The sequence below is a fragment of the Dermacentor silvarum genome, chromosome 11 (assembly GCF_013339745.2).
Source record: "Dermacentor silvarum isolate Dsil-2018 chromosome 11, BIME_Dsil_1.4, whole genome shotgun sequence".
In the NCBI taxonomy this organism is placed as follows: Eukaryota; Metazoa; Arthropoda; class Arachnida; order Ixodida; family Ixodidae; genus Dermacentor; species Dermacentor silvarum.
Window position 1 is genome coordinate 33,900,700 of NC_051164.1, and position 72,089 is coordinate 33,972,788.

Below are 72,089 nucleotides of genomic sequence, written 5' to 3' on the forward strand. Positions count from 1 at the left end.
CGTCCCTCGCCATTGCGCGCTTTCACTCGCACATACAGCATACAGCCAATGAGAGTTTTTTAAATGCGAAGCATCGCTTGGCGAACATTTGCTACTTTGGCAGTATCTATCTATCTAGCCGACTACGACTTTGTGCTCTCATGATTGTTTCGTTAACTTGGTAAGTACGAAAATTTGCATACTATGACAGGAGTATATGACAAACATAAATGGTATGATATGACATGCATGTCATGTAGGTCATGAAACAGCCGCATACGTCTTGGTGCTCTCATGGTCGTTTCTTTAACTTGGTAGGTACCAGAATTGGTATAGTCTAACAGAAGTGTATGACGAACATAATGATAGGTCATGACATAAATGCCATGACATGCGTGTCATGTAGATCATGACAATGACCCAGCGAAAGTATTAACACTCAAAAGCCACTGAAATGGGTTCTGATGTGGGCACTTAAAGAAGGAAACACTTAAATATGATGCTAGAAGTCATAGTCATGAGCATTACTCAGCAAAAGGACAATGACTCAGCCAAAAAAGATTAACACTCAAGAGCCACTGAAATGGGTTCTGACGTTGGCACTAAGTGAACGAAACACTCAATGAAAATGGTAGAAATCATAGTCATGAGCCTGACACAGCAAAAATGTCAATGACTGAGCGAGAAAAGTTAACACTCAAAAGCCACAGAAATGGGTTCTGACGTGTACACTAAGTGAAGGAAACACTAAAGCATGATGGTAGATGTCATAGTCATGAGCGTGATTCAGCAAAAATGACTATAAATCAGCGAAAAATGTATTGCACTGAAAAACCGCAGAAATAGGTTCGGACGTCGGTACTGAGTGAAGGAAACACTATATATACAGTATACTGGTCGAATTCATAGTCATGAGCATGACTAAGCAAAAATGACAATAACTCAGCAAAAAAATATTAACAATCAGAAACCACTGGAATGAGTTCGGACGTCGGTACTAAGTGAAGGAAACACTAGAGGATGCTGGTAGAAGTCATAGTAATGAGCATAACTAAGCCTTTCGCCCTAAGGTCTCTTAGGTGTAGCTAAAGGGACTCCTGAGGACTCATGGTATGAATGTCATGACATGCGTGTCATGCATTTCATGAAAGATCCGCCTGCGTCTTGGTACTCTCATGGTCGTTTCTTTAACATGGTAGGCTCCCGGCACACTGCTTCGCATAACATCGATTCCCACAGGGCGTGGAATCTGCCGGCTTCTTTCTATTGCCGGACGCGAGGATGGAAATGTGAGCCCTTAACAGCTTCGCTGTAAAAAAAGGCCAAAGCTTGCACTAGGCCGCGCAAAGCTCAAAACACAGCGAAGCTGGCCGATTGATATCGACCGGCTAGCCTCCCACGCGTTTCACGTCTGCAAGCAGCAGCGTCTGTGGCACTGTGTCAATCAACGTTACTCTTTGGTTTCTTTGGTTTAAACTTTGGTTTCAACCTTGGTTAGCCTGCCTGCGTTTGTGGCAGGCCAAGAACGCTGTCGCTCGTAGGCGCCGACACGTCCAGCGCTAGTCACGCGAAATTTCACCAACGCGTTCGGCGTCGGCAAGCGACAACGTTATTAGCACTGTACCAAACTTGGTTAGACTGCCTGCGTTTGTGGCATGCCAGGAGCGCTGCCGCTCGTAGGCGCTGACGCGTCCAGCGCTAGTCACGAGAAATGTCGCGAAAGGGAAGGTACCTCTGAAAATGATCACTCGAGAGTACCTTCCTACATGCGTAGGTAAGTTAAACCAAGTGAACCACCTAGCAGCAACGAAGTTAATACCTAGCAGTAGCAGCCAGTAAGTTTCGCTGTGCCTAAGTTGTGCGCGACCGAGTGTTAACTTGGCCGTTTTTTCTCTCTATCTCGCAGATTCGTGCCACAGCACACCACCCCCTCGCAAATGTCACGGCCGAACGTTTCCACCGGACACTAACGGTATCATTGAGCGCGCTACCCAAAACGCTCAGTTTGACAGTTTCCCTGCCTCTTGTTTTGCTTAGCCTTAGGGCAACGTTAAAGCAGTACATCGAGTGTACAGCTGCTGATCGTCTATGGTTCATGACTACGCCTACCTGGAGAAGTGTTCGACTCTATATCACGTTCGCCTTGTCCCGATCCGTCCGAGTATGCGGTGCAGTTGCGTTCCGTTGTGCGCAATCTTTGTGCCCAGCATCCTCGCCGACAATACCGTGATTCCCCCTGCATCCCTGCTGACATGGAGACAACACATGTGTTTGACCATCGCGACGCAGTCCGCAAGCACTTGCAGGGCCCTTATGGTGGCCCTTTTTGCCTCATCAAGCGCCGTGACAAGTTCTAGACGCTTGATTTTCACGGTCGCCATGATTCCCTGTCTATTGACACCCTAAAAGCAGCGATTGTTGAAGAGCCGCTGCTCCATACGATTCCCGACCACGCCATGTCTTCCATTTCCATCACCGCTACTTGTTTGCATTCTCTGACCTCTTCCACGGCTGTCACCTGGCTGCTTCACCAGCCGGGGGCCTATGTATCAGCACAAACGAGGAAATGCACCGAAAGATGAGACAGAGCTAATGCAGATGCCGTCCGTGTTTCCCGCGTTCACGCACAACGCACGCAGTGTCGATGATGATGTTTTAATGGTCTCCCCTTTGAAACGGGGCGTTGCCAACTAGTCACGTAGAATGTCCGTGAGTACAGCCAGCGACTGTGATGGCCTCCTCACAGTTACAATGATCGCACAGGGGAGTGAGGCATTCCGCTGAGGAAGGAGCAAAACAGAGGCTATCAGAGACACCGTGGTGGCGTAATAACTTGACCACCTCGGGAAATAATCCTGACCAGTTATAGGCAACAATGAACAGAAACATATGGGCCGTGCACTGACCGACGCGTGTCGGGCGACAACAGCACAGCTGTCGTCGCTCACTATTGAACGCGTCGAGCGAAACGTAGCCGTAACTGCGGTGGCTTCAGCGCGCGCATCCATGGTGACGAGACGCGCGTTCCACACCTAATCAGAGAGAAAGATCAAAATAAGAAAATGGCGCTTGACTTTAAATAAATTAAAATCCTAGTCACAAGCCAGATGCAAAGCTTAGTCGTAGCCGTTTGGTCTTCAACCTTTTGGTGCGGCCCGAGGGGCACTGCTGTCTCCTGCCCCATTGCCGTATTTCTGTGTATCTTCAAGTGAGCAGGTTGAAATGAAACGAGAGATAAACCCACTGGTCCGTGCGATAACTGCGTCTAACTTCGCGTGTGCTTGAATGATTCGCAAGTTAGTTTTTTTTTTGCGTCAGGAGATCCCTAAAGCGATCTAAATTATAGGTGGCATCATTTTACGATTACTTAGAAGAGTGTTTCAGGGCCACTTTGGCGTTAACCAAAATGTAAGTACACCAGCATTGTTGCCTTTTGTCCCCGTAGAATTGTGACAATCGAACGGGCAATGAGCAACAGAATTTCACAGTCACTGCAGTCTCTGCGGTGGATGGACGCCCCATTAGCGTTTCGCATTTGCCAGCTCAGGTGTGATGCGACAACGCTGCCATCACGCATGGCCACAATGTAGAAGAAACAAGAGTAGGGTAGCGCAAGACAAGACGAGCACAGAGAAGTAAACCGGACAGGCGCTCACAAGAAACTTACCAAGCTGCTCACAGAGCTGCTGTATCCGTATATGAGCATGGGCGCGTAAGAGTGGAAAAATACATAATACTGGTTTTCAGTTCTAGTGGAAGAAAGAGGTGGCGAAAGAGAAGAATAGAGAAACTTTTAATATAACAATGATGGAAATGTTAGGACCAATAATTAGGAGTCATATGTCAAATATACTGCTGCTTGTATTATTGAAATCTTACGCCCTGGCAGTGACACATCAAGCTATATAAAGCGCATGAAAACGTATTATGTCCGACGTGCGTCTCTTTATCTGCAAAGGGCGGAGCTTCGTGACGCATTTTTTGCGCCCCATGACGTCTCAGTCAGACGGTGACCTTCAGGCATTGGGATTCGTGTTCGGATCGCCGGAAGCGGTCCCTGAAGAAATTCCGTATGTTGTGTATCAACTGCAAGCGCCGGTATGGGCCGGTGATGTTCAGGGGGGCGCAAGCTGGCCCCGGGGCGTCGAAATCGATGTCATACACTGCGATGCTGAACGGCGTCCGTAGTTGAACCTTCTTCAGCCCACACAGCTGCAAAAACAAAGGCAATATTATGTATCAAAGTATGCGAGTGTGCGGTTATTCGTATGTCTTTGTATGAATGTAATGCTATTTTTTGTTTCATATAGATCAACCACGGTAGCTCAGTGGCTATGGAGGTGCTCTGCTGTGCCTGAGGTCATGGGTTCGATCCCGGCCAACGCTGCCTCATTCCGATAAGGGCGGCATGATAAAACCGCTTGTCAAACGTGCAAGCAGCAAGGTTTAAAATTGACACACACAACTGTTGTTCACATCCTGGATAGACAAGACACATCTACTATGAAAATGCAATGCCAAGGACGAACTCAGAAGCCGCTACCTCGTATAAGGAGTGGACCTGACCGACGCTTCGGCCCGGCTGGTCCATCTGATTTATTCGCAGGAAGCCGGCATCCTACCCCACACCTAAGCTCGCCCACCATTTCCCTCACCTCCGATTAGGCCACGGGTCATCATTTGTCGTTCAAGCTACTACTACTACGCATGGAACGTACTCGGGGCGAACGCAACACTGTGATCGCCCACCTTCTCTCGAAGACTTTGCTCAGACTCCAGCGTCAGGGTGCGTCCCAGTTCCTTGTCGAAAGAGATTCCAGCCTGCGCGACTTTATCGTATTGGTAGTGCTTCTTTATTGCTTGTGTGGACGTCTGGCAAACCTGATCGTGTGGAGAAATTAAAAGCGACAAAGAAGGACGCGTTAGAAGCTGCAGAGGGCAAGCGAAGCAGTAATAGAGCGAGTTTTAGCCTAACCGTGTAGTTTCCCTGAAAAAAAAAGTCGCAGTTTCGGCCGAAAAGCGAAGCATGAATTGCGATAGCAAATTTACAAGTAGAGTATACGGAGTCAGGATAGTAGTTTTATCGGCTACATAAACTTGGACACAATCACTTACTAACTGAAATAACAAGCGTGGTGCCAGCGCGCACAAACATGAATAGATCACATTCGATGACCGCAAACAACCACGGTCAAAACACTGGCGTCAGCAAGAGCGGCGGCTGCAGCGACCGAAGGTTCGTGTGGTCTATCGCTTGAACAGAAAATGAGCGCCAAAAGTACAGCTCATACAAAGGTAAGACCCGTGAGGAGATCACTTTCAAGATACGGTGCGCGCCACAGACCGCAGTCGCGCAATGTACAAATACACATTTACTGGCAGAGTAGAAGCCGCGCCCCCTCTCTTCCGCATTACCTTCCGACTTTCCTCCTTTCGCGTGGGAGATTCAGTGGCCAGTTCCCCTCGCACCCGGTCGCAAGATACGCATTTACTGCCGCAGCTAAACGTCGCCTCCCCTCCCTCCCTCCCATCCTCCAACGGCCTTTCGCACGACGGAAGACGTCGCGTTTGTTCAATGCTGTGTGTTCGTTCTCCGTGAAAGCGCGCATCCCTCGCGCTCTTTCACTCGCACATACAGCATATGGCACGTGGCGACGATTTTGTCGCCGTTGGACTTTATACGGAACCTCACGGCAACGACGACGGCGACGGCACACATGCGCTTGGAGTGGCCATATAATTGCTATTGCAATAAAATTACTTCGGTGAAATCTGGCGCTATCTGTAACGGGAGCTGCATTATGTCGGTTATGCCGGCATGTAATGACGGATATTATATAGACAACTCGGTTATTTCACAAATATTGCTTCATAAGCGCAAACATTTACTACGATTATTCATGTCCGCAGATATTTATTGTCTACATGCGTGTAGAAATACATGGTTGCTTGGAAATTCACAAAAATAACCGCAATAAGTAACGATACAAGAAGGTCTGAAGCCACACGCATGAATATTAGACAAATCCACGTGCTACCCATATTGGCGATTATAGCTGAACGGTCGTAGCGTCAGAGCTCCCCTGTAATAATTTTAAGGGAACGTTTAGGCCTAACGCGATATGCACTGCAGTTTACGAAATACCGGAACACCAGAGAATGGACATCTACTCAAAGCCATGTACATATAGTAGCGACATTTATACGTGGTTTCTGCAACTACAACTCCTTAGAAGCGTTTTTCTGCGGCGTGGCTGCTCTCGCAGAAGCAAAAGGGAAGAGCCGTTCATGATTGTGTTGCTGCCGACGCCTTTACGCCAACTCCAATGTTGCCTGCCACTGCAATCATAGTGTTACGCGAACGATGGGTTGAACACAAAAAAAAAACTATTTACAAAGCATATTTATAAAATCTATTGCAGCGCTAGCCAGTTCAGCCAATAGCTGGAGACTCGGGAGCAGTTCATCTTCGTCGGGTCGCCCACGCGCATCGTCCAAGAGAAACACGCGATACGCCTGTAGCAATAGCTTAATTTGTGTGGTTGGACGCGACATGGCAAATGCCGCAACCAGCGCTGCTGCAGACACCTACGTCTACCGCATCACACGAATGGTAATACGCCCGTAAGAACAAGTTAATGACCCCATAACGCATGGAAAGTTGCGGTGGTCAACTTTCCATGTGTTATGGTTCAGAAGGGTACTGGTTCAAAAGGGTACAAGCGCACCCCGGCCTGGCGTTCGGCTTCCTTCAGGGGTGATACGCTTGGGAAAGGAGCCTGCGCCCTGAATTCCCGTCGAAACCAACGTGAGCACGGAAATCAAGTGGTGTCTGGGCCGCTCCCATGGCGGTCATTTCCCATGTGGCGCCCCAAGCACCTATTGAGGTGGGGGCATCTTCGGGTTGAGGTCAAACACCCCTTTCCAAGCGTTCAGGTCCCATAATGGCCGAGCACCAGGCCGGGAGCACGCTTGTACCTATTTTACCGGTAGGTACCCGGCGGCAGCACTTGCCTCCCACAGCCGCGGCGGATGCTCGTCTACAAGGCCGTCTGTGGTTGGACAAGAGGCGCCCAGAGACAACAGCTGAAATCTCTATTGGGCCCTCTTTCGAGATGTGGACCCCCACGACAGCCGAGCACCAGGCCAGGGTACATCTCTACCCATTAGAAAAACCGGTGGGTTCCCGGCGGCACCGGGATTAGAACTCGGTACCTCCCGCATACGAGGCGGATGCTCTACCGCTAGGCCATCGCTGCGGTACTCTCTTGTCTGCTATGCAGAGGTTGTCACGCAACCAGCTTGTCACGCAACCAGCTTGTCTGCTATGCAGAGGTTGCGTGATCTCCACAGCAAACTTTACCTATTTCTGGTTAAATCATTGATGAGGATTCACGATACTGTGCAAGGAATATCCGACGCACGAGGGAACAAAGATCAGTGGCGACTTAGCAGTAAATGCGAGAGAAAAGCATTGGCATCACGCCGCACCTCATAGATGTCCCGGATCCACGTTCATCACATAGTGTTTTTCAACAGCTGACGCGACAAGCATCCTGCCTCTTCGACAAGCGATGTACAAATGACGGTGGTCTGGCACTCGTCAGTTGCACTCCATATACGCTCTTCTAAGCCATGCCATCCCCTCTCTGCATATACCACGTGACCAGCTTCCCAAACGTTTTCCACCTTTGACACAGAATGCAAAGTATCCGCAACTCAGTTACATAATTCAGATATACATTTCAATGTACGTCATCAGTTCAGTCTGAAGTTTAGGAAAAGTACAGAGCAACGTTGTCGCAGGCTGAGATTCGGTGTCTGTGATACATGTTCTTGAGTCTGCAATCTAAGGCATGTCAAATGTCATAGGTACGTGATGAAAACGTTATCTCAATATTTCATGCATTCTCATTGTTTGTACACTTGTGGCTCTCGCATATCATGGAAAACTGGTTACGGAAATTAAATGACTCACTTATTCCTGATTTTCATTTCTTTTTTGATTGAGTAGCACACAATATAAATTTCGTACTTGAAGGGGAACTCACACCAGAATGGATTAGCTGGGTCTGCATGGTGTTACTATTTGTTAAGACAGTACTCAAAACTGTATTTGCACTCGAGCGCCAACACTTACAGTCGCAGGCGCGATGTCCTGGTCCCCGTAGAATGCTGAGCAATCCTCGTAGAACGCAGAATGTCCAATGAGGTCGCTATATGATGCATCGCTATACTTTGGCTGATACCACCGGCCTTTCATTGTCACAGAGACGGTCCCCGAAGTTTGCAGATGTTTGCGGGCCAATGAGGTGACATGCGTAGCTGACAGAATCTGGCATGGCCACCAGTATGCGACATGGTCATCAGACAGACAGACAGACAGACAGACACAGACAGACATACAGACAAGACAATACAAGACACACACAGACAGACAGACAGACAGACAGGCAGGACAATACAAGACAGACACACAGACAAATACAAAACACGACAGGCAGATTTATATGGACAGACGGACGGACAGACAACTTAATGAAAAGACCCGTTTGCCTAGTATACCCTGTGTCAATCAATAACCATATATGGGATCCTCAAAACCCGTACATTCCCATATAAATTCAAATGACCATCTATAATTATGCTACCTGGCACACTACCTGGCACATGGAAATGTTCAAGAGATATACATAGTGCAGTGAAGAAGAGACGCTAGTGGGTTCAGCGCTACTGGATCAAAACGCTAGTGGATCGAACGCTCTTGATCGGCAACGGCTCTCGTGCTTGGAAGCTGTTACTGTGCTGACTGTTGACGTTGCGCTGCTAGAATCTCTGCCGAATAAACACCCTTAGAATTGATGGACGTGCTGGGTAACCTCAGACAATCATCCTGGAACTCCGATCCCGTACCCTACCATCTACAATGCCCCAAGACGCCTACGAGCAAACGCCTAATCCCGCACCCACTGCGTGTCCCGGTGTACCTCGTCACCGCGACCCTCCTATCTATACAGGAGCGGACGACACTGACGTGGACGAATGGCTCACGGTGTGTGACAGGGTAAGCGGCCACAACAAGTGGGACGAAGCGGACAAACTGCGCCATGTTCTGTTCTACCTCGCTGGTGTGTCCAGCCTGCGGTATAATGACCATGAAACAGAGTTCCAGACATGGTCCGAATTTGAGACTTCCCCCGCCGATGTATTTGGTTGCCCTGCTGTTCGCAAGATGCGTGCCGAGCAGCGTATGGGAGAACGAGCTCAACAGCCAGGTGAAACAGTCATGAGTTACATTGAATATGTCCTGGACCTATGCCGGAAAGTCAATTAGACCATGGCGGAGTCTGATCGACTCCAAAACATTCTGAAGGGCATTGAGGACGACGCCTTTAACATGTTGCTGGCCAAAAATCCTCGCTCTGTGGCCAAATTTATCCTGCTGTGCCAGAGCTATGAAGAACTCCGTAGGCAGCGATCATTAACCCGTCGATCTCTACCGCGTGACGAACATCTGGCTAGTTTGGCTGCCATGTCCGACCAGACAGCTTTGCTCGCACAAATGAAGGCCTTCCTCCGCGAGGAAGTTGCTCGACAACTCTCGTTGATGGATTTCGCATAGCCGCAGTCGGTACACGCGCCAACGCCTAGTTTTGCGCCTCCGGTTCGCCGCGCTATAGCGCAAGAAATCAACGACGTTTTGCCTGAGCACCACCAGCACGTTCCGGCGGCTGCGCCTTACAGCTACGCTGAAGTCATGGCCAGGCCCTGTCCGATCCCGACGGCTGTACCACTCAGCTACGCGGAAGTCGTCACCCAGCCCCAACAACTCCCTCAACGGGGCCCTCTCACCTACGCCGAAGTCCTCGCTATGCCTCGACCACAGCCTGCCATGCAATCACTTCACCAGCCCCGTCCAACCCGTCCTCCCATATGGATGGGACCTGTCGCAGCGACTCGGTGGCGTACAGCGCACAATCGGCCGATATGTTTTGCGTGCGGCTACTGAGGCCACGTCGCACGCCACAGTAGCCGCGTGCAGTCGCCTAGCGCTACACCATATGCGCCAAGTCGTATGGTGGATTCACCGCGCACATATTATGATGATGAACCTCGTGCTGCGTCACCACCATTCCGCCGGTCTGCCACCATCCGCTGCTCACCTTCTCCACGTCGACGCTCCCCATCACCGATGTGACCTCGTCCCGAAGCTCTGGAAGAGGAAAACTAGTCTTCGCAGTCCATGAGGCAAGGGCTGCGACGCTTTGAAACGCGAAAGTCCTCAACGTAGCCCGACCAATGTGACAGATGTGTTAGTTGACGCTGTGCGCATATATGCCCTCCTAGACACCGGGGCCGCTGTATCGGTTATGGAAAGGCTTCTTTCGAAAGGTCACGACTTCCCTTGCTGGATACTCCCTCCGCACAGCAGTCGCACAGCGTATTGACCCGACAGCGGCGTGCACCGCTCGTGTTCTCATCGAGGACGTTGTATACGCCGTCGAATTTATTGTGATTTCATCGTGCTCCCACGAAGTTACCCTGGGGTGGGACTTTCTCGCCCGCCACAATGCCGTCATTCATTGCGCACGGGCCGAACTACAACTGTCGCCGATGTCCGATATGACGGTTGCCGATAATGCTTCTATTGTGAACAAATTGCTCGTCAGGCACGACACCAACGTGCCTTTCAACTCGTCCGTGATTGTCGCTATGCATTGCAGCAGCCTCTCTGACGCCGTCACACTACTTGTGTGACGGCCGCTTTTATAATCGAAAAGGTCTGCTGCTACCTTTTGCGACAGTGAACGTCAAACAGGGCTCCACAGCTATTTTCGTCTGTAACACCTTGTCATACCCTGTGATGTTGCTTCAAGGCGCATGTCTAGGCTATGTGGAAGCGATCGACGCCGTACAAATTACGGCTGCTCCCGAAGACACGTCCTGGGCCAGTTACAGCACGCTCGGTTCTCTCTCTACGTCCAACCCTTCGCCCACAGCCACTGATGTGTTCGATTCATCTATTGCCGATGGTCTCACCCCAGCTCAGCGTTCACAGCTTCTGCGCATCTTAGAAGAATTTCGTTCTTCTTTTGATGTCGGGCAACCTTCCCTAGGCCAGACGTCTGCTGTCACGCACCATATTGACACTGGCTCCCAAACGCCATTGCGGCAACGCCCATATCGCGTCTCTGCCGCAGAACGACGTGTCATTAATGAACAAGTCGACGAAATGCTTCACCGCGAAGTGATCCGACCCTCAAACAGTCTATGGGCATCTCCTGTCGTTCTTGTTATGAAAAAAGATGGCTCTGTACAGTTCTGTGTAGACTATCGGCACCTGAACAAGATCACTCGCAAAGATGTATACCCGTTACCGCGAATTGATGATGCTATCGATAGCCTACACGGAGCTGAATTCCTTTCACCTCTAGATTTACGCTCCGGCTATTGGCAAGTGCCCATGGCTCACACCGATAGGCCGAAGACAGCCTTTGTCACACCTGACGGCTTATACGAATTTAACGTCATGCCGTTTGGACTTTGTAATGCGCCAGCAACCTTTGAACGCATGATGGACACAGTTCTGCGTGGCCTGAAGTGGCACACGTGTTTATGTTACCTAGACGACGTTGTTGTTTTTGCCCTTGACTTCACCACTCACCTTCAACGCCTCCGGCGTGTTTTGACGTGCCTAACAAACGCTGGCCTACAACTGAACCTAAAGAAGTGCCGATTTGCAGCGCGGCAGTTCACGGTACTGGGTTACATCATCTCGAAGGATGGAATCCTCCCCGATCCCGCCAAACTTCGTGCCGTCGCCGAATTACAGAAACCGACGTCCGTCAAAGAGCTGCGCCGTTTCGTAGACTTGTGTTCCTACTTCAGGCGCTTCATTCGTAATTTCGCCGCCGTCATATCGCCCCTGACGAAGCTCCTTGGAAGCAACGGACCCCTCCATTCATGGTCATCCGAGTGCGACGAAACGTTCGCAAAGCTCCGTCGTTTGCTGACGTCTCCTCCCATTTTGCGCCACTACGACCCAACGGCACCTGTTGAGGTACACACGGATGCCAGCGGTTTTGGCCTCGGCGCTGTCCTAGCGCAACGCAAACAAGGCTTTCCTGAATATGTTGAGGCATATGCAAGCCGTACGCTTACTAAGGCCGAGACCAATTACACCGTCACGGAAAAAGAATGCCTGGCGATCATCTGGGCTTTTACGAAGTTCCGGCCCTATTTGCATGGGCGCCAATTTGATGTCGTCACCGACCACCATGCATTATGCTGGTTGTCGTCATTGAAGGATCCCTCAGGCCATCTCGTCCGCTGGGCACTTCGATTGCAGGATTACGATATGCGCGTACTTTACCGCAACGGACGCCAGCATGCTGAAGCTACCGCCCTCTCACGTTCTCCCTTGCCTGACGACAATGCCTGCTGCTCACTATCCCAGCTCGACGTTTCTTCCATCGACATTGGGACCGTCGCTTCCGAGCAGCGCAAGGACCCCTGGATTGCCTCTATCATAGACATCCTTGCCGATCCGTCATCGCAGCCAACCACTCCTGCGTTGCGCCCTCAAGCTCGTCATTTCTCCATTCGCGACGAACTGCTTCACCGACGCAATTACACCTCTGACGGACGCCAGTGGTGATTAGTAGTACCTCGAAGCCTCCGTTCGCAAATCTGCGCATCGTTGCACTCTGATTCACAGTGTGCACACTCGGGATTTTTCAAAACCTACCAGCGCCTCCCACAACGCTACTACTGGCGAGGAATGTACAACTACGTTGAGAAGTTTGTTCGCTCATGCCCCGACTGCGAGGGCCGGAAATCTTCACCCCAGCTCTCGCCAGCTGGTCTGCAGCCTCTATCCGGCCCTAACCGGCCATTCGGCCGCGTTGGGATCGATCTGTATGGACCACTTCTTTTGACATCAGCTGGCAACCGCTGGGCCATTGTTGCAGTCGATCACCTCACACGATACGCCGAAACAGCCGCCCTTCTGGCAGCTACAGCGCGCGACGTTGCCACATTCCTGCTTCGCCGATTAATTCTGCGGCATGGTCCAGCTCAAGATCTGCTCAGCGATCGCGGACGCGTCTTCCTGTCGGAGGTAGTTTAAGCCATTCTGAAAGTGTGCCGCATTGTTCATCGCACAACTACGGCGTACCATCCTCAAACGAACGGCCTCACGGAACGCTTCAACCGTACTCTCAGTAATATGCTTTCAATGTACGTCGCCTTCGACCACACGAACTGGGACGCCATCCTACCCTTCGTAAACTACGCGTATAACACCGCTACGCAGACCACCACTGGGTTTTCACCCTATTTCTTACTGTATGGTCGGCACCCTTCGCACACCATCGACACAATTCTGCCGTATCGGCCGGATGCATCCGAGTTCGTGCCTATCTCAGCCACGGTCAGACATGCAGAAGAGTGCCGCGACCTCGCTCGGGCATTTACTACCGAAGATCAAGAGCGCCAGAGGAGCTCTCGCGGTGACGCCACTTTCACGGTCACCTTCGATCCGGGAGCGCTCGTGTGGCTCTCAGTTCCTTTCACTGCCCCTGGCCTCTCATCAAAACTGGTTCCGAAGTAGGAAGGCTCTTATCGTGTCATTGAACGTGCATCTCCTGTGAGCTATCTAATAGAAGCAGTAGAGCCATCTTCCGACATGCACCGCCGTGGACGAGACATTGTCCACGTCGATCGTCTAAAGCCTTACTACGACCCGCTCATCGTGACGAACTGTTAGGTCGCCGGACGGCTCCCTTATCGCTCCCAGGGGTGATTGTAGCGAAGAAGAGACGCTAGTGGGTTCAGCGCTACTGGATCAAAACGCTAGTGGGTCGAGCGCTCATGTTCGGCAACGGCTCTCGCGCTTGGAAGCTGTTACTGCGCTGACCGTTGACGTTGCTCTGCTCCAAGCTATGCCGAATAAACACCTTTAGATAGATAGATAGATAGATAGATAGATAGATAGATAGATAGATAGATAGATAGATAGATAGATAGATAGATAGATAGATAGATAGATAGATAGATAGATAGATAGATAGATAGATAGATAGATAGATAGATAGATAGATAGATAGATTCTAGGAGAGTGGTAATAAGACTGTCTTATACATGTGTCCACATACTTGAGTGGGACCGAGATTTCGAAAGCCTAGCGACTGTATCTACAAAATGCACCTGGCGGTCAGCGCGTGTCTGGTGACGCGCGATTGCTTTTCGGTTATTGCGTTGTTTCAGCTCATACTTTGAAGATGAACAAGCTACACCAACCCCAAGAATGATGCAACTCACCAGCGTGTGTCCGTAGCGTAATATGACGTGGTTAGGGTGGCGCAATATGCTGGGCGGCATTATCTCGCAGTCATAGCGGTCGGAATCGCGGTAAGAGAAGTGGGACAAGGCCACAATCAGATGGGGCAGGTATATTTTCCTGCGGACGAGAAAAGAATTAAAGGTAGACCTGTTTAGTTAACTTACTGCCTTTTGTAGCCAGATCACATGGAAATCATCGAAAAGCGGCCGCCGGTTGAACTGTGACTAGGGGCGCCACTTATTAAATGAAATAATATCAATTTTTTTTTCGGTCTGCTGAGCTACAGATTGAGAGACTCTGAAAACAAAGCCGGTTTTAGAGAAGCTTGGCCAGTTCGCAGCCTGGGAATTAATTTCGGAAAGGTGAAGCATTTTCTGAAATAAACACTTGACAGACACTTTTGTTCCATGAATAAATTACAGTCTCTATGTATGCGTAAAACCTTACGGTGGTGTATTCGGCACGCTTCTCGTATTTTTGGCGTTCGATGAACGCCAAAAAGAAGAGTGAGAAAGAGAGAAAGCTGCAGCATCAATCAAACAGTGGCAACCTGATGTGTGTAACAAAACCGCTTTGCTTCTACTTGCTTTCTAAAATGAAATCGCTTCTGACACTACCTCCAATCGCCATCCAAAGCACCGTTGCTTCCAGAGTAAAGACAACTTTGGGGGTTCCATGAAATAACGGTGGGATATCATGACTCTCATGCTATGGAACTTTTCATCGGGCGGGGAGGAAAGGTATGGCAAATGACGCGCGGCAGGATTTTCCGCCTTTCTGGCGTGTGCGAGCCGGCGCGGTCCTACTTGAATGCGCTGCAATCGCATGCTGTGGAGCGATTTCGAGATGTATTTAGCTCGTTGTGAGAACATTTACGTGATGCCAGTTCATAAAAGGTTGCCGGGAAACCACTTTGGGTGTAGCTGTACTTAGAGTGTGCGAAATTGTCTGTTGCTTGCGAAAACATGCGCTGCAGCCGCGTTGTGTGTATGTGTTGTCAACTATTTTGGCTGTATCGGTTTCCACTCGATGAAGAGCAGCGTCGCCTGTGGATTGCCAGCATGAATTGGAAAAATCTCCCTCTGTCAGTTCACGTGGCGTGGGCACTGAGACGTTAGAGTGCTCGCGTACGGCCAACCCAAAGCTACCGCGAAACATCTAAGCGCCGATCGTTATAGCTGCATCAGCCGCCGGCATCATTCTCGTGCATTTCGAGTCTACCATGCTATGTCTACCTTAGTTTCCAGTATGAGGCCGATCATGCTCAATAGAGTGATCACTGCAGTTTGCAAACGAACATGATGCATGGTACGGTACTTCGGCTTTGCCCCTTTGCTCTGCAAATCAGTAAAACCCAAAACAGATTGTATAGAAATAATGCGATTAGGACATAATTTTTGTCAAACAGGTAAGTACGTCGTATAGGACGGGCCGGGCAAGAGAAATTGCTTGAATCCCGTGTGTCTACAGTGGTCACTTGGCCGATTTTGTTATCGCCATCTTACGCGATCAAAAAAAAAAAAAAGCACGGCCTAACGCCGCAATAAGACTGTGCATGGTCATGCCGCATCCTCTGGCGTGTGCCATAGAACAAGTAAACATCTCTAGGTACCACTGCACTGGACGCTCGTGCAGACCGGTACCGAAGCCATGCACTCGACTACTCGGCAAGTGTGGTTGAAATCATAAAGTATTATGATAATACTAAAAAAACTATTTTATTCATTGGTGAAAACTGCGTCTGACAAACTAGGTTGTGTCATCTGGCAACATTCTCAGCGCATGGTTTATTAGAGTGCGTCTGACTGAGTAAAAACACTTCCTTCGCGGCACAGCACTGCGTGTCATTCAGCTCCAGCACTCGGCCTAGTGCCACGCGATGCATAGCGCAGTTGAGAGCTGGATACAGTGCTACTCAGATCTAAAATGGAAAGCCTCAAGCCATCTTCGGAGCTGAGCTTAACTGGCTGTGTCGCTGAAAACTGGGTGATATTCAGGCGGAAAGTGGATTTATACCTTCAGACCACGGGATTCAACTCTAAGCCGACGGGTAAAAGGTCACCCTGCTTCTGCATGTAGCCGGGAAAGAGGCTACAAAATTTTATAACGCGTTCAAGCTCGAGGGCGAAGACGTCCAGAAATACACCGAAGTTGTCAAGTGTATTGAATCTTAGTGCCCGACACTGAAAAAAAAATACACGCTTCCAGAACTATAAAACATAAGACTGTGAAACTTTTCAACAACTCCTAAGGGACATCACAACGAATTTCGGAGTGACAACTGATTCTATGATAGGAGACCTAATTATCTACAAAACAGCGGATAAGAAACCACGTGAGGCTTCTACGTGAGCTTGACTTCACGCTAGGAATGGAAGTTCAGATATGCAAAGCAGTCGAGCTAATACAGATTGCATGCAAATAATGCAAGACTGCACGATACCATGGTGAGTGCTGCGTCTGTGTATTTATTTCCGCCTCAATATTCTTAATAATCTTTCTATGAATGAATGGAGCAGTCACAAACAGCTACTGCAGAGTGTAATTTGACGATATGGCTGCCCCCCCCCCCCCCCCCCTGTAAATGACAGCAACGGGCAGTTGCTGCCAACGAGCATGATCGACGTAACGAACAAAGTAAAGTCTCATTTATATCCACTTTGGAAGCGCTGGGCTTATACCCACGGTCGGTGACAGTATCCCACTTTTGGAAAAACGACCCTAAGATGCGGCAGAAAACAATCTCGTTGCGTCATCGTCATCATCCTAAGCCTATATTTATGTCCAGTGCAGGACGAAGGCCTCTCCAAGCGATCTTCAATTACCACTGTCTTGTGCTAACTGATCCCAACTTGCGCCTGAAAATTTCCTATCTTCATTACCCTACCTAGTTTTTTGCCGTCCTAGACAGCGGTTCCCTTCTCTGGGTATCAATTCTGTAGCTCTAATGGTGCACCGGTTATCCATCCTACGAATCACGTGGCCTGCACAGCTCCATTTTTTTCTTTTAATGTCAACTAGAATATCGGCTATCCCCGTTTGCTCTCTGATCCGCACCGCTCTCTTCTTGTCTTCCTAAGGCCTAACATTTTGCATTCCATCGCTCTTTGTGTGGTCCGTAACTTGTTCTCGACCTTCTTTGTTAACCTCCAAATTTCTGCCCCATATGTTAGCACGGGTAGAATGAAATGACTGTACACTTTTCTTTTCAACGACAGTGGTTAGCTCCCAGTCAGGATTTGGTAATGCCTGTCGTTTGCACTTCAACCCAATTTTATCCTTCTGTAAATTTCCTTCTCATGATCAGGGTGACCTGTGAGTATTTGACCTAGATAAATGTACTCCTTTACAGACACTAGAGGCTAACTGACGATCCTGAATGCTTGTTCCCTTGCCAGGGCATTGAACATTACCTTTGTTTTCTGCATATTAATTTTCAAGTCCACTCTCACACTTTCTCGATTAAGGTCCTCAATCATTTGTTGTAATTCGTCTCCATTGTTGCTGAATAGAACAATGTCATCTGCAAACCGAAGGTTGCTGAGATATTCGTCGTTGATCCTCACTCCTAAGTCTTCCCAGTCTAATAGCTTGAATACTTCTTTTAAGCATGCAGTGAATAGCATTGGAGAGATTGTGTCTCTTTGCCTGACCTCTTTGGAATCCTTGTAGATATTTGCTAAGATATTCACGTACGTCTTCAGCACTCCTTGGCTACGCAATGCCTCTATGACTGCTGGTATCTCTACTGAATCAAATGCATTTTGATAATCGATGAAAGCCATGTAGAGATGTTGATTGTATACCGCAGATTTCTAGATTACCTGATTGATCACACGGATATGATACATCGTAGAATAACCCTTCCTGAAGTCAGCCTGTTCTCTTGTTTGACTGAAGTCAAGTGTTGCCCTGATTCTATTGGCAATTATCTTGGTAAATATTTTATACAATAGTCAAATCAAGCTAATGGGTCTATAAATTTTTAATTCTTTACCGTCTCCGTTCCCATGGACTAGTATGGACTAGCTCTCTGGTAAACTTGAAGTCTTGAGGTAATGCGTATAGGGGTCGTAAGCTTTTCAAGCATGATATCTCTTCCCTCTTTGATTAAACCGGCGGTTATTCCAACTTCTCAAGTAGCTTTTCCCGTGGCCATGTCTTGCAAGGCCCTTCTATCTTCACCGCTAGTTATGGAAGGAGCCTCTGTATTTTCGTCACTACATCGAATGAAAGTAGCTTGGCTCCTCTGGTTACTGTACTGGTCAGTACAGAATGATTCCGGTGCTTTTACTATCTCATCGAAATTGCTGATTATATTGCTCTACTTATCTTTGAGTACGTCCATCTTGCCTTGTGTTTTGGGAAGTTTTCTTCTCACTGGTTTCATGCTGAGTACGTACTTTACTACTTCCTCAATCTTTTCCAGGTTACATTTTCGAATATCCCTTACTTTCTTCTTGTTGATCAGTTTTGACAGAGTAGCGAATTCTATTTGATCTCTCGAGTTTGACACTTTCACGTTTTGTTGTTTCCTTATTAGGTCTTTTGTTACTTGGGAGAGCTTCCCTATTGTTTGCCTTGGTGCCTTACCTCCCACTTCAATCGCTGCTGCTGAGATCAGCCTAGTTACGGTTTCATTTATTACCTCTATGTTAACTTCTTCTTTCAGTTCTAAAGCTGAATATTTGTTTGTGAGCTTCAGCCTGAATGGATCTGATTCGTGGGTGGGCTCGCAGCTGTCTGAATTGCCAGCAATTCAGGGTCCATCTTCATACATGTCTCCGTATGGTTCCTTCCCAACACCTTCGGACCGTTTCGACAAGGTTCATGTTGACATCCTAGGATCATGCCTTCATCAGATGGAAATGCCTGCCTGCTGACATTGACTGTTTTACTCGGTGGCCTGACGCATTTCCCATTCCCAAGACCAAAAGTGAATCCATCGCTAAAGCGTTACGTTCGGGATGGGTGTCACGTTTCGGCTTTCTATCTGCTTCTTCTTCTTTCTGAGGTTTCACATGCGAAAACCAGTTATGATAATGAAGCATGCCATTGTGGAGGGCTCCGGATTAATTTTCACCACCTGGACTTCTTTACTACCTTCACCACCGATCGAGGTAAACAGTTCGAGCCTTCCTTTTTCAAAAAGCGCATGGCCTTAATAGGAATTTCGAAGATTCCCACCACAGCATACCACCCCATCGCAAATAGCATGGACACAAGTTTTCACCTGACACTGACAGAATCGAGGAGGGCACAACCCAACACGGCCAGCTGTACAGTTACGCTGCCTCTTGTTCTGCTTAGACTTAAGGCAACGTTAAAGCAGTACATCAAGTGTAAACAAGGACATTAAACACTGTAGGCTTAGATCCAAGCTCAACATTTTCTTCTGATACTATGGTTGGTTCTGCACGACATTCTGAACTCACTCGCATGAGCAATTCTGGACCACTCCACCAGATGGGGCTTTCTAAAAGAAAAAGGTTAATGAGAGGTATAGAAAAATGCTAGATAAAGAACATGTGTATTATACCTGATTAAATCAAGCAGGCTGGGTGACTATTTGTCGCCGCCCCGTTTCAAAGGGAATGTCAATAAATCATCATCATCATCATCATCATTTGCAGATACGCTGCGTGTAAGCATGTCTGTCAGATTCTCTTGCCCTGGGCAGCAACGCCATTCTTCGGGATTGTTAGACTCAAAATTTCCCTTGCTCCATTCTTGGCGAACTGGTTCAGTTTATCGCCACTTCCTCGGATCCAACTGAGAACAATAGTAGAGTCAGTCCACATAATACAAGGAAAACATCGGAAATCCCAGGCAGATCGGACGTACTTCAACAACATTGTTCCGATAACTGCGCCCATTAACTCTAATTTCGGCAACGTTAGCGTCTTCATCGGTGCAACTCAACATTTTGCTGCTATGAGCGTAGTAATGGACTCGCTTTGCAAGTTAGTTGCCTTCGGACATGCGCATGCCCCATGCGCTCTCAAACTAGCATCCACAAGAATGTGAAGTTCCCTCGTATCCCGGTTTCCTTGGAGACTGCTTCTTACGCAGCGTAGAATTCTAATCGAGCCCAGCTGTAGGACGTCCGTGCACCATTCATTCCAAGGCGTACTAATTTCTTTGGCTAACTCTTCGTCTCGCGAAACGTTCCGAACTCAGAATTGTTGAAATAAAGTTTCGTTGTTACTGTGAAGGGTGAAAGTACTCCAAGAGAATCAAAGATACTGGATGCCGTCTTTAGTAAATAGCGTTTTGTATTTGTCTTTGTTGACGTTAGGCATTTGATTACTGGCGTCAGAATAAACTCAAATATATCATGATTTGTATCCCACTACATGCCTAATACAATCGTAACATCGCTAGTGTCTCCATCTATCGGCTTCTCCTTTGTAAGTGAAACTTCTTGCAGTATTTCGTTATTAGTTCTCCGCTTTCGGAGGTTCATTCCGGCGTCATTCATGATTGTCTTCGTCCTTTCGCAAACGTCAATGCCTTCTTCATATGTATCTGCTCCAATAAGCCATTCATCAACGTAAAATGAATTCTTCAGACTCGCCGCCAGTTTCTCGTCTTCAGTACAAACGTTGTCTAGATGGTTATCAATCGTAGCCATCAATAGAAATGGGCTTGACGTTATCCCAAAAGGCACGCGCGTCACTCGCCATTCGACGACATTAGCGTTCTTCTTATTGGGCATGATATGAAACCAAAGAACTCAAAAGCGTCTTTCTCTGGTTCTTGTATTTCAATCTGTAGGAACGCTATTTCGATGTCTAACTTAAGGGCGATTAAAAACCAACGGAAACGAAGTAGCGCACGCAGAAATTCTGAATTTAGGTTGGTTCCCTTTTCCAGACAATCGTTGAGTGAAAGTAGTCCTGGGGCATGGGAAGATGCATCGAACACAACCCTTAGTTTGGGGGTTATTGACTCTTCTGTAATGCCCCCACGATGGGGTATGTAATAAACTGGGTGGTGAACCTGCAAATTCTTGGGCACAACTTCTGCGTGACCATGCGACCTATGCTGTCGTATGACTGTATCGTAGCGCTCAAGTAAGCCGTCGTGTCGTGATAGTCTACTAACAAGCTTCTGTAGACGGTTGACGGCAATGTCGCGATTGTCACCGGTAAGATTTTGTGATCTTCCTTGCACGGCAGCGGGACAGCGTACCTGCCGTTCGATTTACGACTGGTCTTTCGAAAATGATCTAGGGACTTGGTGGAAGATGATTCACGGACGTCCTCAATGCCCATTGCTTCCAGTTTCCAGAAAGACTATTGTATCTGCGAAGTCCTTTGATATTCACCGTCGCATTCAAGAACCTGGAGAGTGAATCGACCAATTCGTTGCGCGTTGCACACGCTGGCGGACCGATGAGACCACAAGGAAAAAGAACGCATGAATTGCGACAGGTTTGTAGTCGGCCTCAGAGGTGCTAAGCTCTCTGAGTCGCTTCAAATGGATGCCAATTTGACTCTTGCCAGCGCTTTGGTAAAAGCGCGCTTAAAGGAGACCGCCCAACGACAGCAACACCAACTGCGAGAAACCGGCGATGAACCCTTGACAGCGACACCAGGAACCTTGACGCGGTCAGCAAGCAAGGGAAGCCCAGAAAAAATTCTTCAGGACAGCATTCGGGCAGATCGTCAAGAAACTGTTCACCTAGAATAGAAGGTCGGCACCCCAAAGCACAGTCATACCGACCAGGCACCCCCGGGTCATGCTCCAATTGCGGTCAGGGAGCGCACCCCAGAGTCTCGTGTCCAGCAAGAGCAGCGAAATGCAACTACTACGGTTGTTCCTGACACTTCGCGGCTGTATGTCGGATAAAAGGCAGCACGTGATACAAAAAAGGTACAACTTTCATCTCTCCATATGGACAAGGGGGCGCATTTTGTTGGCGCCATGAACGGGGAGTATTCTAATTCTCGGTCTGTAGGTCGTCGTTAACGGCACTCCGGTGTTCGCTAAAGTAGATTCAGGTGCCAAAGTTTTCTTTGTGCCCTCAACGTTACCCGGTTTGCCTACCAGGCTAGACAAGTGCGACCTAATCCTAACAGGCCCGTCGAATGAGCCACTGAATGTTCTGGGAAAGTTTCATGCCACTATCCAGTGGAAACAAAACACTGTCCAGCAAATCGTGTACGTAGTCTCGCCATTACGCTCTGTACTTTTGGGTCTCCCACCACATGAGACTCAGGAAGTTAAGTTCGCAGACTCGGTCAGTAGCGCAACAGCCTTCCAAGCTTCCTACCCGCAGATTTTCAGTGGTCTAGGAGCGATAAAAGGAGAATACAAAATTAGGCTATAGCCGAACTCGATACCTTTTGCAATTCATGTTGCGCGTCGCATAGCCTTACCCTTGCGTGACCGAGTTAATCAGGAGCTCGAACGTACGGAGCGACCAAACAATGGAAAAAGCCCTGCAGAGCTTCTGATGCGCAGGCCGCTACGCACAACAGTTCCTGTCCCTCCCAAGAGCCTTCTGCCCCAGAGGGTGAGCCTGAAGAAGTTCAGAGGTCGCTATACAACCATCCGACAGCGGCAGCGTAGGTACTTCAACAGTCATGAACACATCTCGTTCGATGACCACGGAAACTCGCTGACCAGCCGGAGTGAGGAAGCGTGCCAGGAGTAGCAGGCAAATTGACCATCGCGATGTCTCTCGTAACTGAACGTCGAAAGCACAGCGCTTACGAAGGTAGCGGCACTCCGCGCATAAACTTAGTCGCCATGGCCGATCGCTTTGAAGAGGAGGCCTGCGCGGGCGCGCACTTCGCCCACATCGCAGGTCGCTTTCAGGATACGGTGCCCGCGCGGCCGCGCTGTGAGCAGCAGCTGACGGAGCAAAACACACACCCGCCCCTTCCCTCTCCCTCAGCGTCGCCTCGACCCCGTGCCTTGCGCGCGAAAGAAGACCGCACGCTTCCGGCCTGCCTTCCTCCCTCGCGTGCGCTACATTGAGCCGCGATTGCTGGCTCACCCATTTGCGCTTTCACTCGTACACACAGCGTACGGCGCGCGGCGACGATTTTATCGCCGTTGGGCTTTATGCGGAACCTCACGGCGACGGCGTAGATGGCGACAGAAATTCAATTCGAGTGTCTATATAATTGCTACAGCAATAAAAAGATACTGCGCTAGTGGCACCCTCACAGACGATGAATGTTTTCAGTTGATCCAGCAGGCACACAAGTATACACACGAGGCTACGGGTTGGTTGGGTCTTGGTTTTGTGTCCAAATATTCTGATCGCCTTGAGAAAAGTTTTTCTGCACCTTCTGCAAGTATGCGCATAGTAGACCACCAGATGGCCTCTCCAATTTGTCTGGTTCGTAGGTAGTCATCGGTACGCGGATAGTCATCACCGGATAGTAATCAGTACCCTCGCACCAGAGTTTGAATCCGCTGCAGATGCAGTGTGCACGCTTTTTTTATATACGTAAATTTCGCCCGGCGCACTTTGAGATTCCTGCGACAGATGGCGGAAGTCACCAAAACGACTTAAGGTGTGCTGCCCAAAAGAAATTCTAATTGGCACAGTTGAATAGATGATCACTAATCAATTGCTTTGGGCGAGCTAAACTTTATGTATATATGGTAAAACAGCAAACTACATTGATGGGAACCAGTGTCTTTTCCTATCGATGCTATTAATAAAGGTAACAGGCAACGCCAACATCGCAGCTTATAAAAATGGGCAAACTTTCAATGTCTACTTCAGGCACTAAAGAATAAAATCAAATCTGATATAAGTTAAACATACAAAATTAGCGAGCCATACCAGAGGCACAACAGCAGTTATGAGTATAAGTCAAAGGGCTATAAAAATCCTTGCGGAGTCTTCGTCGAGATGACTGCTATTGTGATGCACAAATGGCTGCAAGTCTCGTACTTTATAAGCAAAAGCTCTCCACATACGCGATGCTTTATTGCATCTTAAAATTAAATCAATGATGAACATAACAAAGAAGAGAGAGTTCACGACACAACTTACTGGAACCTTTCTCTGTACCAGGTGAACACCTTGGGCACATCCACGCTCAAACCCAACGCCGTGATGCGGTACCGTGCCGCCGTTCTAGTCGGCGCCATGTACTGTTCGAACTTCTGTCGTCATAGGGAAGCAGAAGAGGCGCATACTGTTATCGAGAAATAACACTCACCAAATAGTTAGTTACAAAAAACAGCCGCGCGAGTGGCGAAATATTGTCCGGTAGGGAACAATAATTTAAAACGAAGCAGCCCAGACGCCGACCAAAGTGAAAAAATTTTATCGCCTTCGGGGCGTTGTTTGCACAATTGTTCACCCCAAGATAGCGCAAAAAAAGCAAGATAGCCGATAAAAAAGTGTCACAGTTTCGCCCTAAGGGCGAAGCAATGAATGCGATAGCAACACAGCAATGTCATACGAAGTAAGGTGAGCGGCTTTGGTAGCAATATGAATTGTAGTAAACATGAGCTGATTAAGTAAGCAGGTGTGCTGCGGCGTAAGTAGACCGACATGAAGAGAGACTCGATGACCACGAGAAGGGGCGTGTGAAACGGTGGTGTTGATGAGAAGCGCTTCCCGTGGGCAGCGCGTGCGAAGGGACAAACCTGTAGCGCTGCACTGCCGATCCGGGCAGCATTGCGTGTGTAGCGTGCGTTGGAAAATGTGGCCCGACTATTACGAACTGAATGAACAAGCGTGGTGTGAGCGCGCACAAACACGAAGAGATCACACTGAATGACAGCAGACAACGACTGTCAAAACGCTGGCAGCAAGCATACGCCGCAGCGGGCGAAGGTACGTACGGTCTATCGCTTCAACGGAAACTGAGCGGCGAATGCACTTAAAGGTCAGAGCCGTGTGGAGATAAGAGACGGTGCGAGCGAGCGACGAGCGCGGTTGTTGGCAGCGAAGTGCGCCCCCCCCCCCCCCCCTTGCTCCCTCCGGCGTTGGCTTCCTACTTCCTTGCTTGCGCGTGGGAGATTGAGTGCGTTCGCTCTCCGTGATAGCGCGCGTCTCCGCACGCTTCCTCTCGGGCATACGGCGCGCGTCGAAGATTTTATCTATAGGGAACCTCACGGCGACGGCGACGGCGACGGCAACGGCGACGACGACGGCAACGACGACGCCGACGGCAGAAATCCGGTTCAAGTGTCCATATAATTGCTATCGCAATAAAATGGCATTTAAAATCTACGGAAAGCATGAAACATTTCTGATTGGGCGTCTGCTGCAAGCTTGAATGATGCGTCTAAAGCTGACTTCACACCACGGACAGAACTCCGCGTGTGAGCGTCGCGTCACTCAGTGCTGCCCGGTCACGCCACACACAAGAACCAAGCAGATAAGCTCTACTGGCGGCGCAGTTCGGTGCGGCTCAGCCACATCATGCTCATCCACGGAATTTGATCCTTGGTGTGAATCCAGCTTAGGGAGATTTAGTGAAACCAGTTGGAAAGCAGACGGCTGCATTTTTGCTTGCTCGTGGTCTCAGTATGTCGTCATGTAGCGCTTGGACTTCTTTCATTGTTTCTTCTGCCAAGTGATTTATTAACGTGTGAACGTCAAGGAACGGCGACAAACGACGGGTGAACGTCAAGAAGTGGAGGGGCGACCAGCAGCCAAAATCCAGGCAAGCGCAAGCTCGGGGAGCATGGTTACCACCAACACTGCGTCTTGCTTGCTGACTGCTTCGTCGTCGTCTTGTCTTCTTCATTACATTGGCCCCCGGGGAATAGCGTAGCCATCCTGGTGACTTACGGCGTTGACAGTATAGAGGGGTCATAATGGGGCTTGCGCCGAGTCACGTGAACGATTTCGCGACCACGACGACGTAAGTCTTGGGACGGAGTCAAAGGCTCAACGTCATAACTGACTGGAGATGTCCGAGCGAGGATGTGGTAGGGCCCATGATATCGGGCCAGTAATTTAGACGAAAGGCCAGGCGTACTCGGAGGAATCCAAAGCCAAACCAGGGTACCGGTCACGAAAGTAGCGAGAGGTCGGTCGGTGTCGTGCCTGGGCTTCTGGTGACCTTGGTCCTCAGCTGTCAATGAATGGGCCAATTGTCGTCAATCTTCGGCATACCTGGCGACATCAGAAATTGCAGTGTACTCAGATGAGTCAGGTGTGTAGGGAAGCATATATTGTCCGGCTTGCATGATGGCTCACGTCCGTACAAGAGAAAGAACGGCTAGAATCCTGTGGTCGCGTGCGTAGCAGTGTTGTACGCATATGTGACGAATGGAAGGATGGTGTCCCAATTGGTCTGGTCCGACGCCGTGTACATCGTCAGCATATCCCCCAGAGTGCGATTAAATTGCTCAGTTAGGCCATTAGTTTGCGGTGTTATGCGATGAACGATGTTACACTGAACGAGCAAGGCTTCAATAGCTCCAGACAGGAAAACACGTCCCCTGTCGCTCAAAAGTTCACGGGGAGCACCGTGGCGCATTACGAAGTTTCGTAAGATGAAAAACGCAACGTCTCTTGCTGTGGCTGTGGGCAAAGCTGCAGTCTCGGCGTAACGCGTGAGGTGGTCCACACCGACAATTATCCACCTATTCCCGGAGGTGGTCGAGGGAAGCGGGCCGTATAAGTCGATACCGACGCGGTAGAATGGACGGTCCGGGCAAGGGAGAGGCCAAAGCGTACCGGGCGGGCGTTGCGGTGGAGTCTTGCGCTGCTGACAGGCAGTTTAAGCACGTATGTACTTGCACACAAATGCATACATTCCGCGCCAGTAGAATCGCTGCCGCAGGCGATTGTAGGTCTTGAGAACGCCGGCATGAGTGCTTTGCAGGTCAGTGCGGAAAGCAGCGCAGATGTCCGTGCGCATGTGGCGAGGTACAGCTAGAAGCCACCTCCGGCCATCAGACGCGTAATTCCGGCGATAGAGGAGATCGTCACGAATAGTGAAATGGGCGGCTTGGCGACGTAGAGTTCTTGAGGCGGGATAAGTGGATGGGTCAGTGATAAAGTCAAGGAGTTGACAAATCCACGCATCGTTGCGTTGCTCCGACGACATGTCTGCAAAGTCAATAGGCGACAAGGGAGCCGAAGAACCTGACGGAGAAGGCGTGTCAGGCGTTAACGGCGAGCGGGACAGCGCATCAGCGTCCGAGTGCATGCGGCCAAATCAGTACACAACACGAATGTCATAATCTTGCAGGTGAAGCGCCCAACGGCCGAGGCGTCCGGAGGGATCTTTCAGTGACGAGAGCCAGCACAGAGCATGATGGTCCGTGACGACGTCGAAAGGGTGGCCATAAAGGTACGGACGAAACTTGTCCAAAGCCCAAATTATGGCGAGGCACTCTTTCTCGGTGACAGAATAATTACACTCGGTTTTCTTGAGCGTTCGACTCGCGTAGGCAATGACGTATTCTTGGTATCCCGGTGTTTTTTGAGCCACAACTGCACCAAGGCCAACACCGCTGGCGTCAGTATGGATTTCCGTAGGCGCATTAGGGTCAAAGTGACGGAGTATTGGTGGCGACGTTAGTAAGCGCCCTAGCGTTCGAAAAGATTCGTCGCACGCTGATAACCAAGCAGACAGGTCGTTAGAGGTGGTCAGAAGGTTGGTAAGAGGCGCGATAATGGTAGCAAAGTCGCGAACAAATCGACGAAAATACGAGCAGAGCCCAATGAATCTTGTAAGTGTTTTCTTGGAATTGGGCTTGGGATATTCGGCTACGGCACGGAGCTTCGTGGTGTCTGGAAGAAGGCCCTCCTTGCAGACGACGTGGCCTAGTATCGTCAACTGGCGGGCAGCAAAGTGGTACTTCTTCGTGTTAAGTTGAAGGCCAGCAGAGGTGAGGCACGTGAGAAGTGCACGAAGACGAACAAGGTGCGTTGGATAGTCGCGAAAAAAAACCACGATGTCGTCAAGGTAGCAGAGGCAAGTATTCCACTTGTAGCCACGAAGGATGTTATCCATCATCCGTTCGAAAGTAGCTGGGGCATTGCAAAATCCAAACGGCATGACGTTAAACTCATAGAGTCCGTCAGTAGTGACGAACGCCGTCTTAGGTCGGTCAGGGTCGGCCATTGGAACTTGCCAGAAACCCGAGCGCAAATCCAGTGACGAGAAATATTCTGTCCCTTGCAAACAATCGAGAGCATCATCGATGCGGGGCACCGGGTATACATCCTTCCGAGTTATCTTATTGAGGCGGCGACAGTCAACACAGAATCTGATAGAGCCATCCTTTTTTGCGCACATGTACAACAGGAGAGGACCAGGGGCTCTGGGATGGCTGAATGACACCACGCGCAAGCATATCATCCACTTGTTCATTGATAATGCGCCGTTCTGCCGCTGAAACTCGGTTGGCGTACGGGCGCATGAGAACCAGTGTCAATGTGGTGTGTGACGCTCGTTGTACGACCTCCTAAAGATGGTTGAGCGCAATCGAAGGAAGAGCGGAAGTCCCGAAGAAGGGCCAGGAGTTCGCGGCGTTGTGTTGGCGATAGATCGGCAGCAATAGAAGGGTGGAAACTGTCTGGACCCGCAGGTTTGGGAACAGGTGATGTCATGGCATTGAGTTGAAGATGGGGTTGGTCCTGTGCAGACTCGAGAGAGCGCAGGAGGTCAGCACCTTGTACGTGACCCAAAGATTCTCCACGAAGTAGTGTAACGGAGGATGGGAGCCAGTTAGAAACTAACATAGTAGTAGCCCCAGATTCAACCGTAAGTACCGCAAACGGCAGTCGTAGGCCGCGACGGCGGAGAAGTACCTCCGACGGGGCAAACAGAACAGTTCCGTCAGGGGTGGCCGTACAGGACAGAGGCACAAGGGTCGACGTTGCAGGGGCAATATCTGTGTCCGCAGGAACGACAAATTTGTGAGCGTCTGGATGATTACCCACCGAAAGAGAGGTTTTCAGTGGCGTAAGGGCCACTTCAGCACGGGAGCAGTAGATGACGGCGCAATGACGTGAAAGGAAGTCCCAGCCGAGAATAACGTCGTGGGAGCCTGACGTTGCACGAAAAACTCGATGACATAAAGTTCACCTGGAATAACCACACGTGCGGTGCAAACAGCTGAAGGCGCAATGAATCGTGAGCTCGCAGTGCAGCATTAGTCCCGAGAGCGACGTGGTCACTTTTTTGATCTTGCGGCATAGGTTTTCGCAGATAACCGAAACGGCGGCCCCCGTGTCAATAAGCGCGAATGCGGCGGTTCCTTCAACATCGACGTCGATAATGTTCTGCGGCGAAATAGATGGAGGCCTTGGGCAGTTCGATGCTCTTGCCTCCGGAACTGCAGCGATCAGTTTCCCTCCTCCGAAGGAGGTCAGCGACGCATGGATGATAAGGAGCGTCGTCGCGAAGATAGGGACCGGCGGTTAGCATAGGCTAGTTAATCGTCAAGGACGTACCTTGGTGGTGACCGGGCAGACGAAGGAACAGGCCTGTCCATTACGTCAAATGGCGAAGGTGGACATCGGCGACAGTGGCGGGCGACGTGTCCAGCGACGCCACAGGCGAAAGAGATTGGCTTATTGTCTGGCGTTCGCCACGCGTCGGGGTGGCGGAGAAACGGAGCCGAAGGTCTCGCGAAGGCGAGCGGCGCAGCGTTCGCAGTCGTCGGCCAGGCTTGGGTCGGCATCGCAGGTCGAGCATACGGCGCAGGACGTTGAGGGGGCCGGGCGGCGACGGAAGCGTAGGTAAGTGGCGCAGTGACGGGTGGTTGGTGAGGCACAGGCGGGAGGGCCTCAGCAAACTGGGTCCGAATGACGTGTTGAAGGTCCAGAGCCAAAGACTGCGAAGGCTCGTGCGTGAGAGATAGCAATAAAAGCTGACGCGCTACCTCTTCCCGCATAAAGACCTTGATGGCAGATAGTAGCGGCTGTTGATCTGCAGGGTGGGCCGCTAGCTGCAAGCTTGATAGTGTGTCTGGCGATATGAGGGCTTGGCGAGTGATCGTGCGCTGCCTACGCAACTCGTCAAAGCTCTGACACAAGGAGACGAGTGCCGCGATCGTGGTGGGATTTCTCGCCAGTAGCATCTGAAAAGCGTCGTCCTTGATGCCCTTCAGTATGTGCTTGATTTTCTCCGCCTCTGCCATGGTGGGGTTGACGCGGTTGCAGAGATTAAGCACGTCCTCGATGTAGCCCGTGTAATTCTCCCCTGGATGTGGCGCACGTTCACGCAAGCGCTGCTCTGCGCGAAGCCTGCGGGCCGTAGGCCAACCAAAGACGTCCGAAATGGAAGTCTTGAAAACGGACCAAGTGGGAATGTCGGTCTCGTGGTTGCGATACAACAGCTGCGCGATGTCCGCGAGATGAAACATGACGTGAGTCAACTTCGTTGAAGCGTCTCATTTGTTATTGGCGCTGACCCGTTCGTATGTCGACAACCAGTCTTAAACATCGCAGTCACCTGAGCCGTTGAAGATAGGCGGATCCCACTCACGGTACACGGCGCTGCAGGTGGCAGGCGCTGCCGGAGGGTCATCTGAGTCGAGGTGTCGTTGACCATCATGGGTGCAGGAACCGAAGGTAGCGTCCGGGAGCGGAGTTCCAGGTTGGTGCGGGGGACCCACGCAGCCTCCACCAAATGCCACGTGATTTCTTAACGTGTGAAAGTTAAGGAACGGCGACAAACGACGGGCAAATGTCAAGAAGCGGCGGGGCGACCAGCAGCCAAAATCCAGGCAAGCGCAAGCTCGGGGCGCGTGGTTACCACCAACACTGTGGCTTGCTTGCTGACTGCTTCGTCGTCGTCTTGTCTTCTTCATTACACTTCACAATGTTTTACATGTGTCATATATTTCAAGTTGCTGTTTTGGTGAGAGAGAGAGAGAGAAAATGATTTAATGAAAGGCAGGGAGGTTAACCAGGACTGAGCCCGGTTGGCTACCCTACACTGGGGGAAGGAAAAAGGGGAGAGAGATTAAGACAAGAATAAAAAGTCCATTGTTGATATCGCCGGCGTAGCAAAACATCTCTGTTCTATCATTGATTATCAATCAGTCCGGGCCATAGACGGTCACTCAGTCCTGTAGTTTTTAAAAATCGCAGCAGCGCTTTTGTGGCCTTTTGCAGCTGTGATATTCGAGGCCATGGTCCCAAGATCTTGCTCAAACTGAACGGTCTTCTATCTAGCCTATTGAGAACGTTGCAGAGGTCATGTCTTTCGTTTTGAAAAGATGGACAGTAGCATAGTAGGTGTTCTATAGTCTCATCGACACCGCAGGCATTACACTCGGCGCTATCAGCCATTCCAATCAAACACGTGCTTTTGGTGCATTGCAAGAATGGTAAAGACAAGAAATAGTGACGCTCCTGCTGAGAGCACTCGCATGCAGTCAACTTCAGAACACTTGACACAACTCACCGAAGAATAACTTACTTATTCGTTCAGCCGCAGTGCTCCTTTCATAATTTTAACGATGCAGGAAAATGTAGTAAAGCCAAATATTGATGGGCAGAATTACTTCGAGCCAGAAATGGCTGCAAAAGTACTTTATCCCCGGTAGCCGTGTTGACCCCTCTCAGGAGTTGTTAAACAATGAGCCTTCTTTAACATCGGGATTCAGCATTGAACACACACGAGAGCCTTATTCATGAAGAATTGTTCAACGTCGTTCAACATTGAGCCATTTTTAACATTTTGACGAATTTTAAACGATGCTGGAGCACTTGTGAACATTTTAGCTATTGTGTGCGGGCCAATGAGCTTCTTTAAGCAAGGTTCACTGTTAAACAGCGTTGAACAATTCCTCGTGAGTAACGTTCCCGTGTAGAGGACGAAGCGTCATTTTTCGTTCATTGATTGACTCACAGGATCGTACCTCAAATGGGCTCCTGCTTTTCTCGCTATTTTGTGTGGAACATTGCTTGGAAACTCAGCGAATTTAATTACCTCTGATTACTACAGTTTCAAGGCATTGCTTGACACCAGCCACAATGTAGTGAGTAGAATTTTACTCGAATTATCCAACCCTGAACATTTTGTGACCATACGCTCCAAGATAGCCCTAGGTTAGCACGCTTGGCACGAGCGGGAGACAAGCCGATCACCCCTGCAGGCCCACGGGGCACGCGCGTAGCGCTCGCGCAGCACGAGTGAATCACACAGAACCAACATCTGAGGCGAAGCGCCCAGGCATTTCTGGAAACACAGAGGCGAGCCCTTTACAGAGCTGACAACTGCGCTAATGGAGGTGACCGGGGCTAATTCCGATGCCCTACCACAGTAGACATATGCCGCGAATAGAGGCAAAACGACGGTAAAAGCCCATATCGAGTTGCTACAAGAATAAGGGCAAGCTAGCCACAGCCTCGAAACACTTGGAGGTGACCATGGTACCCAAGCCAAAGAAACCCATCCCCATCACAAATCTCCGCCCCATCTCCCTTAAGTCCTGCGCGGGGAAACTCTTTGAACACATGGTCAACGAGCGGCTCACCGCACATCTTGAGGAAAACGATCGCTACCCGCACTCCATGTACGGCTTACGCCAGGTGCACACCGGACGTCCTATTCCAGCTAAAGGAAGAAATTCTTGACCATTTCAGCAAACACAGCAAGTCATCCATTCAAGCTGTAGACTTAAGGGGCACCTTCGATAACGTGATCCATGAAGCCATTCTCCGTAACCTAGAAGGCATCGGCTGCGGTGCCAAAACCTACGCCTACATGCGCGCTTTCCTCACCAAACGTGTGACCATGGTGGCGATTGCCAACCTCCGGAGCAAGACATTTCACCGACCTAATAGGGGTACGCCGCAAGGTTCGGTAATCATGCCACTCCTCTTCAACGGGGCCGAGGGATATGCCACGCTCTATATGCAGATGATATCACACTGTGAACGGGAGGGGCGAGCACAGGCGAACAGGAGAACCGTCTTCAGGAGGTGGTCAACATCATCGAGCGGTACCTCAACACCTGTGCCCTCCACTGTGCCCTGTATAACTCCAAGCTGTTAGTACTCTGGGCACGCACCCGCCGCCGGGCACCCAAGCCACGACGCACTGGTCCCGCAAGTCCTTCTTCAGGAATTTCCCATACCGAAGGTCAACTCGCTTCGAATCCTCGGATTCCATATATACAAGGACGGATCCGGCTCTGCCACAATCCCCAGGCTTCAGAAAACCACGGCACAGCTTAGACATCTGATAAGACGGGTGTTAAATTGCCGCAATAGCCTCAAAGAGCACGACACCTTGCGAATGGTCCAAGCCTTTCTTTACAGCCGCATTACATACGGAGATCCTTACCTCCACCTCAAGACAGTCGAGAAACAAAAGCTACACCTCCTAATGCGAAAGGCCATGAAGCTCTCCATACGACTGTCGACAACCGCCTCCACTGACCGATTGTTTCGCATGGGAGTTCAGAATTCCTGGGAAGAACTCACGGAAGCGCCCCTCATCAGCCAGATCGAGAGACTTGAGCTCACAACCACAGGCCGAGCAGTCCTCCGACGCACAGGATACGCAACCAATGTAGAACTTGATGGCTAACGTAAGGAGAAGATCACGTCGAAGCTCCGCGAATGTCTACAGTGTTCATCAGATCCCTGGGAACATACATCTATAACACCATTCAGGCAGACGACTCGCCAAGGAAAACGCGACCAGACACAATTACCGTAACGACCCACAGGCGTGCTACGTGGACGCATCTAAGTATCCGGGCCGATACGCCTTCGCCATCAGTGTCACAGACTATAGGAGGACGGCACTGCGGTTGGCGACAATTCTCGCCAAACGCGTGGGCACAGCTGATGAGGCCGCTATAGCTATAGCACTCGCCACCCACACAAGCGATGATGGCATAGCGGTTTTCACCGACTCCCAAAGAGCGGCACGCAACTACATGAAAGGCAGGATCGCCATCAAAGCGATCAACATACTGAAACATGGCAACACTCCTCCCCCCTTCACCTACATCATGTGGGTTCCGGAACATGAGGGACTCGAGGGTAACGAAGCGGCACACACCGCGGCCCGCGCAAGTGTCAACGGGGCCTCCCTGCACGAGATTCTAGATATGTCCCACCCACCTAAATCGGCGGAGGAAACGCAAACAATTCCGGCAACATACCAAACACTACTGCAACACTGTCGACTTGGACGTAGGGTATACCATCCATCTTATCCAAAACTAACGAGATACGAAGGCACGGACTACAGGCCGTTACAGTGCAATGCCTTCCTCAAGGAAACTTACTGCATCGTTTCCAACCGACGCTATAAAGCTACACCTGTCCACGCAGCAACATGCCGAACACCTTGGCGCACCTCCTGCTGCAATGCAAAAACACCCTAGCAAGCATCAGAGCGACACAACCAGTAGCAGGAGACGCACACCCAAACCTCCTCACTGAAACTTGGGAGGCTGCGACCTGCAAGCCGGACCTGGTGGACCAGCTCGAACTGGTCGCCCGGGCCCGGCAGCCTATCCAAGCCTGAGGGTTCCTGGAATGAGGGACCCTCCCACCTCGACTGAGAAGTGACTACTTCAAATAAAGGTCTATTAATTCATTCATTGACTAACTCATACATACTGTCACACCCTATGTCGGGCTATTGTAGACTATTACCGTTTCGATAGTGTTTCAGTTTGGTCGGCGTCTGTCTTGCTTTGTTTAATTTTTTCTGTGTAATCGTAGCACTTAGCTATCAATAGTTGTTGTGCAAGAACCACTGACAATGTTTTCTGCGTAATCGTTCTATAGGCCTTACGCTGAGTGTAGAGCATGGTCCACTCTTGGACGATTGCAGCTGAGACAATCGATAAAAGCGTGTACAATATTTTTGTGCGTGATTGTGTGCTTAATGTATCATATCAGCTTTTTATCGCGAAATATTTGAATCTTGAGGACACAGTGCATTTATTCTATTCACTTTCAGAAAGTGAATAGAATAAATAAACTTCGCTGCATGGCCTCCAGTGTCTGAGAGGCAATGATTACTGCATAGAAGCTATAGTTACTAAACGAAGAAGATGTAGTTTATTGATTGGAATAAAATGTACTTCTTCTTCTTAAACGAAATGACAACTGAAATCAGTTACGCTAGCATACGCACTCGAGTCGAGGTGCGCTTTAAATAAAAGCATGCACGTGCGAATAGTTGAACCTTTCCAATAACGAATCGAATATTCTCCAATTTGATTCGGTCTTTGAATGGAATAGTCACCATTTGTGTGCGCAGTTATGTCTCGAAAGGCCTTACGATAGGTAAACTCGTTAACTATGCGCAAATAAATTTGGAGCAAGAGTGAAATAAATTTAATCTTGGCTGCCATTGGAGAATTAAAACCTGAGAAGTTACGCTCTGCGGCACGCTATACGTCGCTCAAGGAGCCAGACGCTCACGAATAAACCGCGCTAATTCGCACTCGCCGAAGAGTACCGAGTTCGCGCAGGAACCGGGTATTTGTTCTTAATGTTCCATTTGGGTTTTTAATTGACAAAGCTACATAATTTGCAATGTTCTAAATATACCAATATACGGACACTGTTTTAAATAACCTCGAAATCGTCTGCTCACAATTCGAGCACTGTTAAAAATATATTGGATATTCGATTAAATTGGCCACCAGGCACTATTCGGTTCGTATTCGATTCGGTCTCGGAAATCCCTATTTGCGCAGCTTAAGATTTAAGTGCTACAAAAGTCATTAACATATTTATCGCTGTTTCGGTGGTGAAACAGATTTACCAGCAATATCTTCAGTGCCTTGTCCATGGTCGCATTGTCCGTGGTGTCGTTGAGCATGTTCATAATGCCCAAGTGCAACACGCCTTCATTGGCGACGTCGGCCACCAAGGATTGGAACTCTGATGTGTTGTAGTCTCTTTGAAAAAACTGATTCCTGGATGGCACGTGAAAAAACAATTGATAGAAACCATGGTCCTTATATTTTTCCCCTAGCTTCCCACGATTTCCCTTCATTCAGTCGGTCACTGGTATCACGCCAAATAGTACACTCGAAACCGATCGTACATAAGGAAATTCTGCTGGGTGGCGTGCTTACCTCATTTCGTCGTCACAATAATTCCGCCGATTTACCAATAATTATACATTTCTTGTCCCATACTATGGTTTTCATATTAGTTGACTGGTTTGGTGCTATCAGTTTGATAAAGGATTTTCTGTTCTCCAGGACCTCACCATATTATTTCAAAAATGCTAAAATGTATGGCACAATATTTCTGTTGTTCTATCTGAACTGTTTATTCAGTCATTCGAATGCTCATCGCTTCTAACAGACTGGGCTTCTTACAGACCTTCTTACAGAATTTCCTTACTCACTACTTCATTCCTTGGAAGATACATTTTTGGTTCGAACCAGGCAGCCATTAAGAAGCCACAGAAAAATAAAGAGTGCTAAGAATACTATTGCGTCTGTTATTTCTTTGCATGCGTGCAGGCATGCCAGTTCTCGATAGGTGGCCTACACAGATTCTCCCAAATCTCTGCTTATTTGCTGCATCCTCTGACCAAAATCTCGACAGACTTTCTGCAGACATTCTGCATCCTCCGGCTACACAGGCTGAGCAAACTTTCTGCAAAAAGGGTGTACCAATTACCCGCTGGGAGACGACAGGAAGTGACAGAAAGCATGTCACGTGTCTCCACGTAATCTGCCTCCCGCGTGACTCAGGGTCTAAGATTTCTGCAGCAAGTCTACAATTTTTTTGTAAGGGCTATTTCCCGTCGTGCCAAACAAACCAATCTTGCAGATCGCTCGGATGCTGACCATCGTGAGGAAGCCGCGTACTTTTATGCCACTAGCGAGGTTAAGAAACTTATTTTAATATTACACTGCCATCGGCTATTACCATCTAATCTACGCAAATTCTATAGCGTTGTTAACGATAAGAAAGTTGACTCTGCTCATTTAGTTCATGTTAAGGCCGCGATGTTGAAGAAAACATGTGTTGAATTGTGCTAAATGGCGTGTTTACTTCATTTCGTCATCATAATAATTTCTCCGATTTAGCAATTATTATTCATTTCTTGTTACATGCTATGGATATCATATTAGTCGTCTGGTTCGATACCAGCAGTTTCATAATAAAAAGATTTCCCCTTCTGCAGGTCTTTACCTTATTATTTCAAAAATAGTAAAATGTACGGCACTATTGTTATGCTGTTCTATCTAAACTGTGTACTCAGTCATTACAGTGCTCATCGCTTCTTACAGACTGGGAAAAGGAGGTGCTGCCAGTACTTAAATCAGGTAATGCGCATTTGTCTGAAAGCTGCCGGCTTATCTCATTAACTAGCATTACATGCAAACTTTTAGAGCACGCGATATCTTCCTTTCTTTCTGCATTTATTCAAGACATTTCTTCTTACAGAAATTCCTCGGGCGATGCGACAGAAGGCAGTGAACATGCCTGACTGGGCCAGGCCACCCTGGGCAGCTGCGGTCACAAAAACATAACCGACTTTCTGAAAATTAACTCGTTCTTCCATACATGCCAGCACTGTTTTAAAGAACATCGTCATATGATGCCCAACTTCTTTGTTTCACTACAGATTTGTTCACCGAATTACATCACCCGCCGCGGTGGCTTAGTCAACTAAGACGCTGTGCTGCTGAGCACGAGATCGCAGGATCGAATCCCGGCCGCGGCGGCCGCATTTCGATGGAGGCGGAATGCAAAAAAGCCCGTGTGCTTGCGTTGTAGTGCACGTTAAAGAACCCCAGGTGGTCAAAATTAATCCGGAGCCCTCCACTACCGCGTGCCTCATAATCATAACTGGTTTTGGCACGTAAAACCCCAGAAAGAAGAAGAACCAACTCAGATCGAGGATTTGATATGAACTGTACATTTTAAATTTTGCCAAACATTTCGACTCCGTATGTCATGACCTACTCATTAAAAACTTAATCAGGTAATTTTGGTTCAAAGGTGTTGCCTTGGATTAAGGAATTTCTCTCCAATATTAATCAATATGGCGCAGCCAACAGCTATTCATCTGATTTGTCACCAGATGCATCCGGAGTGCCACAAGGATCAGCCTTAGGGCCTTTACTCTTCTTGATTTAAAATAATCTCCCTAATTATGTAACCTCCTCATCAATTACTCTGTTCGTACCTGATTGTGTAATATGCCGCAAGATCACTAACCCTGATTATTCATATAAAATGCAAGAGGATCTCCACAATGTACCACTCTGGTGTAACGAATGGCTTATGAAACTTAGCGCTAGCAAGTGTAAATCGATGCGTATATCACGTACCGTCATCGCTGGCAATCAGTGTAGATATGTACTGAATTACACTGCGGTGGCATCACTTAGCGCTCACAAATATCTTGGGCTTCAAATAACCAATTATCTGTCATGAAATGTGCATGCTAATTATATCTCTGCTAGTGCTAGTTGCATGTTAGGATATCATTCCCGTAATTTTTTGTACTGACCCTACTTCTGTATAATAGTGAGTCTACAAAAATCCTACTTCGCTGAAAACTACAATGCGCATCTCCCATTTGGGATAACACTCAAGCATCAGTAACCCTAACCCTTCAAGCGATTGAAACTCGAGCAGCTCGCTTTATTTTATGCCACTATTCCAGCCATTCCAGTGTAACATGTATGAAAAAAAAACTGAATCTCGCAGTTATTTCAGTACGCCTCAAAAGTGCACCCCTTTGCGTATGCCACAAGGTGTATCACTACAACCACGTGCTGAAGGAACAACGTGTCACCCCATCTTTCTACGTTTTATCCCGACCTGACCACAGATATAAATTTGCCGTTTCATCCAGCCGAACGATTAGGTACTATGATTCTTTGTCATAGTACAAGTGTGGATTGGAAACTCTTTCTCGATTTCATCAGCAGCACCACAGACACATCTGCATTCAGAACAGCAGTCTACGACACTATCGCTTTATCTTCTTTCGTTATATAATTTTAAGCGTATTTTTTTCTTTGTTACGAACCCTTTGTGAAGTGCCTTTGGACCTTGAAAGCATGGATAATAAATAAATAATAAAATGCTCTAACAACCCAAATTAAAAGGCCCGCTGACGTGCCTGTGTTCAGGCTTCAGCGCGAAAAAAAACGAAACTTCGGCCTTCATTGTATCTCTAATTGTCAACCTATAACCGCGAAATAGCTATTATACTGATAGAATGGGTACCAAGAGAAAGGAAGTGCAGTCGATGACGGCAGAAAACTAGGTGGGTTCATGAGGTTAGGAAATTTGCAGGCGCAAGTTGGAATCAGTTAACGCAAGACAGGTGTAATTGGAGGTTGCAGGGGGGGGGGGGGGCCTTCGTCCCGCACTGAACATAGAAATAGGCCGATGATGGTTATGATGATCACGATGAACCACAAAATTAACGAAAACCGACTCCTTCGAGAACGCTCTATCGTTCTAAACTGATCTAGTATTTGTGTTTAGTGTGCCTCTACGCAATGGCACGAATCTTTCTCAGCCGCCACGTTTCGCTTACTCGGAATCGAAGGACAGGCCGAATTCTGTTGTTTTGTGCTGAGCGGCACGTCGCAGGAAGTCGTACAGGTCGGCACTCAGTGGTTGCGTGAGAATGTTCATGTTATCCTTGTACAGCGAGTCGTAGAAGAGGTAATCGCACACTCCGTCGCTGGGAAGCGCCATCGACCTCCGGTAGAGGGTGCTGACCGTGCAAACGAGCGGGTACGTCAGCTTCGGAGGCAAAACTGAAAGTTGGTCAATGGATGGTTTTAGAAGGAGTATGGATGTTTGTCTGAAGTGGTGTTCGAATAGAGAAATCTTAAAGCGAAAAGTATTGTTTGCCTCTTTTGGTCGTGTTCACGGTTGGTCCGCACTCGGTGGTCGGACTCGGCAAGGAAGACGTACGTACGTACTCGTTCGTTCGTTCCTTTAAACTATTCCAATACATTGGCAATCATCGTCGATGGTTTCTGAGCAATATTTTCATCATATAGCCTAAGAATGTTTGTGAAAACACTGACTTCGGATGAGCAGTCGAATATGGAAGGTCCTTCCAGTTTTAAATGAAATATGGCAGTTAAAATTTAGAACAATTTTCGTAGGTACTCGAATAACATAAGGTTGTATAAAAAATGCGGCATCCGATGCATGAGTCGAATGGAATATTAAATATCTTTCCTCTTCGGAAAGTAAAAATATACCTTGGAACGTAAATGCCATGTAAGAATATTGTGATTCATTAGAATATTCGAAATGCTGTCTAGAAGTCCCTTCTACTGAGCAGTTTGAATACCGGAAAAAGAAAACGCAACCGTTACTGGTTAGTTCAGAGTGGGCACGTGTAGTTGCAAGGTTTGACAGCGAATGCGAGTTTTGATGGTGAGATTGTGCATAGACGCGATGACTGTTAAATACCCTCATTTTTTACTTTCAGTGTTCGAAAAGAAATCCTCCAGTTGATAATCACGCATTTGTGGTGTTCTTCTGTCAAGAAAGCTTTGCAAGATTTTGTATGCTATTTTCATTACAAGCAGTGTAATTGTAAGCAGCAGCAACTATTCTAGCCTTGCGAAATTCTGTAAAAACCTCATAAATTTTTACATACAACATCGTTACTTACCCCTTGGCGTTGTGACCACAGGCCTGGTTGTCGTCGTTGTTGTACTAGTTGTGGTGGTTGTTGTAGTAGTTGTAGTGGTGGTGGTTGTTGTGGTGGTAGTTGTGGTAGTTGTTGTGGTGGTGGTAGTAGTGGTGGTGGTTGTAGTTGTAGTTGTGGTGGTTGTTGTGGTGGATGTGGTAGTTGTTGTGGTGGTGGTTGTGGTAGTTGTCGTAGTAGTTGTAGTGGTGGTTGTTGTGGTGGTGGTTGTAGTTGTAGTTGTGGTAGTTGTTGTGGTGGTCGTGGTGGATGTGGTAGTTGTTGTGGTGGTGGTGTGGTGGTGGTAGTTGTGGTGGTGGTTGTTGTGGTGGTGGTAGTTGTGGTGGTGGTTGTAGTTGTAGTTGTGGTGGTCGTGGTGGATGTGGTAGTTGTGGTGGTCGTGGTGGATGTGGTAGTTGTTGTGGTGGTGGTTGTAGTTGTAGTTGTGGTGGTTGTTGTGGTGGTCGTGGTGGATGTGGTAGTTGTGGTGGTTGTAGTGCTTGTTGTGGTGGTGGTAGTCGTGGTAGATGTGGTAGTTGTGGTGGTTGTGGTGCTTGTTGTGGTGGTGGTAGTCGTGGTAGATGTCGTAGTTGTGGTGGTTGTGGTGCTTGTTGTGGTGGTGGTAGTCGTGGTAGATGTGGTAGTTGTGGTGGTTGTGGTGCTTGTTGTAGTGGTGGTAGTCGTGGTAGATGTGGTAGTTGTGGTTAGTTGTCGTGGCGGCTGTTGTTATGGTCGGAGTCGCCGTTGGCTTCGTCCCTACGTGCATCAAAAACTTTTGAAAATTGGAACGAACAAGCAATAATTAAATACTGTGTTACAGTTGACCTTTCCTTTGCGTTAACTGCTGAGTTTAGCTTCAGTTATTCCCACCTACCCCAGCTTTTTTGTCGCCAACACAATGCGCTACAAAACAATGAACGACGAATAACACACCACATAGATAGGTGAGAAGAACAAGGGTGTCCGAGGAGCTCGAATATTTGTAAGCCATAACTATACGAAGAAAACAGGCACTGAAGGCAGATAAATCATAAATCATACTTTGTATTCAAATGTAGAAATAACCAGGTAAAGGGAAAATGACAGTGGGCGAAATGAATAAGTTTCTGCAGGTTGGAACCGAACCAACCACCTCCACAATACGCGTGGGGTGCTTTACCAGCTAACAAAAGCTAACTAATGTGAGAAACAAGGAAAAACCAAGCTTCTCGGTTCGCCTTATTCTTGCTCGTCGCGTAGCGACGACCATCTTTTGGCAGCCTTGATGCCATGCAGCAGTATACGAGGATTTATTGGCGAGATACAGGCTTCCTAAGATCCCATATACCTGACACCTTCTGTTAAAACGGCGTGCCATGTCCACTGCTTAGGCCATGAGAGGCGCTGGCTAACACATCTGGGGCTATTCTTGTGGAATACCACCAAGAGTTTGGTCGCCGTAGTAGCCGAATAGGTAAAGCAACGCACACGTACGCCGATGATGTGGGCTCAGGCCCCACCTGCGGCAAGTTGTCCTTTCGTCGAAGTGCACGTAAAACCTAAGCAACATTTCGAAGCATACTTTTCTTTTATGGCATCAGCGTGGTTACGAAAATTGTGAAAATCGGCAATAAAAAAGTAGAAGCCTGAAGTTTACAAGTACGTAACTCTACAATGAAAATAAATATCCCGGTTCTGCAACCCTTACCTCCTAAAGCGGCTCAAGCGGATAAAATTACCACACGAGTTTACGCCTTACGGTAAAAGCTACTCTGTTTGCGTATGTTATGCAAAAATCCTACTCTCAAATTCATCAGTCATACATTGCAGAGCGGCGTATAACACCTAAATTATGTCCACGTAGGAAGCCTTAGTTAGGTGCCGTTAACAGGTTTCTAATATATAATACATATTTTATAACTGAGTTGTACGGCTGTAAGGGTAATGACTGAGATTTTCAATGTATTTGAAGTAAATGTTTAAATATAGACGGCTTCAGTATAAATTTTATTTGCTGCAGTTGGTATGCATTAACATTTTTCTAATAATGGTGCGTAGACATCAAATGTGGAGGATAAATCGACTTTAGCATAATCTTTCCATGATTACAAAGAACGCTTTCAAGAAGTGGGCTGACAGGAGACGGCTAAAGGGTAATTTGTGTAAATTTTAAAGTCTAGGAACGAAATGTGGCTCCATTTTTCAGACTTGTCGCGATAGTAAGAGAAATAATTAATCACCCCAGAATTAGGCGTCTGCTCTCCTTCCAATTCAACAAACCTCATACGATTCCATGCCATGCATGCTAGCCAAAACAATTCGCTCTCCTGTCTTATATAGAAGGGCGAAATAAAAGCTAACGGTTGATGCTCTGAAATCTTTCAGTCAATCAAATAATTTATTGAAAGGTCCTGCGTGTTTGTGGGACGGGCAAAAGGTCCTGCCTAGGTGACGGCTAGGAGTTCTTGAGTCCTGGCGGCTTCGTCGGCCGGCTGGACCGCCCAAAGTAGATCTTAAGGCCAGAGCTGAGCAACACACTCTCCCAGCACGCGCGGAGGCGATCGCGAGAGGGTGCATCCCCATTAATATTTCTTATGCCTCGACATTCCGAAAGTATATGTTCCAGAGTGGCTCTTGAACCACAGTTCTCACCTTTTACTGTCTGGCATATGTCTGGGTAAATGAGGTGTGAGATCGCCGGGTTCGGAAAAGTTCTTGTATGTAACTGCCGCCATTCCACAGAATATTTTATTGAGCTTTTGTAAAGTGGCGGGAAAACGCTTCTATGCACTTTGTAGTGTCGTGTGATGCCATTAAATCTGGTCATACGTTCGTTCCATTTCCCACTCTTCTCCAACCTCGGTCTCGGGAGACCCGAAGGTGGCGGCCTTAATATCGGCCGTCGCTGGGTTCGTAAGCCCTCGAGGCACGTCATGCGCCGTCTTATTATTATTGCTCTCTCCTGGAGCGGTGGAGGTGTGAGCGGGTGTCCATAATTATGAACATTTCTTTCTTGACTTTTGTTATCTGCCATCAGGATTAGTACTGCTTCCGGAGAGATTCGGCCGTTATCGAAATATCGTACAGCCGCCTAAGGGTCACTGACTATTACGTCCACTTCAGTCTATGATGCAGTTAGCGCAATAGCTATCTCCTGAAGCATCGAAACGATTCCGTTATCGGCTTTAGTGTCTAGATGTGGCACTCTCCTACTTCTTTATGTACCTCCCGTCAAACAAATATATACATCGCAGTATCACCCGGAAGGCAAAGCCTTGAGAGCAGTAGCAAATATTGAACTGCACGAAGTAAGGTACGTAGTTTTATCTGCCGTATAATTGCACTAAATATTCGCTTACTAATTCAAATAGCAAGCACGATGTTACGCGCGCTTAGGTTAACATGAACCGATGTCACTCGAGGACCACGAACACATGCTGTCGTAACGCTGGCGTCATGTAGAGCGCGATGATGAGTGGACACTTCTGCTGCCTGTCTTTTCAACACGTCTCCGAAATTTGAAATTACGTGACCTTCAGCCCTAGGCGCCGGCCAATACAGCGGGCATGCAGTCAACACACATCTCGGCTCACCCAGCTTTTGTCCCGACGGGAGATTACCTCCATGATATGGCACGCGCCACCCCCCTGGCACGCGCTTTATCACGCTACTGCACGCTTCGCTTTGCCCTCGTGCGTGCGCGATGACGCCGCGCATCAACCCAGCATCCTTATCGGCACACCCTTGCACGCTTGCCCACGCAGCCAGAGTATCGTACTTTGAATGCGTATGGAATATCACGGCGACGTCGACGATGACGAGACCGGCGAAAATTCGCCTGGATTGTTCGTATAATTGCTATCGCGATAAAAGGACATTGTTTTGGCGTGTAACAAGGCGTAGTTGAGACATTAGAGGCAAATTTTAGGTAGGTGACAGATGACGGCTTCAATCACGTTATCAAGGCTTGGTATAAAAGGTGGGACACGTGCACTTGATTGAGTGGCGAGGATATATAGTCGCGGTGCAACGAAGACAAGAGACGAGGACACGTATAACAAAAACAGCTTCTTATAGTAGTCGAGCGTAGAGACGCCTTCTTCGTCTTGTTATCTCCACTAGGCCAACGCGCGAGACCAAGCCTACTAAAGCTCCCATCGTTGTTTTCGTCGTCGACATAGAAGACACGCGGTATTTGCCTCCCTCTAAAAAGAAGCATCGGCCCGATGCGAGAGGAAGTCACTGGAGGGAAGTCCCTGGCACAGTCACTCGCTGACGTACCGTTTCATACGTACTATGTGCACAGCTTCAGGCCGGTGCTGGCGGTGCCTCGTGCAATAGGGGTCATCTGGGACTACTTCGTAGGTGACGTCACTTAGGCGTCGTAGCATTCGATACGGTCCGAAATAGCGCATCAACAGCTTCTCGGATAGTCCCCATCTTCGGATGGGCGTCCAAACCCACACTCTATCGCCGGTTTCGTAAATTACGGGTCGATCACGAGCGTTGTAGTGGCCTATGTAGTAGTCTTGCTGTTGGCATATCCGCACGCGTGCAATCTGTCTACCTTCATCGGCGCGTTGCGTAAACGCATCTGCATCCTTGTCTTCTTCGCCGCATTCGTGTGGCAGCATTGCATCCACCATCGTGCGTATTTCTCGTCCATGAACAAGGATGAACGGAGTCATCCGTGTTGTTTCTTGCTTAGCAGTGTTGTAAGCAAAAGTGATGTAAGGTAGGATCTCGTCCCAAGTTTTTCGTTTGACATCCACATACATTGAAAGCATGTCTTCAACAGTTTTGTTTAAGCTCTCTGTGAGTCCGTTGCTTTGTGGATGGCAGGCTGTCGTCTTGCGATGAGCCGTGCCATTGAGCATCAAGAGATTATCGATGAGCGCTGCCGTGAATGCGGTTCCTCTGCCTGTGATTATGATGGTTGGTGCACCATGTCGCAGCACAACATTCTCTATGAAGAATCACGCCACCTCTGCTGCTGCGCCCCGTGGGAGAGCCTTCGTTTCGGCGTAGCGAGTCAGGTAATCAGTCGCGACAATAACCCAGCGAGTTCCTGCACTAGACGCCGGAAGTGGGTCCAAAAGTTCCATTACAATCTGGTCAAATTGCGTCCGTGGGACCTGGACGGGTTGTAGCAAACCGGCTTGTTTTGCTGGGGGCGACTTTCGTCTCTGGCAATCGAGACAAGTCCGTACGTGATGTTTCACCGCCATGGCCGGTCTTGGTCAGGAGTAGCTTTGTCGTACTCTGTTCAGTGTGAGCGTGTAGCCTAAGTGGCCAGAACTGACCTCGTTGTGAGATGCTTGAAGTACTTCACCCCGAAGGTGTCTAGGAACGACCACTAAATAGCTGCATCCGATGGGTGAAAAGTTCCTCTTGTAGAGAACATCGTTGCGTAAACAAAAGATAGCAGTCCTCTTGAAAAAAAATGCTAGGCGCCTTGGGTGCTCATCCATCTAAAAAATTAGTAAGGGCAAGCAACTCAGGGTCACCACGTTGTTTGTGTGCAATGGCGGCCGTATCAAGAATACCGAGGAATGGCGTTTCGCCTTCATGGGGTGAAGTAGTCGATTCTATCGGTGACAGCGACAGGCAATCAGCGTCGGTATGCCTTTTTCTCGACTCGAACATGACCGTCATGTCAAACTCTTGTAGCCCGAGGCTCCAGCTTGCTAATCGTCCAGAAGGATCTTTCAAGTTTGTCAGCCAGCATAGTGAGTGATGATCACTAATAACTTTGAAGGGGCGGCCGTACAAATACGGGCGAAATTTCAAAACCGCCCATACCACGGCAAGGTATTCCTTCTCAGTCGTAGAGTAATTTGTTTCTGTGCGCGAGAGCGTTCTGCTTGCATAGGCAATCACCCTTTCAGCACCGTCCTGCAACTGCACAAGCACTGCTCCCAGGCCAACATTGCTGGCATCAGTGTGAAGCGTCGTAGGGGCTTCTTCGTCAAAGTGGGCAAGTACTGGAGGGGTTTGTAGCCGTCTCTTCAGCTCATGGGGTGCACTTTGCTATGCGTCTCCCCACACAAATACCACGGCATCGCTCGTGAGGTGTGTTAACGGCGACGCAATGTGTGCAAAATCTGCGATAAACCGATGATAATACGCGCAGAGGCCCAGAAAGCACCTGAGTCATTTCTAATTGGACGGTAGGGGGAGCTGTTCAACGGCGACAATTCTTTTCAGGATCGGGAAGAACACCAGCATAACTCACGGCGTGACCAAGAAACTGCAGTTCCTCAAAGCAAAAGTGCTATTTCTCTGGCTTCCGCGTGAGGCCCGCCGACCGAATGGGTCGCAGAACCGATTGGAGTTATTGCAGGTGCTCGTCAAATGTTGCCGAAGACACAATGACATCGTCAGGATAGACCAAGCAGGTTTTCCACTTCAGCCCCGACAGCACAGCATCCATGAGCCTTTGAAAAATATCGGGCACAAGCACAAAGCAAAGGGCAAAATTTAAATTCGTACAGTCCATCATGCGTCACAAAAGCGGTCTTCTCATGGTCTCTCGGGTCCACCTCGATTTGCCAATATCCACTTTTCAAGTTCACTGAGGAGAAGTAACGAGAGTGTGGAAGCCGGTCGAGGGAGTCATCTATACGTGGAAGTGGGTAGACATCTTTCTTTGTAACCTGATTGAGCTTGCGGCAGTCGACACAAAGGCGCAGGCTACCGTCCTTCTTGACTAAATCGACAGGCGATGCCCAGGGGCTCTTTGATAGTTAAATTACGTCGTCGTCGAGCATTCTAATTACTTGCTCCTGCATCGCTTAACGTTCTTTTAGAGCCAGACAAGAAGGGTTCTATTCAGTTGGTTTGGCCGTGTCGTCAGTGATTATTCGGTGCTTGGTTAAGGGTGTGCGACCGACTCCGGATGCCGAGACCAAGCAGTCCTAGAACTCCGCAAGTAATGCGAGGAGTTTTGGTCGTTCTTCCTGCGGCAAGCGTAGTGCTGACGTTAATAACAGAAGCCAGATCTTGTGCAGATGTTTCGGCGAGCATTGAAAACCAGTCTTTAACATCTGAAACACCGTCGAAATAGGCCACAGCCATGCCCCTTGGAAGGGGCCGACGCTCCATACTGAAATTTGTCAGTAACAAATCCGTGTGCCCAATAACGACGCTGACAATACCTCGTGCAACTGAAATGCCGTGTGTAAAGAACAGCCGCGTTATTTGGTCAGCAACTCCTTCACCGTCGAACGGCACATCGCATGCCACAGAAACAAGGGTGCACGACCGAGGTGGGATGACAACGTCGTCGTCATTCAGGCGTTATGAGTTGCGTGGTGGCGCTAACCTATCAACTGGATTAGGATTATGGTAAAATGTTACCAAACGATCTGGGATGTTGATGACCGCACCGCATTCCCTCATAAAGTCCATTCCGAGAATCAAGTTCCTACAGCACGCGGAAAGAATTACGAAAGTGGCGACGAAAGATGCACCTCTTATGTTGACTCTCGCCGTACATCGTTCGCCAGGCATCAGTAACTGGATGCTTGCAGTCCTTATATGGGACCCTGTCCATGGTGCCTTTACTTTTTTGAGACGAACCGCGAGGTCTTGACTTATTATGGAGAAGTCAGCACCAGTGTCGACCAAAGCTGTCACTTGCTGCCCTTCAACAAAAATAATAAGGTTCGCGCTTACAACTTCGTCGCTGTTATGGATCGTCGGCGTCATAGCGGCCTGCAGTGGAAGCAACGGGGGCTTTTTATCGTCGTGAAGGCTTGCAACCTTGCCACCGGAGGTCACCGCCTTTAGTTTTCCCGGCGAGGGCTAGGTGACCTCGTGCCCCTGAGGTCAGTGAAAATGCGGCGTATTGGTGCCGGCGAGTGGGTGGGAGACGGATAGCGCGACCGGTGGCCCATGTCTGCTGGGGGACTCTGCAGTGCCTCCTCGTCATTGGCTCGGCGATCGTCAAAATGGTAGCGGGCGGCTGGAGGCCCTTGAAAAGGAACTTGGCGGCGTAGCGAGTAATCATCATTGGCACGTCGACCATCAAACCATGGGCGGAGAGGGCGAAACGATGCGTCGTGATGCCAACAGTGGCGGGAAATGTGGCCTACACCACCGTAGTTGAAACAGAGTGGGCGCCGATCTGCACTGCGTCATATGTCCATTTTCCAAAACTGAGGACGTGTCAGAGGCTCTTCCTGGGGTGACCAAGGTGCGGCAGTCACCGGCTGGCGGTACGGCGGTATCGATGTAACAGGCGGTGGACGTTGGACAGCGGTGGTGTAGGCGCCGTGGTTCATGGGATGCGCTCGGGACTAAGGTTCGGAGACGAGAAGGCTTGCCGGATTTTGGCACGTATAACTTCGGTGACAGACGCCACTGGTGGGTCCACTTTCAGAGTCGCGAGCTTCTGGATTTCTTCGCGAACAATCTCCCGAGTCCGCTCACGCAGAGAGCTCTGACTGTCAGCAGTTATGGTGGCGGCGTTGACGTCGTTGCTATTGGACAAGCGATCGTACTGCCTACATTGTTAATGCAGTGTTCGCTCAATAGCAGTAGCTTCCTTGATAAAATCAGCCGCGGTACTTGGTGGAGTACGCACCAGTCTGGCGAAAAACTGCTCTGTCCCGCCGCTCATGAGATAGCGTATGAATAAATGAACTTTTATTTCACTTTTTACGAAAGGGGAGGGGCCGGGGGGTGGGGGGGGGGGAGATGGGGGCCTGTGTGCTCTAGTCTAACTTCTTATATTCTGTCATGTTTGGGACGGCTCTACGACACAGACGGGCCGTGTCCTCGGCGAACATTGCGGCGGTTTCGGTGGGTTTCTCAACCCGTAACTCAATTAGCTGCTGGGCACGGCCTGCTTGGTCGACACTCGCAAAGGTGTCAATGAGCTGCTGGCGGAATTTGCTCAGCGTCGATAGACTGGCTTCTCAGTTTTCGTACCACGTATGTGCGCTATCGGCTTTTGTGCGCGTATGATAGCGCACATAGCACGTATGTGCGCTATCGGTGAGCTTTTGTTTCGAACTCCACTCATTGATCTTGGCGACGCGCTCAAACTGGTCAAGCAAGTCCTTGACGTCTTCAAAGGCGCCACCATGAAAGCGATCCGGAACCAGCGGATGAAGGGTTGCCTGTGGCGGGCTGGACGAACGCATGCTTTCGGGATCCTGTGGCGGGCTGGCGTCGGCCATGAGCGGCGGCGATGGGTAGCGTCGGGACGAGTGTTCCTGCAGGGGGGTGAGCTCCGGAGCAAGGCCTTGCAACCGACCACTGAAACGGTGCACAGGCGTTGCAATGGAAGACAGTGTGTCCCGGCTGCGATGCCGGCGACTTTACAATTGCTAGTAGGTACAGCAGGGCGTGGCACTGCGGGTCATGTGACTTCTGCTTAGCACGTGTTGTCATGGCAATCGGGGAGCTTCTAGCTGCCTAGGCACATGATCGCTTAGGGACATTTGAGGCACAGGTCTGCACGGCCGTGGCGTAAATCGGCACCGCGGCGTAAGCCACCGCTGTCGGTTGGGCTTACGCCCCCGCTGTCGCTCTCCTGTCGCCCCGTTGTCGCCCGCTGTCGCCCCACTCACGCCCCCGCTGTCGGCGCCCGGCATCACGGCGTAAGCAGCGGTGCCGGACGCCGACACGAAGCGGCGGTCGTTGGGGTGTTGCGGACGCAGCATAGCAACACCCCAAACAAAAAATAGTGCTCCAGTCAGGTAGACTCCTCCCTCCCTGATAGTGAGATTATATTTGGATCATCAAAACAGTGATCCGTTTATTTAAGAATACCATCGTTTCTCTCTCTCGCAGGCGCGAGCACTCGCTTGTCGTCGCATCACTGTTTTGATCATCAACATAAACCCATGATCCAATAAACGCATGACTGTTTTGATGATCCAAATATAATCTCATTATCAGCGAGGGAGCAGTCTAACTGACTGGAGCAGTATTTCTTTATTTGGGTTGTTGCGGAGCGCCGCGTAGCAACACCTCAAATGCGTTTATTGGATCATGGGTTTATTTGGATCATCACAACAGTGATGCGAGGACAAGCGAGATCCAAATATAATCTCACTATCAGGGAGGAGAGCAGTCTCGCGTCGGCGCCTGGCACCGCGTCTTCCGCCGCGGCACCGTGTTAAAAACGCGAGCAGTATCCGCTTGTTTACACCACCACAGCTCAACGAGATCAAAAGCCGTCATGCCACACCACTACAATTGCAAGGATTTCCGCCGCTAGAACAAACGCTACAATAATAAAGCGCGGCCGGCGTGAGCCACACATTCAACGCGCCCTAAACGATTCGCTGCCTACGCACGTAGGAGCTGCGCTCGGCAAGGTCGCTGCGCCCGGTCCCGGAGATAACAGAGCCACGCTCAGCGGAGACCAGTGCTTCAAAAGTCCCTAAGCGATTATGTCCATAGGCACCTAGGAGCTCCATGATTGCCATGACAACACTTGTTAAGCGGAAGTCACGTGACCCGCAGTGTCACGCCCCCGCTGTCATCATCATCATCATCATCAGCCTATATTTTATGTCCACTGCAGGACGAAGGCCTCTCCTTGCGATCTCCAATTACCCCTGTCTTGCGCTAGCGTATTCCAACTTGCGCCTGCAAATTTCCTAACTTCATCATCCCATCTGGTTTTCTGCCGACCTCGACTGCGCTTCCCTTCTCTTGGTATCCATTCTGTAACCCTAATGGTCCACCGGTTATCCATCCTACGCATTACATGACCTGTCCAGCTCCATTTCTTCCGCTTAATGTCAACTAGAATATCGGCTATCCCCGTTTGTTCTCTGATCCACACCGCTCTCTTCCTGTCTCTTAACGTTAGTCCTAATATTTTTCGTTCTATCGCTCTTTGTGCCGGTCCTTAACTTGTTCTCGAGCTTCTTTGTTAACCTCCAAGTTTCTGCCCCATATGTTAGCACCGGTAGAATGCAATGATTGTACACTTTTCTCTTCAACGACAGTGGTAAGCTCCCAGTCAGGATTTGGTAATGCCTGCCGTATGCACTCCAACCCAATTTTATTCTTCTGTAAATTTCTTTCTCGTGATCAGGGTCCCCTGTGAGTAATTGACCTAGATAAACGTACTCCTTTACAGACTCTAGAGGCTGACTGGCGATCCTGAATTCTTGTTCCCTTGCCAGGCTATTGAACATTATTTTTGTCTTCTGCATATTCATCTTCAACCCGATTCTTACACTTTCTCGATTAAGGTCCTCAATCATTTGTTGTAATTCGTCTCCATTGTTGCTAAATAGGACAATGTCATCTGCAAACCGAAGGTTGCTGAGATATTCGCCGTTGATCCTCACTCCTAAGCCTTCCCAGTCTAAGAGCTTGAATACTACTTCTAAGCATGCAGTGAATAGCATTGGAGAGATTGTGTCTTCTTGCCTGACCCCTTTCTTGATAGGTAACTTTCTACTTTTCTTGTGGAGAACCAAGGCCCTTTCTTGATAGGTAACTTTCTACTTTTCTTGTGGAGAACCAAGGTAGCTGTGGAATCCTTGTAGATGTTTGCTAAGATATTGACGTATGCCTCCTGTACTCCTTGATTACGCAATGCCTCTATGACTACTGGTATTTCTACTGAATCAAATGCCTTTTCATAATCTACGAAAGCCATGTAGAGAGGTTGATTGTACTCCGCAGATTTCTCGATTACCTGATTTATGACATGGATATGATCCATCGTAGAATATCTCTTCCTGAAGACAGCCTGTTCTCTTGGTTGGCTGAAGTGAAGTGTTGCCCTGATTCTATTGGAAATTATCTTGGTGAATATTTTATACAATACTGAAAGCAAGCTAATGGGTCTATAATTCTTCAGTTCTTTAACGTCTCCCTTCTTACGGATTAGTATAATGTTGGCGTTCTTCCAGCTCTCTGGTACACAGGGAGAGGCCTTCGTCCTGCAGTGGACATAATATAGGCTGATGATGATGATGATGATGATATCCTCCATCTTTGATCAAATCTACTGTTATTCCATCTTCTCCAGCAGCTTTTCCCCTGGTCATGTCTTTCAAGGCCCTTCTAACTTTAGCACTAGTTATAGAAGGAGCCTCTGTATCCGGTTCATCACTATTTTGAATGAAAGTAGCTTGGCTGTTTTGGGCACTGTACAGGTCAGTATAGCATTTTTCCGCGGCTTTTACTATATCATCGAAATTGCTGATGATATTACCATGCTTATCTTTCAGTGCATACATCTTGCCTTGTCCTATGCCAAGCTTTCTTCGCACTGATTTCACGCTGCGTCCATTTTTTACGGCTTCCTCAAGTATTCCCACGTTATAATTTCGAATATCCCTTACTTTTTTCTTGATTAGTTTTGACAGTTCTGCGAATTCTATCTGATCTCTTGAGTTGGACATTTTCATCTTCTGTCGTTTCTTTATTAGGTCCTTTGTTTTTGTAAGAGCTTACTACTGGTTGCCTTGGTGCCCTACCTCCCACGTCAACTGCTGCTTCTGAGGTCAACCTAGTTACAACCTGAGAACCACCTCTATGTTGTCTTTATCTTCCTTTTCTAAAGCTGCGTATTTGTTTGCAAGAACCAGCCTGAATTGGTCTGCTTTTACCCTTACTGCCTCTAGGTTGGCCTGTTTCCTCTTGAATAATTTCTCTCTCTCTCTCTTCAAATTGAGAAATCCTAGACCTCACTAACCTATGGTCACTGCACTTAACCTTACCTAACACTCCTATATTCTGCACTATGCTCGGATCGGCAGAGAGTATGAGATCTATTTCATTCCTTTTTTCTCCACTAGGGCTTTTCCATGCCCACTTCCTGTTGCTGCGCTTCCTGAAGAATGTATTCATTATTCGGAGTCTATTCCTTTCCGCGAGTTCTACCAACATCTCTCCTCTTGCATTTCTAGAATCGATGCCGTATTTGCCAATTGCTTGCTCGCCAACCTGCTTTTTCCCCACTTTGGCATTGAAGTCGCCCATGACTACAGTATACTGAGTTTGCACCTTTTTCATTGCTGGTTCAACATCTTCATAAAACTGTTCTATTTCTTCATCATCGTGACTAGAGGTTGGGGCGTAGGCTTGTACAACCTTGATTTTGTACCTCCTATTCAGCTTTATTACGACTGCTACCCTCTCATTAATGCTGTAGAATTCATCAATTTTGTCCGCTATGTTGTTATGCACTAGAAATCCTACCCCGGATTCTTTCTTATCTGGAAGACCTCTGTAGCAGAGGACGTGGCCGTTAGTCAGCACTGTGTAGGCCTCATCAGTTCTTCTGACCTCACTAAGGCCAATTATATCCCAGGAAATGCCTGATAATTCTTCAAATAGTCCTGCTAAGTTAGCCTCACTCGAGAGGGTACGCGTGTTGAACGTTGCCAGGTTCAGTTTCCATTGGCGGCCTCTCTTGACCCAGAGATTCTTAGCACCCTCTGCCGCGTAGCAGGTATGACCGCCGCCTTGGTCAGGTGCTCCGCAGCCACTGGGAACTGAGGGCCATGGGTTAATTGTCGGAGTCATGAGGGAGGTAGTGGCCGAATACTGCACCAGGGAGGCCAATTCCTGTTCTGGTGAGGGAGTGACTTTGATGAAGCTTAGTCGGCCTTCCTAGTTTGGTTGCACATGGACTAGTATAGCCCCACTAGCTCTCGGCGATATATTTTTTTTCTTGCCCGTGTCAGGCACCACTCCATGCCGGAAAATGTGGTGGACTAGAGTAGGATTCGAACTTACCACCTTCAGATATGAGGCCGGGTATTCTACCTCTGCTCCACGCCACCACCTCCACGCCACGCCACCTCCACGCCCCCGCTGTACCTACTAGCAATTGTAAAGTCGCGTGCGGGCGGGATGAACGGCTCCCAGGAAGGGTGCGGAGCATCGGGTTATCGTACCCAGCAATTTCACCAGTGTCGCGGTGCAACGAAGATAGGAAACGAGGACAAGTATAACAAAAACATTGTGTTATAGTAGTCGAGCGTAGAGACGACTTCTTCGTCTTATAATCTCCGCTAGGCCGACGCACGAGACTATGCCTACTAAAGCTCCCACCGTTGTCTTCGTCGTCGACATAGAAGAGGCGCGGCAATATTAAGTAATAAAAGTGCCGATGAATATTTTTCAGAAATAAAGATTTCAGAGCATCAATGTTTTCGGTGGCACTGAGCCACGTCATGCTAGTCCGAAAACTGAACGGGCTATGCATCTCGAGGTGTGAATCCGGCATTAGCAAAAAACGTAGTAGCGTGTAGTAACGCGACATGATACGCACCTGCGGTGATGTATATGACCAGTAGCAGGAAGCAGAGGAATAACAGCATGAGCAATAAGCACAGGAAGCACAAAAAGCATGCATGGCTTGATTCTTGGTCGCTGAGAGAAAGAACAAAACAAAACAAAAATATAAATTCCGGCATAGCCCATCCCACGATGAACCTCGACGTTACGGCAATTAGCATTCAATCAGTGTATGGACAAACCGCATTGTCACCGCCGAAATTCGCGATGTATGCGGCGTGATGCAGACGGAGTGCTCTCTGGCACTTCAATGAAGATTATTATTATTATTTATTTGCATCCCCTTTGAAACGAGGTGGTATATTCACCTATTCTGCTTGAGTTACTCAGGTATGCTATGCGCACCTTCTACGTTTCTACAGGTGATCATTGTATTCACTGTGATCCTCGTATTCAGGTGATCATCGTATTCATGCCTGGCCGCGCAGGCCTGTGACGTTTGCATGCACCTTAACTGGATGACGCCACCATACAGACGGTAGCTGGGGATCGCGTTTTTTTTATTGCGCGCCTAGTCTGAACGACATCTCCTCGTCTGCGCATGCGCACGCTGCGTTTCCAGGCGCCTTAACTAGATGGCGCCACCATACTGGCGGAGAATCGGTCCGCCCGGACGCCGTCGGCCGGACACCATCGCAAACCGAAACGGCTATTGGAATGGGCCCATAACAGCTTACCCTGTAAAAAAGTTGTCGCAGTTTCACCTGAAAGGCGAAGCATCAATTGCGATAGCAAACTTGTAGAGAGCTATACGGAGTAATGATATTAGCTTTATCAGCGGTATAAACTTGGACATGCAGCAGCATCGGCAACACGCAGAACTGTTGTCGACGCCATCGGCGTTTTGCCCGCGTTCGCTCAAAATGCGTGCGGCGTTGGTGACTGTTGCCGGAGCCTCTGATATAAATAGGCACTTCGTGCCGCAGCTAAACGTCGCCTCCCTTCCCTCCCCCATGGCCTCTCGCGCGTCGGAAGAAGGCGCGTTTGCTCTACATATATGGTGATTGTAAAGGAGAAAAGAGACGCCTACTTCTGCAGCCCTTAAGCGAGCACGGAGCAGAACGCGCGTTTGTTCTCCGCCGTGCGTTCACTCCCCGTGAAAGACGCGCCCCTCGCGCCTTTTCTCTCGCACATACAGCGTTCGGCGCGCGGCGACGATTTCTTCTCCAAATGACGTCATACGGAACCTCACGGCGACGGCGACGGCAGAAATCTGCTTTTGAGTGTCCATATAATTGCTATCGCAATAAAAGTACCCGGTTTCCCGCCGGGATGGAACCCGCGCCCACTGCGTCGGAGCCAGACACTCTTCCACTGACCCACGCCAGCGCTTTCCTATCGGGCGCCGGAAAAAACCTTTAAAGCAGGCGCAGACGATCGGATACTCCACCAGTATTCTGGCACCATCCAGTTAAGGCGCCTGCAAACGCAGCTTGCCCGACATGTAAGTTCCAGTTGTAAGGCTTGCTCGTGCTCAGCAGACTGCTGTGCCGAGAACATCACAGGCCGCAGTTCAGATCGTTCTCGTCAAAACGAGGCGAAGAGACTGCCGCGAAGAGCCTGTTGTTGTGTGTTGTGCCCAAATTGGAGCTACTCTTGAGCCGCTCCACCAGCTTACGCTGTGACTATGCTGGATGTGCCGCGCAGGCCTGTGACTTTTATTGCAATAGCAATTATATGGACACTCCAAAGCAGATTTCTGCCGTCGGCGTCGCCGTCATCGTCGCCGTCGTCGTCGCCGTCGCCGTGAGGTTCCGTATGACGTCAATGGAGATGAAATCGTCGCCGCGCGCCGAACGCTGTATGTGCGAGTGAAAGGGCGCGACGGGACGCGCGCTTTCACGGGGAGTGAACGCACGGCGGAGAACAAACGCACGTTCTGCGCCGTGCTCCCTTAAGGGCTGCAGAAGTGGGCGTCTCTTTCCTCCTTTACAATCACCATATATGTAGAGCAAACGCGCCTTCTTCCGTCGCGCGAAAGGCCGTGCAGGGGGGGGGGGGGGGGAGGGAGGGAGGCGACGTTTAGCTGCGGTACCAAGTGCCTATTCAATATCACGCCACAATATCAGAGGCTCCGGCCACAGTCACCAACGCCGCACGCATTTTGGGCGAACGCGGGCAAAACGCCGACGGCGCCGACAAGTTCTGCGTGTGGCCGGTACTGTTGCATGTACAAGTTTATACACCTGATAAAGCTACTATCATTACTCCGTATAGCTCTCTACAAATTTGCTATCGCAATTGATGCTTCGCTTTTCAGGTGAAACTGCGACAATTTTTATTGCCCGCGCTCGCGCTTAGGGGTGCGTCTATTCGAATGCTTTTCGTTCCTAGCTGCGTTCATTGTGACATTGGACGCGCTTATTTCATTCAATGATGGTAGTATCGCATGTGCCAACATTTTGAAGTCATTTGGGCTCTGAAGTCTGGCCGCAGCATAGTAAAAATGGCTGAAAGAATTTGCCTACAATTGACAATACATTGCGGAGAGACCTGCACCACAGCTCACAATAGAGGCAAGGCAAGCAAGACGACAGGCTGAAAATCGAAAAAAAAATGACTTCGGCAATTATGCGTGCGTCTAAATGTCGTACAAAAATCCCTCACGTGACTCGATCCTAGGCACCTAGGGACACGATCATTTAGGGACTTTTGAGAAGGCGCGATGGTGGCGCCAAGCGACGACGGCATGGGATGGCGTGTTCGTTCTCGGCGTGATCGTTCTCTGGCCCGCGCCGACCGCGCGTTGTTCAACATTGCGTGTGTGATTGTTCTTGCGTTGCTTGTGTATTGGTTGTAGGTTCTGTGTTACTTGGCGGAAAGCCGTGAGTAGTGCTTGTTTGGCAGTGCGGCTTTGGCCTCGGTGAGCTCTGGCAATACAGAACCTGCGTTATGTGATCCGTGTTCCTTGACAATGCGGAGGTGGTGACGATTGAAATGTCGAAGTGGCGTCGCAGTATCCACCTTTGCATAACGGACGTCGAGGGATCTGCTGCTCTCTACAAGTCACAAAAATGTGACTGCGTCGACCGCCCACGGTTCAGCGCTGAATGTGTGGTTTGAGTACTGTGCTTCGAAACGAGTGGTGCAGCTGTGGTGCCGTAATTTCGCACAATTGAGACGCGTGCTTTTGTGCAAAAAGGGCAACAAATCGTATCTTAACCCGCTGAGACGATGCTACAATGTCAACAATGCCGTGCATGTTTATTATGATGGTAGTCTCTACAACAAGCAAGCGTGCACTGCAGCTATGCTGTGAATATAGCCTCAACTCGAATGTGGCGTTTGCAGAACCCTTATGTTTGTTTCTGCTTTCAAACAAGCTGTATGTTGTTAGGATTATCACTCACTGCTCACATGAGACATGGGAGTCCATCGTGTGGGTTGGGGCTCAGCACGAATGTGTGGTGAGGGGGTGTGGAGTTGGTGGCTGTGTCAGGTGCCTCACTGAATTTTGTCATTGGAATAAGCTCAATGTAGAAGGACACACCCTATACCTGATGGCTCACTTTGACGGATATTGCCTTTTTTTCCTTGAAATTTCCAGCCTCAGGACGCGCCTCGCATTATATTCGGGTTTGTGACACATATAATCACAATACATTTTTCTTTAGGAGAGACCAAAAGCCGCTTGTTGCATCATATTTGTGGTCGTGTTACTTACATGCAAATCCAGTACTTTCAGTGCCCATTGACTGACTGAGGGGTGCAGGACTTTGGCAGTGGTAGCAGCACCAAAGCAGCTGCCCAAATGGTATACAATATAGTGTTAGATTTCTTGTGCACATGGGTGTACTGTGAAAACACGTGAAAGGAATTCCACAGTTGCTGCAGCATCACGTCAGGATCTGTGGATCGCTGAGCAGTTGTTTGATCACAATATGTCTGAATTTCTGTTGTCACTGAGCGGTTCTTTGATCATTATCTTAGGCTGTCTGTTTTCTACATATTATATTACAGCAATGGCGTCAGAGTAGCTGCAAAAATGGGATTTTGCTGTACAATCGCAGGTTGGTTGCTTTTCTGACTGTTACATTGCTCTATTTGCTGCAACTGCCGCCAAATGTTGCTTTACCATGTCTGGTGAATGCCTTAAACGTGAACCACATTTGGATGATGCTTGTTAAAGTATAACATACTCCTTGTATGTAAAGAAAACTATCATACCGGTAGGTGTGGTGGAGTCACTGATGAAATAGAAGTTGAAAAATGAAAGTTCTCGCAAAATTTGGAAGTGTTCATGGTGCTTGCCATCAAAAATGTGTAACAATCCAAGCAAACATAAAGATAACCTACCTATCCTGAAGAATATGAAAGTGATGGGTCAAGTTGTCAACTTAAAGCTTGATATACTGGTGCCGATCAAGGAAAGAGTTGAGATTATATAGAAGGATTCAGTGCAATTCATGTTTAATCAGCTTGGCAATCTTGTCAAAACGACCAAATAAAATTGTGACTTTTAAGAGATTGCCATGATAACGTGATGAGGTTGCTGGCATTATTTGGTGCTTGGGAAACAAAGCATCACAGGTATGTGGTGATTGAGCTTCTCAAAAAAAATTAGGTGTGCCACTAAAGATATCTAATGAATTGAACACATAAACCACTGAAAGAAGTTGAGTGTGCAAAGGCAAATGGCTACAGCTATATTGCACAGTAATAGAAAAGTTGTAATCGGGCTGATGGTGATGGATGTATATTGCATGTTCGAGGGCTTAATTTTTCATGAGCTACTCATTCTTGTTTTCCTGTTTTGTTTCCTTAGTGTTTTGCCTTAGTGAGTGGAATGCCTGACTGCAGACTCCCGTCATTATGTACAATTAATGAAAAGTAAATTTTTCGATGGAACTCTTTTTTTGTAACTTCTGTTCAGTTGCAAATGACGCAGTTGTCCCTACTCTGCACTGAATGGTGAAGGGGGGGGGGGGGGTGAGCGCATGCAGGCACCCTATTTACTGGAGCTTTGGGGCGCCCTCATCATGGCTGCTCACATGCCCATTTTTCTGGCTGTAAGAACCTAGAGTCAGTGCAGAGGTGTTTTTAACGTTCCAGGATTAAGTAAATTTGACGTCACTATGCACAAAATTTAGATTACGACAGCCCAAGATGGCAACTGCCATGAACTGAATATAAAATTGCCTATAAGCATGCATTGTGCAATTGAATGCCTGTGAATTCTGTAATGCCACTTTCATGAAATTGACTGGCATGGTTTGGTTGAAACTGAAAACATGTTCGATCCTCAGTTGTAGCAGACTCACTTCACTATAACATATTTGATAATGCAGGTGTAGATTGTGAAGGAATTGAAGCGGCTGTTACTCTTGGTGAGAATCAGTCATGCTCATTAGAAATTATAGCTAAGGCTATATATACATTACTTCAGTTGAGATCAACTAATGTTGAGATAGAAGCTCAGCTGTGGCACATAGGTACAGGCGAATAAATTTAGAAAGAAAAATTCTGGCACAAGCCATTTCACGATGATGCCAATGCTAATACGATAGCATTGAAACAATGTAGAGACATTGTATTGCCACCACAGAGATCAGTCATGTATGAGCCGGGCTCCTCTCTCGCGAGTCCCTCTGGACATGCTACGCCTGTTAGCAGGGTTGCCGCTAAGTCGGTGCTTGACAGTCGATTCGAATCTGCCCAGCACCTAAGAAAATTTTTTTTGTCATTGGTGAGCGGCCCGGCCCATACCTCGTGACCTATCTTTGTTTCAAACTGGGTGTCCTCAGCACAGCAGCCCCAGTGCTCTACCCATTTTACCATGGATTACCCAGTGACCCAAGTTTACGGAAAAATGGATAAAGACCCGGACAGACAGGAAGATAGGATATTCCACACTTTTCAGGGTCTAAGAACGATAATTCTAGGCGATATACACAACTGGCCTGTTATGGATACGTTGCCGGCATTGCAGGAGAACAATTTACAATTTAGAGCTTCTATTTGTAAAACCACAACAATATACACAATTTTGATTTCACAAGAAACAGTAGTGCCATCTGGTTTATGTATTCATCTACGTCACAGGCTTCAGAAGGAGTATGGCGTGGAGGGGGGAGGGCATCGCATAACAAAGGAGCGAAAAAGTTATACAACGTTAGAAATATAAGCAGCGACACAAGATCAACGCAATAAATTGAAAAGAACAGGAATTATAAAATCGTGAAGTAAAATTCTACCATTAGAAAGCTGGGTTATACAGTGAATAGTACGATTGCATAATTACATAAAAGTTACATACACCAGAAATAGAAACACTTGAACACTACCCAAACATACTGATTTTTTGTCTGAAGGTTACAGTATTGTTAATGTCGGCAATGTTCTCGAGAAGACCATTCCAATGCCTAATGGCACGTGGCAAAGCGGACAAGTCAAAGGCATTAGTTCGACCAAAAATGTGCTGGGCGCTAAGGCGATTGTGCAAGCACCTAGATGTGTGGTATGGACAAGCAAGAGGCAAGGTGGATGACTGCTCACTATGAATGATTTTATGTAGCAGACAAAGCGACACTACATTCTGGCATGATTCCAAGGATGGTAGTGACAATGACAACATAATGTTAGATACGCTCAAATATTGGTAGCAATCCCTGGCGATTAAACGTGCAGCACAGTTTTGGCTATACTCAAGAATGCGGATTAGATATGCCTGGTGAGGTGACCAAATTGAACCTGCCAATTCTAGTTGGGGCAAGAATAATGTTTGATATGCAAGCTTTCTTGTGAAGGAACGAGCAGCATGAAGGTTGCATTTTTGAAGATTGATGATCAAAGCACTTGTGTATATGGAGGTTAATCGATAGTACATACAACACTGCCACAGTGCAGTCGAGACATTGCAGTAGTGAAAAAGTTCAGAGCACTTATAAAACAAGGACATGTATGCAAACAGCAACACAACACACATGGAGTTACGATGCTAGGCTACAATGCCCTTGTAGCCTACAATGTGTGGTTACTCAATATTTAGAAGCAACGGCACTACCACTAGGGCAACTAGAAGTGTTGTGCACGGGTGACGAGTTGACCGTAGTAGCAGCAGAAGGCACAGGCTGTGAACTTGCGGGGCGATCAGCTGTTGCGACAACAATGAACTGTAGACTGCCTAGGTCGAAGGGAACACAGTACGTTGGCCTGTTGGCTCTTCACTGATGTTGCGTAAGGGCCTATAATTTGTGCAGAAAGCATGTGGCCATCCATGGCTCAATCACAGTTGTATGGTTGTGGGTGCCGATATTGCTCTTAAATTTTCCAAAAAGTCGTCTGCAGTTTTACTTTTCTGTCACCACCAAAGAACACTGCCAATGGTGCAGTTTTTTGTTAGGCTTAACATCTTTTAAAAGCACCTTAAAAGAACATTGCCAAGAATTTCTCATCAAATTGACAAAACACAAAGAACAAACCAGCTTAGCTAGCCTCCCCATTTTGCAAACAGAATAGCAGCTCACTTTGAAGAAAATGGGTCCATATTGTCATCATGCTTACTGAGGGCATGCAAAGCGTGGAATGCCAGAATGGGAGCAGTACTGGGGCACTCCTGACAATCTTCTCATGGTAGACATTGTCTTATAACACATGCTAGGCATGTATATATGCTACATGTTTTTAATGTGAGAAAAACTGCAAAGCTGGCCGGCAGCATATCGCAGCACCTTCGCCATCAGCGTCTGTCAAGCAAGGACTGGTTACGTAAATAGTATTATTGCGTCGACGCTACCGAACAGGGCGGGCACAGAGGCGCCGCTCCAGGGCGCCGGTTGGCCGGTTCACGAACTGGCCGTTGCCAAGACGCTGACGTGAATTGGATATTTCGAGCGTCTGCACAGCACGGATTTCGCGGCGTTCTGCCACCACAGCTGCACCACTCGTTTCAAGCACAGAGCACAAACTGAGGCCTCATGGCGTTCTGCCACCACAGCTGCGCCATTCGTTTCAAGCACAGAGCAGAAACTGAGGCCTCATGGCGTTCTGCCACCACAGCTGCGCCATTCGTTTCAAGCATAGTACTTTAACCACAGCTGCGCCATTCGTTTCAAGCACAGTACTTGAACCACACATTCAGCGCTGAACCGTGGGCGGTCGACGCAGTCACATTTTTATGACTTGTAGAGAGCAGCAGATCCTTCGACGTCCGTTATGCAAAGGCGGATACTGCGACGCCACTTCGACATTTCAATCATCACCACCTCCGCATTGTCAAGGAACACGGATCACACAACGCAGGTTCTGTATTGCCAGAGCTCACCGAGGCCAAAGCCGCACTGCCACACAAGCACTACTCACGGCTTTCCGCCAAGTAACACAGAACCTACAACCAATACACAAGCAACGCAAGAACAATCACACACGCAATGTTGAACAACGCGCGGTCGGCGCGGGCCAGAGAACGATCACGCCGAGAACGAACACGCCATCCCATGCCGTCGTCGCTTGGCGCCACCATCGCGCCTTCTCAAAAGTCCCTAAATGATCGTGTCCCTAGGTGCCTAGGATCGAGTCACGTGAAGGATTTTTGTACGACATTTAGACGCACGCGGCAATTATTACTAAACTGGTGGCTACTATAGATATCACTTTAACGGCGTTTGTGGTAAACAATGTGTTTTTCAGCTGTATTCTTACTTTAAATTCAATTAACTCAAAACCATGTTTTTTTATTACATAGGTACGATTAATTCCTATGTCTTCCAGGATAACCAGTTGATTTTATTTCCCTGTCACCTGTATAAGTGTAGGCAACTACGGTGCCAGAATTGAAAATATGCACTGAACTGTTCTTGTGTTACAAATTTTGAAATATGCAAATGAAGCCAGAATTTAGGTACTACTTGTGAACATTTTTTGTCGGATTTAATGAGTCTGGTACACTAAAAGAGCGCGAAATTTGGAAGAAAATGATATATGCATTATGCTGATACCTCCTTTTAGTTGCTGAGAAAACAGTTCCTCAAAATGGTAAAATGCATGCGAAGCATAGGGCTTACCCTGTGCCTTACTTCCTTACTGCTTCTCCCGCTTCCCGGCAACTACAGCTTATGTGAACGTAATATTTACCGGGGAACGCTGGCGGCAAACGCGATGCATGAAGGGGAGCTTTCTGGTAGAAACGCGGCCTCTTAAGTGGGCCGATCTTGTGTTGTTTCGCACATTTAATATTTCAGTATGAGAGAATATATTATTAAAGATATGCTCTGTCAGTGTATTATTTCATGACATTTGTTTGTGGGCTTTCATTTGCAAAATTCCGAGGAATTACTTGGTAAAGAATGTAATGGAAAGTGTCACCAACTTTAGTGGCACAAGGAGTACTGTAGTGGCGTAAAGAATATTATTTCGCTGACAGGACGCCAACGCCGGCTACGGCGCCGGATTTTAACACGAAAGTGTTTTATGCCGGGGTCCACCAAGACTTCACTGACGTATTTCCGTCACGGAAATACGTTATAGAACATAATACAAAGAAAGAAACCAGAAGAAAAAGTTCCACAAACATGCAAAATTTGGAAATCGAACCCACGACCTCTCGGTCCGCGACGATAGATCGCCGAGCGTTTAACCCATTGCGCCACAAACGCATTTGCAGAGAGCGACACAGACGCGCCTTATATATCTAACACTCCTCCGTGTACCCGCGCTCTTGCTCGGGGCGGCGCCGCCGCCTACGAGCAGAAAAGAGAAGTACTGCATTATGACACTAACGCGCACCGACAGTGAACGCTTCGGTGGTCTCAGCACTACGACGCCTCGATGCCAGCATTCGAAGGGACGCTGGCATCAAGAAGCACTACCAACGCCACCTAGCACCTAGGTGGCGTTCACCGTACTCAGCACAGCGGAGCGTGGCCTCCGCAATTAGCTCTGAAAATGTTTCTGAAGTTGATCGCGGAGGCTGCAATTACGACGCGCTGTACGCGCTGATTTGACTCGGTGACGATTCAGTTACGTGCTTTGTCTTGCGCGTTGTATTAGTGTGTCAGTTACGTGCTTCGTCTTTCGCGTTGTGCTAGCGTGTGCAGCGTAGTGCAGCTTCCATATGCACGACGGTTGCTCATGGTCATCGACGTTGGTAGTCGTGATGGAGGAGACGTGCCACCAGGCGTCAGCGTGGGTGCATCAACGCCTAAGGGCGCTTTAGCCACAAAACACCAATAGACATTATATATCAATGTGCAATAAACATTACACTACTTCTGTGAAGACACGTTTCACTTTCGTGTTCTATACCGATTCCTATATAAGAGGGATCAACCACATTTTTTTTTGCTAAATGGGGCCTCATTCACAAAGCTTTTCTTTCGTAAGTTCGCTTTGCCATTGCTGGCTAATGATATGAGTGGCATGCGGATTGGCTAATTTTTATTCTTACAAAAAAACTCCAGCGCAACAAGTTTTAACGCGGTGGAGTTTAGGGCTCCGTGTCGCAGAAAATCCGGCGTCGGCGTTGGCATTGCCGCCCGCGGCCGATAAAATCATCCCCAACCACGCAGGCCCTCCAAATATATTTTGCCAATAAAGTTTCTTACCCTTTCTCTTGCATTCTTTACAAAGTTATTCTTCGGAATTTTGAGAGGCAGAGCCCACAAACAAGTGTCATGACACAAAACACCGACAGCGCAGGCCTTTTATGCTAAATCTTCTCAGGCTGAAATATTAAAGGTGCAAACAGTAGAAGAAAGCCGGCCCATGAAAGAGGCCGCGTTTCTTCCAGAAAGCGCGCCTTCGTGCATAGCGTTCACCGCCAGCATTTCCCATTAAAGGTTACGGTTATATAAACTGCAGTTGCCGGTAAGTGTAAGAAACACTCAAGGATCTTTGAGTGCTATCGCGTTCCACTCTTGAAGGCGAAGCTTAGGGGTCCTCCAAATTTTTTGTGGATTCGGGCCCAGGTCTGCAAGGAATGTTTCTAAAGGAAGAGAACAAATATAACCAGGCAACGAAATCCACCACTATATCGTACGGGGAACGCCCGCCATGGTTGCTCAGTGGTTATATGGTGTTAGGCGCCTAAGCACGAGGTTGCAAGTTGAGAGAGACAGAGAGAAATAACTTTATTGGGTCCAGCGGTTTGGGGACTAGTCCCACGCCTAAAAGACGGCCAGAAGCCCTTGGGTCCTCGCGGCGTCTTCAGCCAGCTGGACGGCCCAGAGTTGTACTTCCGGGTCAGAACTGAGTAGTACGGCCTCCCACTTCTCCTCATTAACTATTTTGTGGCCCTGTCGAGTCACCCGAGGGCAAGCCCACAGGATGTGTCTCAGATCCGCCCGTCCTTCACATAACCGACTTTTGCCCTCATATTTATCTGGATAATACCGGCTGTAGGCCACCGGATTCGGATAGGTGTTGGTTTGAAGGAGGCGCCAGGGCACCGTCTGCGGCTTACTAAGTGTTGGGTGGGCGGGGAAATACCAAGCCCTCGCCAATCTATAATATTTGGTGGTTTCATTGTAACTAACCATGCGCTCTTCTCTCATCTCTGGGTGAGGCTGCTCTCTGGCTCGGTTTGTGAGTTCTCCAGCCAATGTGAGAGCCGCCTCGTTCCCATGGAGGGAGGCATGCTCAGGTGTCCACATAATTTGTATGTGTCTGTAGTCTTTCAAATTGGTTAAAATCTTAATCGCCTCCGGCGATACTCGCCCTGTTAAGAAATTTCGCACCGCTGCTTTTCAGTCACTAATTATGTGTCTGGCCGACGAAGAAGCTATCGCCAATGCGATGGCTGATACCTCTGCCGTTTCTACTCTGTGCGTTCGTAGTGAGCCGCCAGCTGTTATGTTGCCTCTTTATCAGTGATTAGGACATTCATTTTTTGTTCATTTGGATATTTCAAGCGTCTACGTAGACCACGTCCGTGATGTTTTCGTATTTATTTCTGAGGGCGTTTGCCTTCTCCACAAGCCTTCCCGCGTCGTTCTCCGGGTGCATGTTTCTGGGAATCGGTAGAACCTTTATCCTTCCGCATATTTCTCGCGGTATATCCATCTTGATTCCCTGTTGCGTTGCATAGCCTATATGGAGGCAATAAAGTATCTTCCTGCCGTAGCAGTCTAAGCTAGTCTCTCGTATCGGGCCGTTTTGTGCGCTTCTATTAATTTATATAGGGTATTGTGTACACCTAAGGCAAGTAGTCTTTCCGTAGGTGTATTGACTGGTATTCCGAGCGATGGTTTATATACTTTCCTTATCAGGGCTTCAAGTTTTGCTTTTTCTGCCATGAGGAGGTTCAGATAATGAGTCACATATACTATTCGGCTAATAACAAAAGCTTGTACTAACTTAATTATGTTGGCTTCCTTCATCCCGCCGTGTCAGTTTGCAATTATTGTGATCAGGCGCATTGTTTGTTGCGTCCCTGTTTCTAAAGCCTTTATCGTTTCATTATTTCGCCTGTTTGCTTGTATCCGCATGCCTAGTACCTGAATACTGTCAACTGCTGGTATTTGTTGGCCCCTCGTGCTTTGTCGTATTTGGGATGTGCTGCAAGATGAAATCTCGGCCACGGCAGCCGTATTTCGGTGGGAGTGAAATGCGATAACACACGCGTACATAGATTTAGGTCACGTTGAAGAACCCAAGGTGGTCCAAATTATTCCGGCGTCCTCCACTACGGCGTTCCTAATAACCAGGTTGTGCTGTTGGCACGTAAAACGCCATAATTTTTTTTATCGTATAGGGGAAAGTAGTTGTATTTGTACATGCCAGTGGGTGCGTGGGTGCCAGTATTTGCCAGTGGGTGCGTGAAAGGGTGTCAGATTGAATATGTGGTTACTACCCGTGGACGAAGGTATGGGAAACCTTAGTAAGTCACGTTATAGGCAACGCGATCGGTTAATACTGCAGTGACGGAACTTTAACGCTTCAATTACGCGACGCATCGATAAAGAAGACAAGCTTAACGAAGAAAGAGCCGAAGAAGGCCGCAATTCTGTCATATCGGTGACAGATAAAGCGCTCAAATGGATTCAATTTTACTTCCATCCAACAGGCTGTGGGAACACCAAATAATATCACTGCCATAGTCTGTAAGACGGATGAGTGTTGTCTGCAACGAATGTTTAGTTTCTGTTGGAGTACGTGCTAGCCGATGTTCTATACGCAAATATTCCAGTTTCTTTATCGCTTTCTTAAATACTGTCGGCTTACAATTATTGTTTAATTAGGTGTTAACGCAGACAAAGAACCGTTTATTGTGTTGTTAATTATTTTCCCAAATGTGGTCTGCATGAGCAGAAATAAAGGTGAACAATTTGCTCCGATTTTTCATGACGTGGAACTGTGTTTGTGCATCACGCGGTTACACAGCCAAGCGACGAGGGAGACTCGCGCTTAACGAAAAGCTGCGCCTTTGCCGAACTTACGTTTCCACGCTGAAATCATGTGATTCCGCTGCTCTTCGTTGTCGTCGCCAACGTGCCAAGTTAGCGTGCGAGTCCTCGTCCGTCAGCGAGGGCGTCGTCGTCGTCATGAGCCGCGTTGTCGTGGTCGTCGCCAACGTGGCAAGCGACCCGGGGCCCGTCGTGCCCGAAGTTGCCTCGCTCTCGGGAAAGGTGCCGGTGGTGGTCGTCGTCCACGTCGCCTTGCGAGAGTACACCAGTGTGAGCCGAAGCACCGTAAAACAGGAGGAATTCAGAGTTGGGAGGAAAATATTTGCCTCTGGGCCAACTCTGAAAACGCTGAAATGCTCTCGCGAGACAACCCGCGAACCATCTAGAAAGAAAGGTTTGTCACTTAAGGAAAGAAATTTGAATTATAGCAACTCGAGGAAGCAGAATATCAATTTACGACAGCAATTTTTTTACAGAGTGGTTATATCATTCTTCAATGCTGAGTTAAGAGGGTTAACTCGACAGTTTAGTTTTAAAGCGCATCTCTTAGACGCCCGCTCTTGCGACCAGCGTCGGCGTCATACCTCGTAACCGAGGGAATGAGCACAGCGAATGTTGAAAGCGAATGCGGAGCGCAGCCGGCCATGAATGACGGTGAGAGCGAAGGTAGCGCGAAGAGGAAAGCGGGGGAGGACGATATGGCGAAAGCGTGAGAAGTAAAGTAAAGGGCCGCGCAAGACGGGATTTCGGCGACGATGGCTACCACATGGCGCCGGAGTAGCGCGCCTCATCTGTATGGAAGCAAAGCGCTGCATGAGCGGAGGCCTGTCTGCGGCGGCTGCTGTGACTCGCGCCCACGAGTCACCCACCTGCTGCCTCTAGCGTTCTCCCGATCAGCGATCCCGTCGCGCCCCACTTCACTCCAATTGCAACGTGCCGCACGAGACAGATTGCCCACGCCAGCGAGTAATTAACACTTAAAATAATAACACTTATATGTTGGCCAACATATCAGGAAATGAAAACATGTATGCAGCTGTGCTCAAATTTCGCATTAGGGAGTATCGTAATTGTCGGTAAATATTTACGCGATAGCGTTCAGGGCCCCGTGTCGCAGAAAATCGGCGTTGGCGGCGGGAATGCCGCCCGTGGTCGAGAGAATGATCCCCAACCACGCCGACCCTCCAAATATATTTAGCACTAAAGTTGCTCACACTTTGTCTTGCATTCTTTACAAAGTTATTCCTCGGAATTTTGAGAGTGACAGCCCCCCAAAAATTGTCAAGAAACAAAACACCTACAGCGCATGCCTTTTATGCTAAATCTTCTCAGGCTTAAATGTTAAAGGTGAAAACAATAGAAGCAGGCCGGCCCACGATAGAGGCCGCATTTCTACCAGAAAGGGCGCCTTCGTGCATAGTGTTCACTGCCAGCTTTTCTCGGCAAACATTACGGTTATATAAGCTGCAGTTGCCGGGAAGTGTGACAAACAGTCAAGTATTTTTGAATGATATCGCGTTCCACTCTTGAAGGCGAAGCTTAAGCATCCTCCAAATTTTATTGCGATAGCAATTATATGGACACTTCTACCGGATTTCTGCCGTCGCCGTCGTCGTCGCCGTCGCCGTGAGGTTCCCTATAGATAAAATCTTCGCCGCGCGCCGTATGCCCGAGGGGAAGCGTGCGGGGACGCGCGCTATCACGGAGAGCGAACGCACTCAATCACCCACGCGCAAGCAAGGAAGCGGGAAGCCAGCGCCGGAGGGAGCGCGGGGAGGGGGGGGGGGGCGCACTTCTACGCTGCCAACAACCGCGCTCGTCGCTCGTCCGCACCGTCTCTTATCTCCACACGTCTCTGACCTTTATGCGCCGTGCATTCGGCGCTCAGTTTCCGTTGAAGCGATAGACCGCACGTACCTTCGCCCGCTGCTGCGGCGTATATATGCGCTTGCTGCCAGCGTTTTGACAGTCGTTGTCTGCAGTCATCCAGTGTGATCTATTCATGTTTGTTTGTGCGCGCTCACACCACGCTTGTTCAATCAGTTAGTAATAGTCGGGCCACATTTTCCAACGCACGCTACACATGCAATGCTGCCCGGGTCGGCAGTGCAGCGCTACAGGTGTGTCCCTTCGCACGCGCTGCCCACGGGAAGCGCTTCTCATCAACACCACCATTTCACACGCGCCTCCTCGTGGTCATCGAGTCTCTCTTCATGTCGGTCTACTTACGCCGCAGCACACCTGCTTACTTAATCAGCTGATGTTTACTACAATTCATATTGCTACCAAAGCCGCTCACCTTACTTCGTATGACATTGCTGTGTTGCTATCGCATTCACTGCTTCGCCCTTAGGGCGAAACTGTGACATTTTTTGTTTACAATTTTTAATTTGTAACAATATTTATTAAGATATCGATGGTCTAAATAACAAAATCTGCTTCCTAGAGGGACTAGGCTTTAAATTTTTTGGTAAATGCAACCAACTTCGGTAAATGTTATGTAGTGGCGCGAAAAACTATTTCTTCGCTTCCACATATTTATATAACAGCCCCTAAGCAAAAGCTTTAGCTCCGGGAGAGGCTTATGTTTGAAGATGATACCTTGGAGGCATATATGTGAACGTGACTCGAGGTAGGAATTAGATGAATATATCAGCAAACATGAGTAACTTTTTAGCGTGAAGAGCCATGTGATTAACCGCAATGGAAGACTATATGTCCGTCATTCGAGGTGTTCACAACCGTTTCTAGACATGCTAGGAGTAAACGCTGCTAATTTTTACAGCGTAATGAATTCAAGCCAATTTCATACAGAAATACGAGAATTTGTTGGCGAAGAGCGCAGATGCCACGCCTAATAGTAAACATCCATGAGTGACGTGCTGCTTGCCCCTATTTTGTCGGACGAGCATGACACGAGCGTCCATCCTTGTCAAGCTACAAGCTCCTTCACTTCATGCGGCCAGTGTTCCATTGTTACTTACCGCATGGCTCTTTCGGACAAAATTTAGTCTAATTTGCATACCTATTTGTCCAATCTCTACCCCAATTCATATTATAATGTACCCCTCCGTGACAGAAGCAATCCCAAGGGAAAGTTTTAATTATAATTCTTTCCTATATTGAATTTGGAACTCGTTTCATGAAACGCCTGGTATATACAGAGCATATATACATGCCTTTCTTTTAATAAACTGAATCTATTGGAGCCTATACAGTGCACCCAATTGACCCATATGACACTCATTAATGAATATAAGTAGTGTGATACAGACGTAAAAAAGTAGAAAAATTTCACACAAACTTTGAAATACTACACAACAGATTTGCCCACTTTAGCTTGTCTGACCGGCAGAGTTTACACAATTTTCACACCTTTTTTTCGATTGAAAAACAAGATTGTATCCATGATTCGGTAATTTGGATTTTGAAAAAAAAATCACGCATCTCGCGGTTTTACGTAACCTATTCAGCAATCTGTTATATATTACACGATTCAAGAGCCAAAAAAGACGAGTTTTCAGCCAATTCCGGGCAGATACTTACCGTATTATATGTGGGACCCGGGCGCACTGAAGAGAGAAGTTT

General features: G+C 48.4%; 1 protein-coding gene across 1 annotated transcript; it reads right to left on the reverse strand.

Annotated features, from left to right (window-relative positions):
• Positions 1-3,981: 3,981 nt before the first annotated feature.
• LOC119432507 (uncharacterized) lies at positions 3,982-41,662 on the reverse strand. Its single transcript, XM_037699673.1, has 5 exons — positions 40,882-41,662; positions 39,781-40,006; positions 36,022-36,175; positions 4,729-4,860; positions 3,982-4,191 (listed from the first exon to the last, which is right to left on the reverse strand). Exons 1-5 carry the CDS (start codon positions 41,660-41,662, stop codon positions 3,982-3,984), a joined length of 1,503 nt encoding a protein of 500 aa, XP_037555601.1.
• Positions 41,663-72,089: the final 30,427 nt, after the last annotated feature.

Coding starts and splice junctions, on each gene's coding strand:
- LOC119432507 (XM_037699673.1), bottom strand. CDS start 41,662: ATGCACGTAGGGACGAAGCCAACGGCGACTCCGACCATAACAACAGCC. Junction 40,007..40,881: donor TGTGGTCACAACGCCAAGGG/GTAAGTAACGAT, acceptor ACCAACTTTCAG/TTTTGCCTCCGAAGCTGACG. Junction 4,192..4,728: donor AGCAAAGTCTTCGAGAGAAG/GTGGGCGATCAC, acceptor TTGTTTTTGCAG/CTGTGTGGGCTGAAGAAGGT.